Below are 69,479 nucleotides of genomic sequence, written 5' to 3' on the forward strand. Positions count from 1 at the left end.
GTTTGTCTGTTGTATTTTTCATATGTTTCGCCATGTTGGCCAGACTGGTCTCGAACTCCCAGCCTGAAGTGATCAACCCGCCTCGGCCCGCCAGAGTGCCGGGACCACAGGCGTGAGCCACCACGTCCAGCCCCCACATTGCTTCTGGCCTCTGTGTTAGACCTCCCAGACAGGGCGGTCGGGCAGAGGCACTCCCCACATCCCAGACGGGGCGGCCGGGCAGAGGCGCTCCTCACTTCCCAGACGGGGCGGCCAGGCAGAGACGCTCCCCACTTCTTCCCAGACGGGGCGGCCGGGCAGAGGTGCTCCTCACTTCTTCCCAGACGGGGCGGCCGGGCAGAGGTGCTCCTCATTTCTTCCCAGACGGGGCGGACGGGCAGAGGCGCTCCTCACTTCCCAGACGGAGCGACCGGATAGACTCGTTGCTCATTTCTTCCCAGACGGGGCGGCCGGGCAGAGGCGCTCCTCACTTCTTCCCAGACGGGGCGGCCGGGCAGAGGCGCTCCTCACTTCTTCCCGGACGGGGCGGCCGGGCAGAGGCACTCCTCACTTCCCAGACGAGGCGGCCGGGCAGAGGCGCTCCTCACTTCCCAGACGATGGGTGGCCGGGCAGAGGCGCTCCTCACTTCCCAGACGGGGTGGCCGGGCAGAGGCGCTCCTCACTTCCCAGACGATGGGTGGCTGGGCAGAGGCACTCCTCACTTCCCAGACGATGGGTGGCTGGGCAGAGGCGCTCCTCACTTCCCAGACGGGGTGGCCGGGCAGAGGCGCTCCTCACTTCCCAGACGAGGCGGCTGGGCAGAGGCACTCCTCACTTCTTCCCAGACGGGGGGGCCGGGCAAAGGGTCTCCTCACTTCTTCCCAGACGGGGGGGCCGGGCAGAGGCGCTCCTCACTTCCCAGACCGGGCGGCCGGGCAGAGGCGCTCCTCACTTCTTCCCGGACGGGGCAGCCGGGCAGAGGCGCTCCTCACTTCTTCCCGGACGGGGCGGCCGGGCAGAGGCGCTCCTCACTTCTTCCCGGACAGGGTGGCCGGGCAGAGGCGCTCCTCACCTCCCAGACGATGGGTGGCCGGGCAGAGGCGCTCCTCACTTCCCAGATGGGGAGGCAGGGCAGAGGGGCGGCCGAGCAGAGACGCTCCCCACCTCCCAGACGGGGCGGCGGCCGGGCAGGGGCTGCAATCCCAGCACCCTGGTAGGCCAAGGCAGGCGGCTGGGAGGCGGAGGCTGCCGTGAGCCAAGACCACGCCACCGCACTCCGGCCCGGGGAACATCGGGCACCGAGTGAGCGTCCGTCTGCAGTCCCAGCACCTCGGGAGGCCGAGGCGGGCAGAGCACTCGGGGTCAGGAGCTGGAGAGCAGCCTGGCCAACGTGGCAAAACCGCGCCTGCAGCCAAAGGAGAAAAAGCAGGCAGCGGTGGTGGCGTGCGGCAGTAGTCGCAGGCAGTCCGCGGTGCGGGGCAGCAGCGAGCCGTGTAGATTGCAGCGTGGCCAGAGAGGGAAAAGAAAGAAAGAAAGAAAGAAAGAAAGAAAGAAAGAAAGAAAGAAAGAAAGAAAGAAGGAAGGAAGGAAGGAAGGAAGGAAGGAAGGAAGGAAGGAAGGAAGGAAGGAAGGAAGGAAGGAAGGAAGGGAGGGAGGGAAGGAAGGGAAGGAAGGAAGGAATTTTCTTTGTATTTTTGAGACAGGGCCTCACTCTGTCACCCAGGCTGGAGTGCAGTGGCACGATCTTGGCTCACTGCAACCCCCGCCTCCCAGGCTCAAGTGACCCTCCCATGTGAGCCTCCCTATAGCTGGGACCACAGGCACATGCCAACAGTCCTGGCTAATTTTTTGTATTTTGCTGGAGACGGGGTTTTCCCATGTTGCCCAGGCTGGTCTCAAACTCCTGAGCTCAGATGATCCATCACCTCGGCCTCCCAAAATGCTGGGATTACAGGCCTGAGCCACCATGCCCGGCCCACAAGTGCCATTTTAAATGAATCATCTTTTATTATATTTACTTACTTATGCACACATGCCCAGCCCTATTCTCTAACAGTATTTGTGATAGCTTACATGAACACACGTAATCATTAGGATAGAAACCTAAATGGATTAAGACCCTAAGGGGCAGAACAAGAAAAAAAGGATGGCAAAATTCGGACAGAGGTAACTATTAATATGATGCAAAAATGCATACCATAGAGTCTTGGACAATTTCTAGGCATGAGTCACAAATTTAGCTTTAGATTCCTTTCAACCAGAGCCAATAGGGAAATGCAATCAATTAAAAAATTCATAGTGTTAATAAGCGAATATGTCTTAAAAGAAGCATAACTTTTCCTTACATCAAGACCTCAAAAACAATCATCATTATACAGGCACTGTGTGACTGTAAACAACATTCTGAACAACATCCCTACAATAATTATTACTCACTGTTTCATGAAAGGAAGAAAGCTGAGGAGACATATTACAGTGAGATCCTTTTACAACTCCTTAAGAAAGGAGATAAGCCCAATATAAGAAGGAGGCTGTTAGGCCAGGCACTGCTGGCTCACACCTGTAATCCTAGCACTTTGGGAAACCGAGGTGGGTGGATCATGAGGTCAGGAGTTCAAAACCAGCCTGACCAACACAGTGAAATCCCGTCTCTACTAAAAATACAAAAATTAGCTGGGTGTAGTGGCAGGTGCCTGTAATCCCAACTACTCAGAAGGCTGAGGCAGGAGAATCGCTTGAACCTAGCAGACAGATGTTGTGGTGAGCCAAGATTGTGCCATTGCACTCCAGCCTGGACAACAAGAGCAAAACTCCATCTCAAAAAAAAAAAAAAGGAGGCTGGTAAAGAAGACAAAGTGACAAAGTATGACTCTGGTAATAAACCCTCCCATAATCACTTCATATGAAAACTTTCTAGTAGGTTTAGGGCCATTTACTTTCTTACCAAGTAAGGAAAGGAGTTTTGCAAGAAGGGTTCTTCTGCAGGTATGATTTCCTGCATACTATCCTCTCCTGCCCTGCTGGTACAGCTTGTATTGGTCATTCAGAGATCAGTTTTTGTATGACATAAATAAGCACTGCTATTCCAACAGTACCATCTACATGGGGAAACTTGTAATATGTGGGCAAGATTTCAACAGGTTTTTCCTAAGTAGCCTAGGATAAGGTTTTTAAGGGAATTAGCCTTAAGAGGTGGGAGATACAGTAAGCTGAGTGATAGTTCATGAGGGTCCAATTCATTCTCTTTCCACTTTTGAAAACATTTGAAATTTTCCAAAATAAAAAAATGAGAGCTGGGCATGATGGCATGTACCTATAATCCCAGCTATTTGGGAGGCTGAAGCAGGAGGATTATTTGAGCCCAGGAGTTTGTTTTTTTTTTTTTTCCTGAGACAAGGTCTCACTCTGTCACCCCAGCTGCAGTACAGTGGAATGATCACGGCTTACTGCAGCCTCCACCTTTCAGAGCCCAGGAGTTTGAGACCAGCCTAAGCAACTTAGAACCCGTTTCAAAAACAAACAAAAAAAACTCCCAAAAGGCAAAAAAAGAAAGTATAATCATGTTAAAGATCCTCAGAGATAAATGAAGTAACATTTGTCACAAATAAACGATTATAAAAAGCAGACAAAAATAAAACAAGAGTAGATGGATATAAAGCGTGCCCATTAGAAATTTCAGAAATTAAAAAGTAGCAGTAAAAATTTAATGGAAACTCAAAAGCAACCCAATTAAAAACAGGCAAAATATTTAAACAGGCATTTTACCAAAAAAGATATATGAATGGCTGGAATTGGTACATTAGGGAAATGCAAATTAAAGCCACATTAAGATACCGTTCACATCTACTAGGACGGCTATAATAAAAAAGAAAGTAACAAGTGTTGGAAAGGATGTGAAGAAATAGAATCCTCAAATTTTGCTGAGGAGTATGCAAAATGATACAGCTACTATGGAAAACTGGCAGTGTCCTTAAAAATAAACATAGGCCAGGTGCAGTGGCTCATGCCTGCAATCCCAGCACTTTGGGAGGCCCAGATGGTTGAATCACTTGATGTCAAGAGTTCAAGACCAGCCTGGCCAGCATGGTGAAACCCCGTCTCTACTAAAAATACAAATATTAGCTGGGTATGGTGGCGCATACCTGTAGTCCCAGCTACTAAGGAGGCTGAGGTGGGAGAATTGCTTGAATCCAGGAGGCGGAGGTTGCAGTGAGCCGAGATCGTGCCACTGCACTCCAACCTGGGCGACAGAGTGAGACTCTGTCTCAGAAAATAAACAAATAAATAAATAAGCAAACTTAAATTTACAGTCACCAAACAAACTTACATTTACAGTCATACCAAGAAATTCCACTCCTAGGTATCTTTCCAAGAAAATAAAAACATATGTTCCCTGGTTACGCCTCCTCTGGCTCAGTCACACAGCCACCTGGTAGGTGACTGGAGGTGTTCACTGATGTGGCCCCAACCCTACCTCCCTCCCCACCCCATGATGTTAGAAGAAATTCAACAGAACAAATTGGCAGCAGCCAAGAAAAAGGTAAAAAGCCAAGAAAAAGGTCATGGCCCCTCAACCTAGCCAGAGATTCCCTCCGATGACAAGACCACTCTCAGAGTCCATAGCACTCCTGAGACACAGCGGGCTGGGCCCCCTCACCCCGGCGCCTCTGGGCTCCCCCCACCAAAGTCTTGTCAGTCAGCCTCGCCCCTCCAGCAAGCAGCCCAGCCTCTGCGCTCGCCAATCACTCTGCGGTGACTTTCGGCAGGTGACTGCTGGGGCTCCCTGCTCCATATTCAGCCCTCACGTCCTGCGACCCCAAGCCCAACCTCCCTGGGTTCTTTGGGCTCACCTCTCCAAGGACCTGGGACCCCCAGCCCCAGCCCCGCCAGAATTGCCAGTCATCCCTGGGTGACTTTGGGCTGGTGACTCCTGGGGTTCCCTGAGCAGACTCTGCTATCCCTTCCTGCTGACCCAAGCCCGACCTCCCTGGGCTCTCTGGACTGGCATCTCCAAGGACCTGGGTCCCAGCCCTACGCCCCTCTCCCCTGTCATGGATCGGCAACTCAGCCATTGCACCAATGTGGTTCCCCCCACCCCCAGGAGAAGTGGAATGTAGTGATGTCACAGTCCCCCTAGGAACTGTCATTACTGCTGCAAGACCGGCCTTTGATCTTACAACCCAGCCCCCTAAGCATTCTCACCCCATTTCTGGTTCCTCTGGTCACAGCACAAATTTCTGGCTAGAAGGGAAATGGGGACTATGGGACCTAGGAGCAAGAGGTTTCAAGCTGCCTTACTCCCTTCACATAGACATTGACAGTGTGAAAAGCCTACACTTCCCCTGTGAGCCCAAAACCTTGACAGTATCTCTGGGTGGTGATGGGAGAATGGGCTTGGTTTGGTTTTCTCCCAGGCTTCTACTCTCCAGAGAGACTTTAACATTTTTTTCTGAGTTTTCCACCTCATATTCTAATTCTCCACGGTTCTGGGACCAGACTGCCCTTCAGTCAGTGGTCTCTGAAGTGAGATTTGCTCATCTTCTCTGGAACAGATCTTGGGAAACTGAACTTGACAGCTTGAATCTTCCTCATATCATCTCAACTTGGGGTACATTGAGTGCCACAGGATAAATGTGGGAGATCTTTCTGAAGCATCAGTTTCCCTTGATTCTCTTGAGAGAGAAAAAACATTAATGTACTTAGGGATGACCCTCACATAGGTTTCTAAGAGTATACCAGACTTCTCTCTGAAATGAGACTTGGGTTATCCTCTTTCTGATAAATTCCCAGATTTAACAAAAAAGCTGCCTTCTGCCATGAGGACACATTGATATAAAAGTTTGAGAGATACTGGTGCACTTCTTCACACTAACAGACATGTGAGGATATATGACTCTAAACCACACAGCGTGTAGTTCCTGCCTATGTAACGTTTACTTTTCTACCTCTGCCTCTGGTTTTGGTCCCTGGCAGCTGCTGATTCATGGCAAAACCCCAGAGCTTGGAGTCAGAAGACTGAGTTTAAGTTCCATTATTGCCCCTCCCCCAACTTTTTTTTTTAGCCATAATATCCATCCCTCTCAATCATTAAGTGATTGTGACAACACCTTGTACCGTTGTTGGTGGCATTAAATCAGATGGTGTATAAGAGTATTTTGCAAAAACTGTAAGGAAGGCGTGGCTGTAGGGGCTGGTAGTTCTCATGAGTATTACTGCTCTTCTTTTTTTTTTTTTTTTTTTGAGATGGAGTCTTGCTCTGTCGCCCAGGCTGGAGTGCAGTGGTGCAATCTCGGCTCACTGCAAGCCCCACCTCCCGGGTTCACGCCATTCTCCTGCCTCAGCCTCTCCGAGTAGCTGGGACTACAGGCGCCCACCACCACGCCTGGCTAATTTTTTTGTATTTTTAGTAGAGACGGGGTTTCACCGTGGTCTCGATCTCCTGACCTCGTGATCCGCCCGCCTCAGCCTCCCAAAGTGCTGGGATTACAAGCGTGAGCCACCGCGCCCGGCCTACTGCTCTTCTTTCCCACAGCTAAAAGAATATCAGCAAAGGAAGAGCCCTGGTGTTCCAGCAGGAGCGAAGACAAAAAAGAAAAAAACTGGCAGTAGCCCTGAGACAACTACTTCTGGTGGTTGCCACTCACCTGGGGATGTGAGTCTTGGCTGGCCAGGCTCCTGGGGACAGGGGGCCCAAGGGGCAGTAGAGGGTAATTGTTGAGATTGCTGGGTACTGGTTAAGAATTCTGGGTTTGAATCCTGCTTCTCCATCTCCTAGGGATCTGATTTATGGCAAGTTTCTTTGGGCCTCTCTTTTCACATCTGTAAAATAGGCGTAGTATTGTTTGACTTCCATTTGTGAAGTTTAAATGAGATTCCTTATTATTGTTGTTTTCATGTTAACCCCTAGTATGTGGCCTGCTGTAAACACCCAGGATACCCAGGAAACGGTCATTGCTGTTTGATTTTCCTGATCCCCACTCTCAAGGGGAAGCTGGGCTAATGAGTACAGCCATTTGCCATAAGGCTGTCCTTTTAGGAGTCACTGAAGGGGAACCAGGGTGTGTTGAGGAGAGCCCCAGGCACTAGGAGCAAGAGAAGGTCTAACTTGCCACCAGCTTGCTGGGTGACCACAGAAAAATCACTTCTGCTGGGCCTCAGTTTCCTCCTCTGTAAGATGATACTGGATAAGATCAGTGTCTTTCAAACTTGTTTTTTAGCTGGAGCCCCCTTAGTTCAAGTGAACTCTTACTCAGGAGTCTGTTTTTTTAATGGAGGTGGAGGTCTGGAGCTCTACCAGATTCATCGCCCATGTCCTGGGCCTGAGGAGAGGGGTGCAGTGAGCATATTAAGAGCTGCATTGGTCAGCTGACTCCACTCTGTGACTGCATCACTCGGGGGACTTTTCCATCTATTTGTTCCTGCCCCTGGCAAGGCAGCAGGTGGCCATTTGGAAGAATGGCACAGGCCATGGTTTTAATCTCCTCTGCTCTTCTTCAGCATTTCCTTTTCCTGAATCCACATCTTCCTCCTACCCTGACTTTCTTGCTTCTCTGTAAGCCACTTCTGTCTTTCACCCCCTGCCTTCGTTTTTCCCTTGTCACCTCCTGTAGATTCAGGACATTCTGAAGGTGCTGGTGTCCAATCTTAACCACTCCAATGGGGTAGCGCTCCCCCATTGGACAAGTGGAAGGTGAGGCAGTGCCAAGACCCCTCTCTGGGTTGCTGTCTGCAGCTGTGCATGGCCCTGAGGCTTCTCTGGTTTGGGGGATACTTGGCCTCTGCCTTTTTTTATGTTGCTGCCATTAACCTTCAGCCTGTTTCTGTCTGCTTCTTCACCTGCTTGATTGATTGATTGGGTTTTTTCCTTCCCCGCATCTTTTATCATCTTGGAAATGATGAGACCTAAAAGTTTAAAAGTAATTTGGGAATAATGTACAGAGCACGCATGTGGGATTTGGGCCTTTTTTTTTTTTTTTTTTTTTTTTTGAGACAGAGTCTCACTCTGTCACCCAGACTGGAGTGAAGTGGTGTGATCTCCGCTCACTACAACCTCTGCCTCCCGGGTTCAAGCGATTCTCTTGCCTTAGCCTCCTGAGTAGCTGGGATTACAGGCACCTGCCACCACGCCTGGCTAATCTTTGTATTTTTAGTAGAGATGTGGTTTCACCGTGTCGGCCAGGCTGGTCTTGAACTCCTGACCTCAAGTGATCCACTCGCCTCAGCCTCCCGAACTGCTGGGATTACATGTGTGAGCCACTGTGCCTGGCTCCTTGCTGTTTTTATACTTTCTCTATATACATAACTATTTCCCATGTAAGATTCTTTTTTTTTTAAATTTCTCATTTTTATTAATCCTGCATCATCTGTTACACTGAAGGATCTAGAAGTAAGAGGCCCTGGGCCAAGGTGGAGTGACTCTGCGGCCAGCCCTCCAACCTCCTCTCACAGTGGGGGCTGGGTGACCCTCTGACAGCTGAGACAGCCCACACACACCCCAGTCCTAATGATTGTTCTCTCTACCTCTCCCCACAATCCTCTTCCAACTCATCCTCTCTGCATGTGCCTCAGAGCCAGTACCAAGAACTAGCAGTAGCCCTGAAGTCAAGCTCCGTGACAATCAATCAACTCAATGAAAACATAGAATCATTGGTAAGAGTCCAGTGGGGCCCCCTAATTCCACACTGCCAATCCTGGGCTTTAGTTTCCCCTTGGGGACCTGAAGAAAGGGGCTGGGGGCTCCTGGTGCCAAGGGCAAATGGGGAGCTGGAGCACCCAGGCCTCACCTAGAGGGACCCCAGAGCACAGAGCATGAAGCTTGGCTCTTCTGTTGCTGCCCTCTTTGCCGACTGTCTCTTCTCCAGACACCCCGCTCCAGTCCTTGCCACACACGCCCTGGGGTTGTCACCTCTCAGGGAAGTGCTAGCCTCACTGGTTGTCAGGGGCCCTGTATTTCTGCCCTGACTCAGTCCCCAATTTGCTTTGAGTCTGGACAAGCCACCTGTCCTCCTTGGGCTCGTGTTTCCGGAGGAGGTAAAGCATCAAAGGTCTCTGTTACCTCTGAGAGTCTGAAATTTAAAGGCCCCTAGAATGGAAACCTGAGGGCCAAGAGCTCCTGTCTGTCCTTTTCCATCCTATATCTGCTGTGAAGAACCACACCTGGCCCGCATGTGCTCAGTAAATGTTTGTTGAATGAAGGCATCTTTCTAAATCACAAGCTGGCAGAAGGGTGGGTCTTCCTGAGACTCTCTCTCTAGAGGTTTATGTTACTGTCCTTTCAAGAGAATCCAGATTCAGACTTTGAGTTCTGTGGCTGTGGGCAAAAACCAACAAAGACCCAAATCCTCTGTCCTTGGGAGCTTGAGAAGAGTTGCCCAGTTCGTGTTGCCAATAGGTCTAAGAATGTTGCCTTTAAAATCCATTGCTGGCCCCTGCCTACCGCTTCCTAGTCTGGGGAATAGAGTTGAGGAGTCCACTGTCAGTGACCTGAATTTGAATCTCCCCACAGAAACAGCAGAAGAAAGAAGTGGAACATCAGCTGGAAGAAGTAACATGATTTCTTTGCTCACAACATGACTGCTGGGTTTGGAGAGCACTCAGATGTAGAGGTGCCAGTCTCATCTTGCCCATTCCCGGCCTGGGGAAGAAGGCTTACCCCTCAGATTCCACCCCATCCCCACAGGGTCCCTGATAACCTGGTCCGATGGGTGGGCCTGTCCTGGGGCATTGGTGGCATTCTGGAGGCATGTCTCTTGCTGTGCCATCTCTGCCTCCCTGTGGTAAGAGCTCTGTCTTCCTCTTCCTATAGGCAAAGAAAGCAAACAATGAAATACACAAAGCACAAACAGAGCAGTTAGAGATGAGTGGCAGGTGGGGAGATTTCTGCTGTCCTCTGGAGAATGTTTCTTTCCTTCTCTTTCAGCACTTGCTTGGCTTTTCTCCCAAATGTTTAATTCCAGACAATCAATATCCTCACGTTGGAAAAGGCAGACTTGAAGACCACCCTTTACCATACTAAACGTGCTGCCCGACACTTCGAAGGTGGTAATCTGGGCATCCCGTCATCCTTCAACCTGGCACCTTGACAGGTCTTTAGGGGGAGTCTTTTGGGCCCCATCTCAACCTCTCTCATTACAGAAGAGTCCAAGGATCTGGCTGGCCACCTGCAATACTCCTTACAGCATATTCAAGAATTGGAGCGGGCTCTCTCTGCTGTGTCTACACAGCAGCAGGAAGAGGACAGGGTGAGTCCAACCAGCTGCCCCATCCCCTGGCAGCCTGGCTTCCCAGATTGAGGAGTGAGCCTAAAGGTCCCTTCTGCAGGATGGAGTGTCCTGCTCAGAAGGCAGCATGGCCATTTCTCACTACTTTTGTGTATGGTTGTTAGAGGCAGCCTGGGGCTGAGTCAGCTGCTGTGAGTGAGTTGGGGGGCACTGTGGGGAGTGAGCACTGGATGCAGAGCTTGGAGGCCAAGTGCCTGCCCTGCCCTTTCCTGGCTGTGGCCTTGGCCAAGTCCTAGGTGGAGTATTGGGTAGTTGTACTGTGAAGGTAGAGAAGAGTGCCTTTAGTATGTTACCGTTTCTGTAGAGAGAGGAAAGGGGTGTGTGTGTGTGTATGTGTGTGTGTGTGTGTACTATGATAATATACAAAAACATGTCTTCAAGCATTCATAAAAAACTCAGGAGAGAGTAACAGGGTGCCTGGGAGACACCTCCCTTCTTTACCTTCTGAGTTTTGGACTATATGAATGTATCATCCTTTCAAAAAGCGAACAAAAGATTAATTTCCCCCTGCCTATCTGTGCCCCCACCCCCAGCAAGAAAAATGGGCTTACAGAATAGGATAGACCTGGGTGTTCAAATCCCAGCTCTGTCTAAGTGATCTTAGGCAAGCACTTAACCTCAAACTCTCGATGTTTTTCATCTACAGAATAGAGGTAATCCTGGTAACTGTCTCATATGGTGGTTGTGAGGATTAAATGGGATTGCTAGCATGGAACCTGGTGAAGCACTCCATAACGGTTCAAACAGTGGTAGTAATAACAGTAATAACAATAACAATATTATCTGATCTCTCTGGGCCTCTGTTAGCAAGCTGTAAATTCGATCTCTTTCCCTGTCCCTTCCAACTTTACTGAGTTCTTTTAATAACCAGGCCACGGGCTTGGAAATGCCTTGATCTTTACTAACCGAGTTGTATATTGAGCCTAGCCCTAGCCCTTTTAAGGGGCACTGCCTGGGCTCCCCAGATCGAAACTTCTCACTCTTCACCATCCAGTCCTCGAGCTGCAGTGAAGCGGTTCTCCAGCGGCGGTTACAGCAGACCATAAAGGAGCGGGCGCTGCTGAACGCACATGTGACACAGGTGAGGCTTTGCAGAGGGAGGGATGTGGAAGGAAGATGACCCCAGGTGGCCAGGAGCAGGTGAGGACCAGTGACAGCCCTTCCTAACTTCTGTGCCCATTTCTTGCAGGTGACAGAGTCACTTAAACAAGTCCATCTAGAGAGAGATGAATATGCTCAGCATATAAAAGGAGAGAGGGCCCGGTGGCAGGAGAGGATGCAGAAAATGTTGGTGGAGGTGAGATCTGACCCTTCAGCCCCCAACCTTCGATAGGCCACTGGATCTTTCTGGGCATCTGTAAAATGGGAATAGTACAGCCAGAGGTGGTCATGGGTCTGGGCTTTGTGGAGATGGGGGCAGAGAGGGAGATGGTGGCCTGTCCAGCCACCAGCCCCTCTCTCCAGGGCCCTTTCCCCTGTGCTTTGGGCAGGCTCGCACATTGAAGGAGGAGAAGAAGCATGACATACATCGGATACAGGAGCTGGAGAGGAGCTTGTCCGAACTCAAAAACCAGATGGGTAAGATGGGGCTGGTGTGACCTGGGCGCAGGACTGGCATCAGAGGTCTGTGGGGGTGGCTTAGAAGGCCCCAGGGAGGTGAGTGGATGGAAGGGCTTTGAGGCAGAGGGAAAGAGGTCTGTGCCAGGAGACAGCAAGTTTTGTCATCTCCATAAGCCTCAGGGTCCCCATGAGCAAAGAGGGAGGAGTGCCCGTTGTCAGCCACCCACAGTGCTCTCTATCTGAAAGTGGCTTGGAAATTGGCTACCATCGGGTGCGAGGAATCATTAGCAGTGAGGCCAAGTTTGGGAAGCCTGAGAGGAGCTGTGCATCAAGAGGAAGGTTTTTTTTTTAGGGGGGGTGGGGAATCCAGAGGCCCTTATTGTCTGCTTTGTTTCTCAGCTGAGCCCCCATCCCTGGCGCCCCCGGCAGTGACCTCTGTGGTGGAGCAGCTACAAGATGAGGCCAAACACCTAAGGCAGGAGGTGGAGGGTCTGGAGGGAAAGCTCCGATCCCAGGTGGAAAACAATCAGGCCTTGAGTCTCCTGAGCAAGGAACAAAAGCAGAGGCTCCAGGAGCAGGAGAAGAGCCTCCGAGAGCAGGAGAGACTGTGTGAACAAAAGGAGACGCTACGGGAGCCGGGTGAGAGGCTGCGAAAGGAGGAGGAGAGGCCGCGAAAGGAGGAGGAGAGGCCGCGAAAGGAGGAGGAGAGGCTGCGAAAGGAGGAGGAGAGGCCGCGAAAGGAGGAGGAGAGGCCGCGAAAGGAGGAGGAGAGGCTGCGAAAGGAGGAGGAGAGGCTGTGGGACCAGGAAGAGAGGCTGTAGGAGAAGGATGAGAGGCTACAGAAGCAGGAGGAGAGGCTGCAAAAGCAGGAGGAGACTGGCGCTCTCCCAGAACCACAAGCTCAACAAGCAGCTGGCGGAGCCACAGTGCAGCTTCAAGCATCTGGTGGGTTGCCCCACCTGGGGAGCCTGCCCTCATCCCTATCCCTCCAGGCCTTTGTTTCCCCACCTGTAAAATGGGGCAGTGTAGCCCTCACATGAAATGGTACTTCTAAAGGCATCTGTGAGCTACAGCTCATCAGGCCCTGCTCTGATGGCTGTGGGGGAGAAGGGATGATTTTTCTAACCTGCCTCCACCCTTCCCGGTGATATGGGAGGCAGACACCAAGTTCTGGTGTCTCCAGCTGCAGTGGATGGCCACTGATTGCTTCTCTCTGTGCAGAACAATGAGAACAAGAGCACACTGCAGTTGGAGCAGCAAGTAAAGGAGCTGCAGGAGAAGCTAGACAAGGTGAAGGAGATGGTAACCTCCACCCCATCCAAGAAGGGCTGGGAGGCGGGCATCAGCCTCTGGGGAGGGGAGGTCCCAGGCCAAAGGCAGCTCCAGCTGGGGGGCAGGTGACCCCAGCACCCACCAGGGCAGCCCTATGACTGTTTCTTGCTTCCTGCCCTCTGACTTTTAGAGGTGGGTAGCCCTGGGCTCCTCTCAGATCTGGACATCATCATCACAGCTAGAGGCACGGAGCCCCCAGTCATAGGGGAAGAGACAGTGGTACAAGACGCTCCTTATCCGGGCATGGTGGCTCGCACCTGTAATCCCAGCACTTTGGGAGGCTGAAGCAGGAGAATCACTTGAGGTCAGGAGTTTGAGACCAGCCTTGCCAACGTGGTGAAACCTCACCTCTACTGAAATTACAACAACAACAAAAAATTAGCCAGGCATGGTGGTGCATGCCTGTAATCCCAGCTACTCAGGAGGCTGAGGCACGAGAATCGCTTAAGCCCAGGTGGTGGAGGTTGCAGTGGGCTGAGACTGCACCACTGCACTCCAGCCTGGGCCACAGAGTGACACTGTCTCAAAACAAAACAAAAAAGCATCCTTAGATTCAAACTGGATTCCGGCCTGGGTTCCGCTGGTCACCATTCAACTACTGTTCATCTCTTAGTCTCTGTTTCTGTAACTTCAAAAGGAAGTTAGCATTTTCCTTGCAGAGGTGCTGAGGATTGAATGGGAGAATACATGGAAAGCATTAGGCAGGTAGCACACTTAGCAGATGGTGGTTGGCTCCCTCTGCTTTTCCACCAGTCTGTGGCCTACAGTTTAAATGGTGGGAAGAAGGACATGAGATTTGAGGCTGGGGAAGGAGGCATGGGGTTCTAGGCAAGGGAGGAAGCCTCTTAGGCCTGGAGCAAGGGACCAGGGTCCTGGGCAGGTGACAGAGCCCCACAGTGCCCTCGCTACCCTATTAATGGTCCCAGAACCTGGAAGCCAGCCACCACGTGCCCTCATGCCCAGGGTCTTCCTGCAGGTGGAGCTGAAGAGCCAAGAGTCTCAGAGTCTGCAGCAGCAGCGAGACTAGTACCTGGGTCACCTGCAGCAGTACACAGCCACCTATCAGCAGCTGACCTCTGAGAAGGAGGCGCTACACAGGCAGTTACTGCTGCAGACCCAGCTCATGGACCAGCTGCAGCAGCAGGAAGCTTGGGGCAAAGCGGTGGCTGAGATGGCCCACCAAAAGTTGCAGGAGACCCAGGGAAGGGAGTTGCTGAGGACAGGGCCCCAAGGGGGATGACCTGGCAACCTCCGTGCCTTCTCACTCTGTTTTCCATCCCCTTAGGAGCACCTAAAGCTGCCAGCCAGCAGAACCAACATCTGGAGACCCAGTTGAGCCTCATGGCTCTCCCTGGAGAAGGTACAGGAGACCACTCAGAGGAAGAGGAGAGAGCCACAGGAGGAATGGGGGACTGTTAGCGGCATAGGATTGAAGGGTTGGAAGAGACCTTTAGAACTGCTGGTAGTTATGCCAACCGGGTGTCTGTACTAAGTTCGGCATCAAGATGGTGACCTCCTGGGAGCAAGGGGCCACCAGGTTGCCTAAGGATGAATGAACTGGCCCAGATCAGAAAGTGAGCAGGTCAGGACTCCTGCACCAACCGGTAGTGGGACTGTGCCTGGGCAATATAGCAAGATCTTGGTTCTTAAAAGGAAAAATAAAGAACAGCAGCTCATTCCTATCTGGGGAGAGGCCGGCTCAGGGTTACACAGTGAGGGTGGGGACAGAGGTGGGCCCACGGTACCTCCCTTGTTGGGTTGTCTGAGGACCCCTCTGGCCACCTCCCTACAGGAGATGGAGGAGAACATCTGGACAGTGAGGAGGAGGAGGCGCCTCGGCCCACGCCAAACATCCCAGAGGACCTGGAGAGCCGGGAGGCCACAGTGAGCCTGACTTTCCCTGCCCCACTTTACCACCTTCCTCTGTGGTTCCTCCCAGACCCCCTTATGCTCTTGGCTTTCCCACCTTCTGATTTCTCTGGCCCCTCACCCCTTCTGGGAGCCAGTGGTCAGACACCTTGTCACCTGTGACCAACAGGTGCACTCTCTGAGGCCCCAAGGGTAGAGGCTGTGTTCCACCTCCCTGCCTCATTTGTTCTGTCTATGCCCCTACAAGAATACTCACCTCTTGCCTTCAAGTGGCATTTTTGAACTCCACTGAGCCAATTCCCAGGAGGAACAGGCACGGCCGTGCTATGTGGGCAGTGGAAGGTGCGAAGGCTGTGCTGCCTGCACCTGGCTCATATAGTGGCCTTGGCCTGGAAGGAGCCAGAGGCAGAGGCCCCAGCCCCAGGGAGGACTGGGATGAGTTTGTGTGTGGGGAGAGCTACCGGGCCCTGAAGAAGGTGAAAGTGGGTGAGTCCTGGCATGGGCCTAGAAAAGTGGGGGCGGGGCAGAACAGGTCACTCCCAAGATGTGACCCCATTATTTTGGCTCCAGAGCAGCTTTATGGACCTCCCGAAGGAGAAGGCAGACGGGAAGGAGCAGGTGGAGAAACTAGAGCTTGGATTCATCCAGCCCTCTGGAGCGACAGATGGCATGAGTGAGCGGGAGGCCAGGGCATGGGCACGGGGAGCTGCAGGGCCATTGGAGGGACCCTAGTGTCTGAGCCGTGTCCTCTCGCAGGAGAGTCCTTCACCGTATATGAAAGCCGGGGGCAGTGCCAAACACGCGGCACCAGGAGATGGAGGATGTCATCAGGCTGGCCCAGAACAAGGAGGAGATGAAGGTAGGGCGTGCAACATCTCTGCGGGGGTGGGGGTGGGCATGGGCGCTGGTGCAGGCTCCAGGGTGGGAGCTGAGCACACCTCCCTTCAGGTGAAGCTGCTGGAGCTGCAAGAGCTGGTGTTGCCCCTTATGGGCAACCATGAAGGGCATGGCAAATTCCTCACCGCTGCCCGGAACCCTGCTGATGAGCCCGCTCCAGGGACCCCAGCCCCCCAGGAACTTGGGGCTGCCGGTGAGCATGATGGTGAGTACAGCCCTCAGGTGGGGTGGGCAGGCAGGAGCAGGGGAGGCTTGCACTGCGCTCAGACCCCCGCGTCCCTCTCGCCGAAGATTTTTATGAGGTGAGCCTGGACAACAGCGTGAGGCCTGCACCAGGAGCGGCCAGGGAGGGTTCTCCCGATGACAACCCCACTGCACAGCAGATCGTGCAGCTGCTTCCTGTAATGCAGGACACCCAGGAGCACCCAGGCTTGCCCAGCAAACCCTGCGTGCCATTCTTTTACCGGGCAGCCGAGAACAGGGAGATAAACATCATCATCATCTAAGAGCTGGTCAAGAAATTTAAAACAACAACAACGAAAAGTGATGGGGTTAACCTCCCACACAATTCATTTACTCCATTTGAATGTTAGAGCCACTCACATTTATTTGTGTTTCTAATTTACCGTTTAAATTTATTTGTAAAAAGTTAAGGGAGAGTTGGTCTTTCCCTGATGTTCACTCTGACATCCTTTAGCATTTTTGTTTTTAATTTGATAATTGTAGGTCATTAGCACACATATCGAGTTTGCCCTTAGGTGGTGGGAATTCAAACACACAAAGACCCACTATTTGCACAAAACTATTCTTACTGGTTTGGAACAGGCTGCCATGCTTTTTTAATGTTATTGCAGCATGTATATTCATTACAGAATTCAGATAAAATTTGCTTATGTTCTGCTATTACGTTTGATCGAATCCTAACCACAGTGAGCTCTTCATTAGCTCAATATGTGGTTTGCCCTCAAGTGCGCACTGTTTATTGCTTTGTAATATGCCACTGTGAGTACTGACATTTACAGTTGTTTAAAGGCCGAGAACTGGAAACAGCCTTTCCCCTATTTTCTGTGTATTGGGGATGGGAGTAATAACATTCTGGGGAGCTTTTTAAATCTCACAGAAGAGGAAAGTGGCCTGCTCTGGCAGGTGTGTGCGGGATAGAGTGTGTTTCATTTGTTCTGGTGCCAAGAATGAGCACTGTACTATGGTAGTTCCCTTAGGATTTGTATGTGCTCTGGGCTCATGAAGATATTGCATCATGAGCTGTAGCAGTTGTACCCTTTCTTGATGACCTAAAAAGGGATTATTTCTGAGGAATGAAAGGCTCCCATCATTGACTGTGGGTGGATGTGGAAAACCTTTTCTAGCTTAGAGCATTTATATCTACAATACATTTGAAAGTCAGAGTTCATGTTACCTGTTTTAATCACATGAGTATATGTCCCAGTACACAAAAGGGCACTGGTTGGCATTCTTCTTAATGTATTTAGTAAAGATTATAAGAAATCCTTTAAGAGTTTAAATGTCCCTGGAAGAGGCATACAGGCTCTAGTCAAGAATGAATTCGAGTGAAGGAAAGCTGTGTGACACTTGGCCTTCCTCTATGTTCATGGAGCTTCTTTGAGGCCAGAAGATTGATTTTTACCATCTAGACCTCTCTGGCTAATACCTATTCTTCAGCCACATTGGTTACTCTGACATAGGAATTTACTTCTTTTCTTTGAATGGAAAACACTTTAAAAATAATAACAACCACTATTATAAACCAATATATGTGAGAGTACTTAGTTGAAACAAAAAGTTTTAGTAGACAGTATTATACTACATATGAAAATCAAGGCGAAATTTATGCAACTTAAAATGTTTACAAGCCGCAGTGCAATCTACTGTTTGTGAATGTCAAAGTATTATGAGGAAAAGTGTCTATAAAATCACAGAGTTATGTTTCCTCAAAAAGTTCTTCACAAAGAGTGAAATATGTTTTTATACCTCTCGGTTTCAGTTGGAGGCATATTTTGTGCCATATTTATGTTAATGTGCCTATACGTGGTGAATAAATTATTTCAGTTGTACATTGCCTAAATCATAACTTTAAGATGTGTGGGAAAGAATCAACAGCTAAAACTTCATGAAGTTCTAATGTCTGTGTTCCAAAATACATCACATTATTAGGATGCAGGGAGAGATGTATGTGTGCTCCCTGGGGTGGGCATTTCTAGTTACTAGACCATCTCCATTTTTAGCATTTGGCATCCTCATACTTTTATAAATATGACATTAATAGGGAGCAATAATACAATTTTACAGATGTAATAACAGATGTGCCTGCATTCACTGAAAAGGTGCAAATATTAAGTCCTTGTGACTTCAACTGACTCTTCCAAATTGTATGAATTTATCAATGTATTAGATAAACTCAGCTTCAGAATTATAAAGAGAAAATGTTAGACCAACTAATGTGGCTAATTAACAGTAGTACGATTTCTAGCCTGAGAGTTTAAAATGGACTTAAAGTCCTATTCTTGCCTTTTATTTTCTGAACTTGCCGCTTTTGCATTCTTTGAGTTCAGTTTAAAGACAGTTTAAGTCCAATTTAGACCCTCAGGCTAGAAATCATACCACTGTTAATTAGCCACCTTCTTTGGTCTAACAGTTTCTGAAACTGGGTTTACCTAATACATTGATAAATTATTTCAAAGGTATTTTTATAGTTCAAATCACTTCACTTTTACCCTGATAAATATCAGTGACTAGGAATGATCTTCAGATAGCGTTTAGCATCTGTAACCAAACTGACAATAATGTGTTCATCAGGTGCCTATGGATTAAATCACACACTGGCATATTTAAGCTGAATGTCAGTCTGGAAAATAAATGTACTATATTAACTGAAATACCACTCTTTGTGTAGGTATTTTGTCATATATTTAAGAAAAATTAAATAGAATGTAAATCGTATGACAATAACTGAAGTCTATTAGATCTTCCATTTCAATTTACTTGCATTCTTTGAAGCAAATTTATAAGATTCAGATTATTCACAAAATGCTCCCAAGTGAAGAAAATACTTTAACCACATGAAGTATCATGCTACACAATATGGTGTGGTGGTGAACGGTGCAAGCTCTAAAACCAGAAAACACAGTTTCAAGTCCTGGTCCTACTACCTTGGGAAAGTTACATGGTCTCTCTGTGCCTCCATTTCCCCATCTAAAATGTGGGGATGACAATAATAGTGTCTATTTCACAGAGTTGTTTTGATGAAAATAATATATATAAAGCACTGTGAACACCAGTTAGTGTTACATAAGTGTTTGCTATAGTTATTTTAACATTTCAGATTATAAATATCTACCCTGTTATTCAGATGACAAGCCTCCCTAAGCTGATAACATGATGAAGAGCTTTTGGGTTTCTTAATTTCCATCAGTTTTCTGAGGGAAAAAATACCACATGAAGAAGAGCAACTGAAGCAGGCGTGAGAAGGAAACTTGGCTTAAGATTGGGGGGCTTGGGTTTATTAGGCTTTTGTCTTCTAAAAATGTCCTAAGCTCCATTGATAAGAAGATGCTTAATATCAATCTAGCTAAAAAGGACCAATAGACCCCACAAGACACTGAGTTAGAGACAAAAATATAAGGGTAATAAATGAAATATGGAAAATTACACAACCAGAAAAATAAACAGCTACCAGTACCCAAAACATGGTTAAATCTCACAGGATTATGTTAAATGAAAGAAGCCAGCCACAAACGCACACACACTGAATGATTCCATTTATATGAAGCTCAAGAACAGGTGAAACTAATCCATGGTGACAGAGGTCAGGATCCTGGTTAACTTTGAGGGGACAGCAACTGAGAAGGGGCAAGAGGCAGCCCTCTGTGTTGATGGGAACATTCTGTATCTTGAGCTGAGTGGTGGTTACATGAAAGTGCACATATGTAAATACTATGGAGTTGGCCAGGCACAGTGGCTCACGCCTGTAATCCCAGCAGTTTGAGAGGCTGAAGCAGGCAGATTACTTGAGGTCAGGAGTTCAAGAATAGCCTGGCCAACATGGTGAAACCCCATCTCTACTACAATACAAAAATTAGCCAGGCGTGGTGGTAGGCGCCTGTAATGCCAGCTACTCGGGAGGCTGAGGCAGGAGAATTGCTTGAATGCAGGAGGCGGAGTTTTCACTGATCCAAGATCGAGTCACTGCACTCCAGTCTGGGCAACAGAGAGAGACTCCATCTCAAAAACAAAAAAAATACGGAGTTGTAACTTAAGTTATATGCACCTCACTGTATGTAAGATACTGTCTTAGTCCATTTGTGCTGCTATAACAAAATATATGAGACTGGGTAATAGGTAAAGAATAAAAATCTTTCCTTGGGTACTTTCTTCTCACATATGTCCGTATCAGCCCTTTGCCAAAGGCTTGAAGGCATCTTCCACAGCTCTCCAGAGTTCATGCACTCTCTTCTCCCACCTCTTCCCTGGTACTCTACCTCACAAATTCTACCGGCCTTGAAGACCTTCCCAAGCTCCGATCTCTGTCTCCTCAATCCACCAAGACCACTGGACTTTGGATTCCCCTCCCTGTGTTGGAGCCTTAAATGCTTCTGGCAGTAAACCGAGGACACTGTAGGGTTCATCTTCTTTTAGGGATGATAGTTCTGCTCGACCTGTTCTCCGATGTCCGAAAACTATTGTTTTATATATGTTGCATTTTCCTAGTTGTTCAAGGTGGGAGGCAAATCTGGTCCCTATTATCAATTGTGGCCACATGTAGAGGTTGCAGGATGTTGTTTATATCTGTATCTTTTTTTGAGACAGGCTCTCACTCTGTCACCCCAAGTGGTGCCATCTCGCCTCACTGCCACCTTCACTTTGTGGCCTCAAGTGATCCTCCCACCTCAGCCTCCCAAAGTGCTGGGATTACAGGTGTGAGCCACTGCACCCAGCCTAAAATTGTATCTTTCTTATTATCAGTGAAGTTAAACATTTTTCCTTGTGTCAGTGGCATTTGGGTTTCTTTTTCTTTTAACTTTCATATATTTTTTTTCCATTTTTCTTAGAATTGTTGGTCTTTGTCTTCTCTACTTTTAGAATAGAATGAATATGATATTAATCATACTTTGAATTGTGGCCATGATGGAGTACCTGTATTGATGACAGTCTTCCAGCATAAACAACTACAAAGCTGGACAAAGTACATGAAGAAATTGTCTTCAGCCATTGGGCAATAGGCTGTTCCAGGTACAGTCTGAGAAAAGGGAATCACATGAAGTGACTGCTGTGTTTTTCTGGTGGGGAAAGTTTCTAAACCTTCAATTACAGCAGGAGGAAGCAGAGTCCAAGCCAAGAAGATCAGTCTTGTTTGGTGGAGGAAACAGAGACTGCCACTCAGGGCTGCTAAAATGTGTGTGGCAGAGTATCAGAAAAGATGGAGTTGCAGAGAAGAAGCCCCAGAAATCTTACAGAGGTTGCTGCAGGTCCTTGGCCAAATCCCAAACGATGAATGTGCGGATTGAGACTCTGCAAGGCCCAGCACAGAACAGCCGATGGGGAGCTGAAAGCTAAACAGCGATTTCAGTGATCACAGACTGCTGGAGATACACCTGAATTCTGGCTCAGCCAGAGTCTCCACTCTTGAAATCTCAGGTCTTGATGAATATTCCAGACATTCACAGAGGGCCTAGAAGGCCATGCCTTGGGATTAAGGAAGATGCCCTGGGAATAAGGGCAAAACTGTAAGACACCTCACCCTAACAAAGCCTAAAATGTAGCCATGACACTCATGATCAAGTTAACCCATCAGCAATTTAATTCCGTGCCAAAATAAAACTCAACACTAGAGTAGGATAACTAACCCACATCTCTACAATGAAGGTTCACAGTGTCCAACAGCTCAAGAAATACTTAACTAGATGTGTGAAAAAGTGAGAAAATATATCCTAAAATTAAGAGAAAACCAGTCAATATGAACAGACCCACCGTGCATGGTGGCTCACGCCTGTAATCCCAGCACTTTGGGAGGCCAAGGCAAGTAGATCACTTGAGCTCAAGACTTCGAGACCAGCCTGGGCAACATGGCGTAACCCCATCTCTACTAAAAATTCAAAAACAAGTCAGGTGTGGTGGTGTGCAGGGATCCATAACCCCCAGGCTGTGGACTGTACCCATTGGTAACCTGTTAGGAACCAGGCTGAGCAGCAGGAGGTGAGTGGTGGGCAGCCAGCATTACTGCCTGAGCTGTGCCCTCTGTCAGATCAGCAGGCATTAGATTCTCATAGAAGCGTGAATCCTAATGTGAACTGCACATGCAAGGGATCTAGGTTTCACACTCTTTATGAGAATCTAATGCCTGATGATCTGAAGTGGAACAGTTTCATACCATAACCACTGCCCCCAATCCCGTCTGTGGAAAAATTGTCTTCCATGAAACCAGTCAGGACTGCTGGTAGCACGTGCCTGTGGTCCCAGCTACTTGGAAGGCTGAGATGAAAGGATGGCTTGAGCCTGGGAGGTGCAGGTTGCAGTGAGTTGAGATCATACCAGTGCACTTCAGCCTGGACAACAGAGTGAGAACTTATCTCAAAGAAACAACAACAAAAAAAGGGCCGGGCACGGTGGCTCACACTTGTACTCCCAGCACTTTGGGAGGCTGAGGCAGGCAGATCACCAGAAATTCAAGACCAGCCAGGTGAGGTGGAGGTTGGAGTGAGCCGAGGTTGGAGTGAGCCGAGATGGCGCCATTGCACTCCAGCCTGGGCTACAAGAGCAAAACTCTATCACAGAAAAAAAAAAAAAAAAAAAAAAAAGAGCAGACCCATAAATGGCTCACACATTGGAATTAGCAGGCAAGAGCTTTAAAGTAACTACATACATACATTAAAGAATTTAGAGAAATATCAACACCTGTGAAGATGGTGAAAAAAGAATTTAGAGAAAAAAGTTTTAGTATAAGTATGTCCTAAATATGCATGGTACATACTCACTAAAAAATAGTTTATTTTTTATCAGAAATCTAAATTTAAGTGGGTGTCCCATATTTTATCTGGCATATCTACCCCAAAGCCAAGCGGGAGAGAATCCACAGTCTTATCTTCCAGCAGGTGACCTAGCCTAGGACAGGGTCTGGCCAGGGGCAATTGTGAAGTGGATGGATTAGAGATGCCAGTCACTCAATGTGTCAAAGGTTTGCCAGACCTGCATACAATCAACATTATTATTATTATTATTTTAATGTTAAGATTTTATGTACAAAGATTTTTGTTGTACAGAAAGTAAAAATGCTGTTACAATCTCGGTGTAACTGGTAGCCACAGATGGTTGACTCACAAATCATAGCTATCTATGCTACAGCAAGAGTCTCACACAAAAACCTAACAACGCTTACAATTTTGTTGGGGTGAAGTCCCTAAGCTCGATGGTAGACTGATAGATTACCAAGAGGGAATACACGGAGGAAGACGGAATGTCACAGGAACTATTCTTTGGCTCTTTGGGTGGGTGGGAGTCCTGGAGTTTGTATCACAGCTACCTTTTTTTTTTTAAACAGCTACCAAATCCATGAGCAGTCCAACCAACACTGAACAGTTCTGTTTCTGCAGGTCATCTGGGGTCTTAATCATCTTCTCCTTCATCATCTGTTTCTCTCTTCCTCTTTTTACCTTTCCCGCCTTCTTCCTCCTCTTCATCCTCATCCTCATCTTCATGTTCTTCATCAAGTCCAAATTCTTCTTCCTCCTCACTGACTTCGTCTTCGTCATCTCCTTCTACGTTTTCATCTTCATCATCTTCTTCATCAAACTTCTCTTCTTCACCATCCTCATCCTCCTCGTCTTCCTCATCTTCTTCTTCACCCTCCTACTCTTCATCCACACCAACCACCTCAGCATCTGATTCAGGTGCTTCCTGGTCCTCTTGGTCATAGCCATCCATGTAGGTAAGCTGGGGCAGGAGCTTGAAGACACTCTCTCGGTAGTCATTCAGGTTAGTAACCTCACAGTTAAAGAGGTCCAGGCTTTTCAGACATTCTAACTTTTTCGAAGGTTCCAAGGTGCTTATATCTTTCAGTTTATTTGCCCTTAAGTTTAGATGTGTGAGATTTGGAAGTTTTTCAGCTAACATGTCCAGATCTCCAAATATTCTATTTTCACTGAGTTTAAGCTTTTTCAATTTAGGCAGCTTGGGAAGATTTGAAACTGAGATCAAGCCTACATTTTAAACTGAGGAACTCTAAGTTCACAAATTCAGCTGTTAAGCCCTCAATTTTTCCGTCATTTGATTTGCAGTTGTCCAAGACAAGTTCCCGAACAGCTGCCAGGGTCCAGTTCCTCAGCTCCAGGTGGATCCTCCTCTTCATGTTCATGTTCTCCTCTTCCCCCCTCTTCAAACTTAACTTTCCGCGGCGGGGGTGGAGGGGGGAGAGGCGTCCTGGCCTGCGCAGCAAGGGCCATTGGAAGGGTTTGCTCGTGGCGGAGGTCGGTGGCGCGGTCCTGGGTGGCGAGCGGAGCCCCTGGAGCCAAGTTACTCACGGGAGTGGAGAGGACATTATTTTTATTTAATATTTTTGTCTAAAGCAACTTTACAAATTTTAACCTTTTATTTGGAAACATAGATTCAGAGGAAATTTCAAAGATGGTACAGAGAGGTTTCATGTACTCTTCACTCAGTTTCCTCCAAAGGTTCTATTTTGTATAAATGTAGGACAATATCTAACAGTGTCACGTGTCTAGGTCCATACCATTTTATCACATATGTAGACTCATTTAACCACCACTACAATCAGGATACCCACTGAAGGGGCGGCCTGCCCCTCCACACCTGTGGGTATATCTCGTCAGATGGGATGAGAGACTGATAAAAGAAATAAGACACAGAGACAAAGTATAGAGAAAGAAGAGTGGGCCCAGGAGACCGGCGCTCAGCATACTGAGGACCTGCACTGGCACTGGTCTCTGAGTTCCCTCAGTATTTATTGATTACTATTTTCACTATCTCAGCAAGAGGAATGCAGTAGGAGAGCAGGTGACAGTGGGGAGAAGGTCAGCAAGAAGACATGTGAGCAAAGGAATCTGTGTCACAAGTAAGTTCAAGGGAAGACACTGTGCCTGGATGTGCACGTTGGCCAGATTTATGCTTCTCTCCGCCCAAACATCTCAGTGGAGAAAAGAATCACAAAGAAGCATTGCTACCAACATGTCTCGCCTCCCGTCACAGAGTGGTTTTTCTCTTACCTCAGAATTGAACAAATGTACAATCAGGTTTTATATCAAAACATTCCATTCCCAGGGGCAGGTAGGAGACAGAGGCCTTCCTCTTTTACTAATCCTCCTCAGCACCGATCCTTCATGGGTGTCGGGCTGGGGGACAGTCAGCTCTTCCCCATCACACGAGGCCATATTTCAGACTATCACATGGGGAGAAACCTTGGACAATACCCGGCTTTCCAGGGCAGAGGTCCCTGAGGCTTTCTGCAGTGCATTGTGCCCCTGGTTTATCAAGACTAGAGAATGGCGATGACTTTTACCAAGCATACTGCTTATAAACATTTCGTTAACAAGGCACATCCTGCACAGCCCTAGATCCTTTAAACCTTGATTCCATACAACACACGTTTTTGTGAGCTCAAGGTTGGGGCAAAGTTACAGATTAACAGTATCTCAGGGCAAAGCAACTGTTCAGGGTACAGGTCAAAATGGAGTTTCTTATATCTTCCTTTTCTACACAGACACAACAGTCTGATCTCTCTTTTCCCTACATTCCACCACCACAAAAATCCCCCTCCTGCTATTCCTCTGCACTCATTCCTGGCTCTTCCCCTCCACTTTTCCTACTCCTGGCAACCACTAACCTGCTTTCTGTCTTTATAATCTCGTCACTTCAAGAATATTATAAAATGCAAAAATTAGCTAGGCATGGTGGCACCAGCTTGTAGTTCCAGCTACGTGGGAGGCTGAGGCAGGAGAATCGCTTGAACCTGGGAGGTAGAGGCTACAGTGATCCTGCCACTGCAGTCCAGCTTGAGAAACAGGGCAAGACTCTCTCAATGAATGAATGAATGAAGGCCTGGCATGGTGGCTCACACCTATGATCCCGGTGCTTTGGGAGGCCGAGGCAGGTGGAACCATTGGGGCCTGGAGTTTGAGGCCAGTCTGGCCAACATGGAAAAACACTGTCTCTACTAAAAATACAAAAATTAGCCAGGCATGATGGTGAGTGCCTGTACTCCCAGCTACTTGGGAGGCTGAGGCACGAGAATCACTTGAACCCGGGAGGTGGAGGCTGCAGTGAGCCCAGATCGTGCCACTGTACTCCAGGCTGGGCCACAGAGTGAGACTTCATCTCAAAAACAAAATAAAACAAAACCAAACAAAGAAAAAAAGAACATTATATAAATGGAATCACATAATATGTGGCCTTTTGAGACTGGCTTTTTTTTTTTCTACTCAGCAAATACCCTTTGAGATCCATCCAAGTTGTGCATGTTCCTTTTTCTTTTTTTCCGTTTGAGATGGAGTCTCACTCTGTCACCCAGGTTGGAATGTAGTGGCGTAATCTCAGCTCACTGCAACCTCCACCTCATGGGTTCAAGCAATTCTCCTGCCTCAGCCTCCTGAGTAGCTGGGATTATAGGCACCCACCACCATGCCTGGCTTTTTTTTTTTTTTTTTTTTTTTTTGAGATGAAGTTTTACTCTTGTTACCCAGTACAATGGTGCGATCTCGGCTCACTGCAACCTCTGCCTCCCGAGTTCTAGCAATTCTCCTGCCCCAGCCTCTTGAGCAGCTGGGATTACAGGTGCCTGCCACCACATCCAGCTAATTTTTTTTTGTATTTTTAGTAGAGACGGGGTTACACCATATTGGCCAGGTTGGTCTTGAATTCCTGACCTCAGGCGATCCACCTGCCTCGGCCTCCCAAAGGGCTGAGTTTACAGGCATGAGCCATCATGCCTGGCCCCCTTTTATTGTTGAAGAGCATTTCATAGAATAGATGTAGTAGTTTGCTTAACCTTTCACCTATTGGGGAGTATTTGGTTGTTTCCAGTTTGCGGCTATTACAAATAAATCTGCCATGAACAATCATGTATGAGTTTTTGTGCAGACATCAGTTTATTTTCTGGTACAAATGCCCAGAAGCAATTGCTAGGTCATACATTGAGGTATATGTTTAATTAAAGAAGCTGCCAAACTATTTTCTAGAGTGTCTGTACCATTTTATATTCTCACCAGCGATGTATGAGAGAGTTAGTTTTGTCTGCATCCTCACCGATATTTGATATTGTCACTATGTTTGATTTGAGCTGTTCTAATGGATCTGTAGTGATATCCTACTGTGGTTTTAATTTGCATTTCCCCAGTGGTTACTGTTGAAGATCTATTCACGTGCTTTAAGTCAATTCATTTTTAAAACCTAAATAAATGTATTTAAAAAGGAAACTTTTGCTTTGGGAGGCCCAGGCAGGAGAATTGCTTGAGCCCAGGAGTTCGAGACAAGCCTGAGCAACATGGTGAAACTCCATCTTTGCAAAAAATAAAAAGTATCCAGCGTGGTGGCGTGTGCCTATGGTTTCAGCTACTCAAGAAGTGAGGCCGGAGGATTGCTTGAGCATAGGAGGTTGAGGCTGCAGTGAGCCATGATTGCACCATTATACTCCAGCCTGGGTGACAGAGCAAAATTCTGCCTTAAATAAATTAATTAATTAAAGGAAATTTGTGATTAGTGATTCTCAAAGCGTGGTCCCTGAGCCAGCAGCATCAGCATCACCATCACCTGAGAACGTTAGAAATGCACATTCTCAGACACCACCCCAGACCTCCTAAATCAGAACCTCTGAGGAGTGGTTTCAGCGATCTGTGGTTTAACGAGCCCTTACTACAAATAGAAGGTGATGGTAAAAATAAATTCATCTGCATATCGCCTAAAATCCTCTTGTGGGCCCCAGGTTGGCACAGCACACTTTTGGGCAGGAGCCCCACTCACAGAGGCTATGACAAGAATGCTCCTGCCCCTGGGGTTGTGCAGTGACAGCTCACACAGCTCCACGTGGCAGTTCTGAGTTTGGGAAGCGCTGATGTAGTCCTACTGCAGCCCTTCCTGCCCTTCACTGGATCGAGAAAATCCAGGCTCTGAGGAGGGCGAGACTTGTCCAAGGTCACTCAGCAACATGGTCAGTCTCCTTTCTCAGGGCCCTCACAATGCCTGGCCTGTTTAAAGCCTGCCTGTATTCACTGCTGAGTGAAAAATCCAGCTCCAAAACAGAATATGGGGAAGGATACTATCTTGTGCAGCTTATGTTTATAGTTGCAGATACATGAGAAAAAAAGTCCAAAAATACTGTTGAAGCAGTTATTTGGGGAGAGAAGGAGTTTGCTGGCTTTTTGTGTTTTTAGATTTTCTACATTTCATAATTTTTATCACAATAATCATGTTTAGTTACATAATCAAAATGTATTAAACATAATATTAAAAATCGACATGAAGCCTGATCCAGCCACAGCCTATCATCGGCAGAGTCAGGAAGCCTTCCAGATAGAGCAGCCCCGCACCTGCCCCAGGTCACACCCTGGGCCTGGATACATGCTAGGTCCTCTGTCTGGATACCCTCTTCCCATGGTGGCCTCCACATCTGTACCCACCAGCACCTCCTGTGGGCAAGGCCCTTGCCTGCATCCAGCCCTGGGCACCCCCTAGCCCAGAGGGTACCTCATGGTCTGAGAGTCTGCCTGCCTGTCTCTAAAGAGAGGAAAGCTCCTTGGGACATGTGTTCCACTTGACTATCACTCCTGGCCTAGTACAGAAAGGTGGACAGTGGGTATTTGGTGAATAAGTGAATGATTGGAATGAATCCCCAGAATGGTGACTTCCTGAGGCCCTTCTCCAGCTGGCCCAGGTGGAACCAGTTCCACTTTTCACAGGAAAGCCAGGTGTGATGAGTGGGGCAGGTGTGTGTGAGGGGCCAGGTTCTCGAAGGCTGCATGGACACAGAGCTGGTGGCAGGTCTGGGGGCAGCAGTGCTGCTGTGGGAGCCTGTAGGAGGGCTCGTCCCTGGAATCCCCCAGGGTATCCTGGTGCCCCCAGCTGCTGTGTGGCGTGAGAATTCCTGGCTGGTGGGGATGCACAGGGACTTGTTTGGATTGGCCACCTGGTCCAGCCCAAGGAGCTGCACCTCCAGCCCCTCGGGGAAAAACTCACTTTTGATATGTGACAACAGCTACCGGCAAGGGGAGGGAGAGGCGTGCTGGGCCTCGGCCTTAGAAGCCAGAAGCCAGTTCATGCCCCTACCTTGGTCTAGGTGGGAAACGGATGCGGCCTCGGCTAGCTCTAGGGTCCTGGGTTATGGTAAGGGCCCTCCCTTATGGACTCAGTGACTTGGGCTGACCCAGCCCCTCCCTCAGCCTCATCAGTGAAACCTGGACTGGGCCAGGGCTCTCGACACATTCCAGCTCAGACCTCTGGCTTTGTCCCAGGAGGGCAGCAGATCAGACAGAGGTGACCCGGGCTCTCCTGTTTACCTCAACCTCCTTGTGAAGCCTCCCTCTTTCTGCCTGTGAGGTGGGTGGGGCCGGAAGGAGGGGCATTCACCTGTGGGTCGCTGACTTCTCTGCACAGGTGTGCCTGCAGAGCCTGGTCTATACCCGGTGCTCTGCTACACCCCACAGCCTGGCCATGAACTCCCTGCCTCCAGAGCAGCCCTGGCCCAGGGAAGAAGGTGGTCTCCGCATTGAATGATAGGTAGAAAATGGAAGTGGGGGCGGTAGCTCTGAAAAGGAGTCAAGGAGGAGGTGCCTTCCCAAGGACGTGGAGGGTTTTTCCAGAATAGAACTTGACTGGTGTGGGCAAACATCAGGAGGTAGGAAGGGTGGCTCCCTCTGTGGGAGCCGGGGCAACTTGCCTGGGCCAAATGGTGGTAGGCTGTGGGCAGGGCGGGCAGAGCTGGGGTTCCCAGAGCCTGGGGTCCCTGTCCTTGCAGAGGACTGGAATGCAAAACAAGTGTCCCCTGCCTTCTGGCTGGGGAACATCCTCTGCTTCCAAGCCCAGACATACACCAGCTGCTACAAGCCCCTGAGGCTCTTCAGAGGACCAATGGGCAGCCACACCCACGATGGGCCAGCCTGCTGGACCCACCTGCACCCTGGTCAGAGCCCATGACTGAGGGGACTCTCTGGGGACAATGGGGGCAGTTTCATGCTGCCCTCTTACAGGTGGATCCATCCCTGGGATCTGGTGTTGGGCTGGGGTGGACTGAGGCTGTTCTCTGCCAGGGTGCCTGGTGGACAGCAGGTGGAGCAACTTCTCTTTGGCTTTCCTGGACCCCAGGACACAGCTGAACACTGCACTTTACCCTGGTTGCCTTTGGATTCTAGGGGACTCTGGGAAGGAAGAGGGGGCTGCCCCTGCAGGGGGCCGGGGCCCTGGGCCATGCTTGCTCCCCCCAGTAGGCACCTTCTCTCCAGATCAACATCACCTGATTGCTGAAGGCCTGGGCTACTTGACCAGAGCCCCAATACCCTCACCAACGCCTGTTCTTACATCAGACCAGCTAGTATGAGTTCGGAGCCGAAGGGGGCAGAGAGAGAACGCGGGGCTCTGTAAGCGTTCTCGGCTCCCTGCTGCATTGGGCCCCGTAGAAGGCCCCCCAGAAACCTGCAGCTGCTGTAAGTCACTGGGAGGAAGCTGCAGCAGACATGTGTTTCCCAGCCTGGTAGATGCAGAGGGGTGTCCGGGCCCCCAGGTGGGAGGCCCAAACATGGCCTTGGATGTGGCAGTGCAGGAATTCTAGCCAGCTCTGGGGTCTTGGGCAAGTCATTTAACCTCTCAGAACCCCATTCCCGGTCACCATGGGGCTCTTGTGTGGATGTAAAGGACCCTCAGGCCACTTATGTCCCATCAGTGGAAACCTAGCACGGGTGGAGACCCCCGAGACTGAACTCAGTGGTGGGATCCAGCCTGCCCAGCTCTCCTACATAGAGCCCACAGCCAGCAGGGTGGGCTTCCTGGAGAAGCAGGCACTACTGCGGGCTGGAGAGCATGAGCAGGGGTCCCTTTGGAAAGGTGGAAGAGGCTGCGGTCAGTGGAGGCCATAATGAGGCAGAGCTTGGGCAGAATGGGAATGATTGGCGGATCTGAGGCCCAACAGAGACTGGACTGAGGACACTATGGCCACCTACAGGACACTGTGCCACTCAGGCAGTGGAAACTTAGCTACGGCTGGGCCCCCTGGTCCTGAGTGGGGCTTCACCAGTCTTGGAAACTGTGCCCAAGGTGGCTTCACGTAAGGGCGCATCTCAGCTCTTTTTTTTTTTTTTTTTTGAGACAGGGTCTTGCTCTGTCATCTAGGCTGGAATGCAGTGGCACGATCATAGCTTACTGCAGCATCAAACTCCTGGGCTCAAGTGATCCTCCCACCTCAGCCTCACAAAGTGCTGGAATTATAGGCCTGAGGTATGCAGCTCGGTTTTAAATCTTAATAAATATCTCCTCCTGCTCTGCTTCCCTGGCTGACTCACATGCTGGCATCTTGCGCCTAGACAGACATGTTTCTGGACTTGGTTCCATTTGTTCTGACGGGCTCCTCTCTCTCAATGACCGCACGTTACAGTACGTGGCTATTCTTACACATTTCTGTATAGAACTGAGGGTTAGTGTATTAATGTCAAAGTTCTACTGGTTTTTCGAGGCTGGGTGGAATGTTTGGGTTAATTTAGGAGTCGGCATCTTGACAATATAGGCTTTCCCTCCAGGAATGGTGATTCTGGGATGCAGGTTTTGCACATTCTCGTTTATTGCTTGGCTTGCTGCCACAGAGGGATGGCACTGCTCCACACGCCATGCCCAAGAGATGTCCCACCTTATCTTTCTAAATCAAGCTGAATAGTCTCAGCTGACAGGATATCATATCAGTGCTGTGGGGACTCACTCCTCACAACCCGAGATGAAGTGAGGCGGAGACTATGGAGCAGATCCCTGCTGAGTGCATTCGCCCTTCCTGACCTGCACTGCTGCTGGCTGGGGCTGTGTCTGAGTCGACAGAGGGCATTGACTTGGGGACGGGGTGGGGGGCAGTGCTGGAGAGATGCCCCTCACCTCCCTTAGCTCCTCCTGTCCAGCCAACGCTTGGCCACCAAGGCCCCTGACTTCCAGGTCCCAGTCACCACTAACAGGGTGCTGCATGGGAACAAAGTATAAGCCCAGAACCTGGAGTTCAGGTCACGCTTCCTGAACTCTATCCCTCCCAGGTGATTCCACCCTCATTCCTCCATGGGCCAAATATCCTAAACAAAGGCCTGGACAGGGGGTCTTTATCCAAGTGCCCAGAAAACACACGCGGAAAGGCTCTGAATGCCCCCTGTGGCTTGCCAGAGGTAACAGCCTGCCCATCAAAATGCACAATCCTGGTTCTTGCAGGGAGGTGAGGAGGGGAGGAAGAAAAGGTCCATCTCATTCTTTCAGCGGGAACCTAAACTTGGGAAAGCCAGACACAGTACATTTCTTAATCCTGATACTTTTATAACTGGTTACAGCTGGGTCACATGCACAACTGTTTTCCAACATTTTTCAACGGGCCGCATAACATCCTGCAACTTATTTTTTTATTTTTATTTTGTAAGGCCAGGGGCAGTGGCTCACGCCTGTAATCTCAACACTTTCAGAGGCTGAGGCAGGAAGTCTGCTTGAAGCCAGGAGTTCAGGACCAGCCCAGGCAACATAGCAAGACCCAGGATACAACAGAGAAAGACCCTATCTCAAAAAATATCTTTTCCAAGTGCAGTGCCATGATCACGGCTCACCGTAGCCTCCAACTCCTGGGCTCAAGCGATACTCCCACTTCAGCAGCTGGGACTATCAGAGCACACCACCACATCTGGCTGTTTTAATTTTTGGTAGAGATGCGGTCTCACTATATTGCCCAGGCTGGTCTTGAACTCCTGGCCTCAAGAGATCCTCCCAATGCGACCTCACAATGTACTGGGGTTACAGGCATGAGCCACCATGCAGCCCGTGCAAAATCTAACTGTTCTTCAGGTGCTTCTTTTGGACCTCCTAGCTAGACTGTCATTGGCAAATACTAGTTTATTATTTTCGCACATTTATGTTAATGGATTTCCCATGTTTTATTTGTCTAGACTAGGGCTTCTCAACAGCAGCACTACTGACATTTTGGGCTGGATAATTCTTTGTTATGGAGCTGTTTGTGCCTCGCAGGATGTTTAGCAGCATCCCCAGCCTCTGCCTGCTACATGACAGTAGCACTCCTGAGTGTGACAGCCAAAATGATTTCAGATATTGTCAAATATCCCCAGGGAGGCAAAATCACCTCCAGTTGAGAATTGCTGATCTAAAAACCTCTGGAACGATGTTAGATCATGGTAATGATAGCACATACTGCTCCTGACCTTAATGGGAATACCTCTAGCATCAAAGTATAGTAGTACCTGTATACTACTGTCTGGGCTGTTATTAGTACACTGTATTAGTCCATTCTCACTCTGCTATGAAGAAATACCCAAGACTGGGTAATTTATAAAGAAAAGAGGTTTAAGTTGACTCACAGTTCTGCATGGCTGGGGAGGCCTCAGGAAACTTCCAATTATGGCAGAAGACACCTCTTCACAGGGCAGCAGGAGAGAGAAGGAGAGCTGAGCAAAGGGGAAAGCCCATAATAAAACCATCAGATCTCGTGAGAACTCACGATCACGAGAACAGCATGGGAGAAACCACCCCCATGTTTCAATTGTTTCCACCTGGTCCCACCCTTGACACGTGTGGATTATTGCAATTCAAGGTGCGATCTGGATGGGGACACAGAGCCAAACCATATTATATCCTTTATATTAGCATACTGTATCGAAGTATAATTTTCTTTTTTTTTTTCTTTGAGACAGAGTCTCGGTCTGGCTCTGGCTGGAGTGCAGTGGCACGATCTCAGCTAACTGCAACCTCCATCTCCTGGGTTCAAGCAATTCTTGTGCCTCAGCTTCCTAAGTAGCTGGAACTACAGGTATGTGCCACCCCCTAACTAATTTTGATTTTTTTTTTTTTTTTTTTTTAGTAGAGATGGAGTTTCACCATGTTGGCCAGGCTGGTGTCAAACTTCTGGCCTCACGTGATCCTGCCATTTTGGCCTTCAGAAGTGCTGAGATTACAGGCATGAGCCACCGCACCCAGCGTGAAGTATAATTTTCACAATGTTGAAAGCATGACTTTCATACAAATAATGAAGGAATATGTATAAGATATTTTCTTTAAATCACAAGGGAGTTAGCAACATGGTGAAGAGAGTTCAAGGAGCTTTTTGAGAGACAGAGTCTGTAATGCTCCAGGAAGGGCGTTCTGAAATGTATTGAGATAGAGACAAAACTTGTTAATATCCTATAGGGAGGTTAGGCATGGTGGCTCACACCTGTAATCCCAGCACTTTGGGAGGTCAAGGCAGGCAGATCACCTGAGGTCAGGAGTTCAAGACCAGCCTGGCCAACATGTTGAAACCCTGTATCTACTAAAAATACAAAATTAGCAAGGTGCAGTGGTGGGCGCCTGTAGTCCCAGCTACTCAGGAGGCTGAGGCAAGAGAATCGCTCGAACTCTGGAGGCGGAGGTTGCAGTGAGCTGAGATCGTGCCACTGCACTCCAGCCTGGGCAACAGAACGAGATTCCGTCTCAACAAAAAGGGGGGCCGAGCGCGGTGGCTCATGCCTGTAATCCCAGCACTTTGGGAGGCCAAGGCGGGCAGATCATGAGGTCAGGAGATCAAGACCATCCTGGCCAACATGGTGAAACTCCGTCTCTACTAAAAATACAAAAAAATTAGCCCAGCGTGGTGGTGGGTGCCTGTAGTCCCAGCTGCTCGGTAGGCTGAGGCAGGAGAATGGTGTGAACCCAGGAGGCAGAGGTTGCAGTGAGCCGAGATCACGCCACTGCACTCCAGCCTGGGCGATGGGGCGAGACTCCCGTTTCAAAAAAAAAAAAAAAATCATACTGGGCAATGAAACTGCAATCTTTGGTAGTTATCTTTTCTACTGGACAGAAACCTGTAAGTTAACATATATACATATTCTCTAGTATATTTCCCTACACTAGTGGTTTTCAAAGCATGGTCTCAAATGTCACCTGGGAACATAGATATGCAATGCTCGGCCCCACCTTAGTCCTATTGAGTTATAAACTCTGGTGTGGGGCCCAGCAGCCAGTTTCACAAGCCCTGCAGGTGATGATGGTGCACTCTAATGTGTGAGAACCACTGGTCTAAATAGTCAAATCATCTTTTTTTTTGAGACGGAGTCTCACCCTGTTGCCCAAGCTGACTGAAATGCAGTGGTGCAATCTCAGCTCACTGCAACCTCCACCCCCTGGGTTGAAGCAATTCTTGTGCCTCAGCCTCCCGACTGGCTGGGATTACAGGCACCCACCACCACACCTTGCTAATTTTTTTTTTTTCAGTAGAGACGGGGTTTTGCCATGTTAGCCAGGCCACTGCTCTCGAACTCCTGACCTCAGGTGATCTCCCTGTCTCGGCCTCCCAAAGTGCTAGGATTACAGGCATGAGCCACCGCGCCCAGCCTTTTTTAAATTTATTTTTATTTTTTATTTTTTTTTGAGATGGTCTCCTTCTGTTGCTCAGGATGGATGGAGTACAGTGGTGCCATCATGGTTCACTGCAGCCTCCACCTCCCAGGCTCAAGAGATCCTCTGACCTCAGCCTCTTAGGTAGCTGGGACAACACATGTGCACCAGGACAAGCGGGTAATTTTTTGCAGAGACTGGGGTCTCCCTGTGTTGCACAAGCTGGTCTAGAACTCCTGGGCTCAAGCGATCCACCGGCCTTGGCCTACCAAAATGCTATGATTACAGGTCTTATGTTCTTAAAAAATTTTTTTGGCATGGTATAGGATAGTCTAGTAACTTAAAGTACTGTTGTTTTCAACAGGCTAGTGGTTATGATTTGTAAAAGAACTCTTCAGAAATGAGCTCAATTTTACCATGAATTGGGACACTTTACATTTCTTTCTATTTTATAGTGCAGTTTAATTGTCATGGGCTCTGTCTTTTGAAAGCCTGAAAGCCTGCAACAATAAAACTAGCTGCACCTGTTGCATGGGATGGGCATGGAATTGAGGAGAGAGCTCAAACTACAGTCAGCCCTCTGGATCCTGGGTTTCTGGATCCTTGGATTTAACCAACTGTGCATCGAAAATATTTGGAAAAAGTAAAACAATAAAAAAACACAGGCCGGGTGCAGTGGCGGGCGCCTGTAGTCCCAGCTACTGAGGAGGCTGAGGCAGGAGAATGGCGTGAACCCAGAAGGCGGAGCTGGCAGCGAGCGGAGATGGCACCACTGCACTCCAGCCTGGGCGACAGAGCAAGACTCCGTCTCAAAAAAAAAAAAAAATTAAAAAACTTTACAACAGCTATTTACAAAGCATTTACATTGCATTAGATATTATAGTAATCTACAGATGATTTAAAATATACGGAAGGATGTGCACAGGTTATTTGCAAATACTATGCCATATTATATCAGGGACTTGAGTATCTGTGAATTTTGGTATCTCTGGGGTCCTGGAACCAACATCCTGAGGTTACCAAGGGACGACTGTGTTCAATTTCTTCTCTGGTTATTAGTCTATTCTCTAATGTATTTTTGCTGTTGTTTTGTCTTTTTGTTTTTGCCTCTTCAAGTCAATGTCGGAAACTTAGTTGTTCTAGACTACCCATTAGCTCAAGGCTACCAGTAATCAGACTACCACTGCAATCTAAGCAACCGATTTTTCTTCCCCATCAGATTGGCAAAAATTAAGATAAGCATCCATTGATGTTGAAGCTGTAGGGAGTTTTCCTGAGAAAGTTAATTATGACAGCCCTTTTTGCTAGGCACCTAGACGATTCATCAAAATGAAGTAAAATACCCACGCACTTGAAGAAGTTATCTGGTTTATTTCCTTACCTGGGTGCTGGTTATGTGAGGTGTACAGTTGATGAAAACTTATTAAGCTTTATAATAGGTAGTTTTCTGTATATGTAGTATATTTCAATAGTTTTAAAAATATATCTTTTGCCACAGCCCGCAGCTGTGTATAATGCTATTTGCTTAACAGTGGAAAACATGGCAATGACCTGAAACACCCTAGCTCCCGGGATCCTACCCCCTTAAGTTAAACAAATGAAATAACTTCCACTGTCTTTTCTAATGCTTTAATTCGGTCCTCAGTTAAACTTGCGGTTGGCGCCAGTTTTTCCAGGGAAAGATTCTGGGAGACGGAGGAGGAGACGCCAGCATTCGGTCCCCGGCACCTCCAGTGGGCTGCGGTCCGCTCCCAGCCTCACTCGAGCAGGGCCCGCCCTCCCAGAGGCCTTTAGTACAAGTCACGTGATCGCCGACTCAGCTGACCCGGTCGGACCAGAAAAAGAAATTCCCGGGCCCAGGCTTCTTGGCGCGATGGTGAGGCACCAGGGGCGAAGCGAGGCTTGGGCTGCTGGAGCGGGAATGAGGGGGCGCCAAGTGGCTCCGGAAACTGGGGGAGGTTGTACTGGCCTCTCCGCAAACACAGTGTGTGCGGGCGTGAGGGCTGTGGGTCTGGTAGGGAAAAATCCACCGCTACCCCGCTCCCGAGACGGGGGCGGGGGTAGGGGGCGGGTAAGACAGAGCAGGCCGGCCGGCTTAGAGTCCCGGTACTTCCCTGGTGAAAGGAAGGGCCCCTGCCTCCCGGGGCAGGAACTAGGGCTTGTCTGGAGCTGGGAGTCCTTTCAGGTCTTCCCCATCCCCAAGAGGACCTCCCAAGGACACCCCCTTACCCAGCCCTGCTGTGGGGCTTGTACGAGAAGGTGCTTAGAATCAGGATCACTCTTGCACACTGTTTAACAGGAAGCCCCTCCGCTCTTTCCAGAGCCAGAAAGTAGTAGTTTTGGGGTTGAGACTTATCCATACATCCATCCAATCCATCCATCCGTACGCTCTAAGAGCCTACTCTATACCATGAAGTGTGCTAGGCACTGGGAGGACTTGAGCTGCCTAGGGAAGGGGAAATCGGAGGCCTGAATTGGCAGTCACAGTTAAGGCTCCAGGGGCAGAGACCTAACAGCGCCTTGTGTGTAGTGCTAAGGGGGCTCCCTGAGGATGCCATCAACCTTAAAGGTGGATAGCAGGAGCTGGCTGGCTGAAGTACAATTTGTGTACCTGGGGTTGGGAGGCAAGCGTGGGAGACGTGTGTCTTCAGACAGGGAACAGCATGTGCAGAGACTTCAGGTGAGAGAGAGCATGGCTCCTCAGGAATGAATGCATTTCCCATAGCTGGGAGAGTATCATCAGGAGGTTAGGGAAAGATGAGGCTGGACAAGTAAAGAACAAATCTTCCTGGCTCTTGGATCACCACAATGAAGATAATGAACATATCCACCGGCCTCCATAATTTCCTTGGGTGAAGGGCTATTTTAAGAAGTATTATCAAGAAGGGCTGTTCTGGCCGGGTGCAGTGGCTCACGCCTGTAATCCTAGCACTTTGGGAGAGTGAAGAGGGTGGATCACCTGAGGTCAGGAGTTCGAGACTAGCATGGCCATGGCACTCCAGCCTGGGCAACAGAGGGAGACTCTGTCTTATTTTTTTATTTTTTAAAAAAAGAAAGGCTGGTCTGATGTGTCACTTAAGGGATAGCAGGCCACTGGCCGGGCGCCGTGGCTCACACCTGTAATCCCAGCACTTTGGGAGGCTGAGGGAGGCGGATCGCCTGAGGTCGGGAGTTCGAGACCAGCCTGGCTAACATGGTGAAACCCTGTCTCTACTAAAAATACAAAATTAGCCGGGTGTGGTGGCACATGCCTGTAATCCCAGCTACTTGGGAGGCTGAGGCAGGAGAATCACTTGAACCTGGGAAGCAGAGGTTGCGGTGAGCCGAGGTTGCGCCATTGCACTCCAGCCTGGGGAACAAGAGTGAAACTATCTCAAAAAAAAAAAAAAAAAAAAAAAAGGATAGCAAGCCACACAGAGAGTGCAGCAGGCATGGAGGCGGGAGCAAGGCTGGTGTTCCTGAGCAGCAGCAGGGATGCTGGAGTGGCTGGAGTTGTGTGGGTACAAGGAAGAGGGGAGAGAGGTCACTCGTCTCTGTGAGGCACAGGACTTTGTTTTATCCCTTGCTGTACCCCCAGCACTTAGAGTGGGAGCTAGCATAGAGAAGGCACTCAATTGATGTTCGCTGAGCAGATGAATGCCTGGAGTAGACCTCAGAGCAGGGTTTGGTGGCAGGGTGGGTCAGGGAGAGAGTTTACTCAACAGCCTAATGATAGGGGAGAACAAGAGGCCAGAGGGTATCCATCTATGTTGGGGACCAGGGGTCCCTGGTGGGCAGCAGTGTGGGAGACACATGGATCCTGGCCACACCTCAGACCTCCCTCCAGCCTGATTACCTGCCTCCCTCCCTTGCAGAGGTTCCGGTTCTGTGGTGATCTGGACTGTCCCGACTGGGTCCTGGCAGAGATCAGCACGCTGGCCAAGATGGTTGAGTGCACAGGGTCTACTCTGGGTGGAGGAGGGGTGTTGGGCTGGGGACTGTGGGTGTAGAGGATGGCGAGGTTTCTCTGGGGTTAGGGCCTCAGTGCTCTCAGCCTGTGCTACCATGCTTTGTGACTTTGATCAGTGGCTGGCTTGCTCTGAGCCTGTCCCCAGGAAGGAGGGGTGAGGTTTGCCAGCCTGGCTGATGTAAGGACTTCCCTTCCAGTCCTCTGTGAAGTTGCGGCTGCTCTGCAGCCAGGTACTAAAGGAGCTGCTGGGACAGGGAATTGATGTGAGTACAAGATCCAGCACCCCATTGTCCCATGACCTCGTGACCCCCACTGCCCTAAAACTCTGCACTAGGCCCGGGGAGACGGGTGACCCAGTCTCTCAACCTCTCTGGGCACCTCCCTTCCTTCTTTCCAGCTTGTCTGTTCCTTATCACAGGATCCAGGCTGGGGGTGAGGGGCTGGTGAGCAGGGGCCTGGCACCCCCTGAAGGTCTCCTTTCCCCATAGTATGAGAAGATCCTGAAGCTCACGGCTGACGCCAAGTTTGGTGAGTAGCCCACTGAGTCTATAGGCCCCAGGCAACCCTGGGAACTCGGCCTGGTGCCTGGTACAGAGGGGCTCCCCACCCCTCCCAGCAGCATCCTTAACCTGCCTTCTCTGGTGGAGGAGCATGAAGGAAGGAAAGACATTGACAGTCCCACCTTCCTGTCCTCTGCCAGCTCCTGGTGGAGCAGTAGCAGTGCCTGTGGCTCCAGGAGGCCTGGGAGCTTTGAGCTAAAGTTAATAGGGCAACAGGGAGGTGGCTGGACCCACAGTGACACCCCCCTGCCCCACCCATGGGTCCCTCAGAGTCAGGCGATGTGAAGGCCACGGTGGCAGTGCTGAGTTTCATCCTCTCCAGTGCGGCCAAGCACAGTGTCGATGGCGAATCCTTGTCCAGTGAACTGCAGCAGCTGGGGCTGCCCAAAGGTATGGGTTGTGGGTTGGCAGCTGGGCAGCCTGTGGGCCAAGGGCTGGTAGAGAGGGGGACAGGCCCTGTTTGGGCCAGGAGCCCAAGCCCAGCTCCCACCTGCTACCTCCAGAGCTACTCCGTTCTACCTGCAGAGCACGCGGCCAGCCTGTGCCGCTGTTACGAGGAGAAGCAAAGCCCCTTGCAGAAGCACTTGCGGGTCTGCAGCCTACGCAGTAAGTATGAGGCCAGCCAGGGTCCGGGCTCATTCCAGAACGTGCACGCAGCACGCAAAGTGCATGGAGAGTCCAGGGAGCTGACTTAACCACGGTCACATGGTTACTAGCAGCCGTAGAGCTGGGACCTGGCCCTGGGTCTCCTGACTCCAGTCAAGGTTTCTTCTCACTGAGGTCTGCTGTGGGTGATCCGAACGGATTATCGGGCACCCGCCCTGTTCTGAGCCTGGGTCAGCAGGATGGGAGCTTCTTAGAGGCCACATAGCCTTGAAGGGTTGAGAGCTGAGCGTGGGTGTCGGCTGAGGGCCACTTGGCTTGCCTGCTTTGATCCTGAGAGCCACCCACCCCATCTCACAGTGAATAGGTTGGCAGGTGTGGGCTGGCGGGTGGACTACACCCTGAGCTCCAGCCTGCTGCAGTCCGTGGAAGAGCCCATGGTGCACCTGCGGCTGGAGGTGGCAGCTGCCCCAGGGACCCCAGCCCAGCCTGTTGCCATGTCCCTCTCCGCAGACAAGTTCCAGGTCCTCCTGGCAGGTGAGTCTCAGCTATTCCTCGACGGGTAAGAGGCTCTCCCAGGTCCGCCTGACTACCTCCCACCTGCCCACCTCTTCCCTCTGCAGAACTGAAGCAGGCTCAGACCCTGATGAGCTCCCTCGGCTGAGGAGAAAGGTGTTTCAGGCCTGTGTGGAGCTGCCCTGCCCGTATGGAGTCACGCCCTCTGAACTGCTCTTCGGGAGGCAGCCCTGGTTCTAGGATGCTGAGGCCCTGGCCTGGACTCTGGCCTCCCAGATCACCAGCTGCCTCACTTCTCTCTTGAGAACTCAGCTCAGGGCTCCTGAGGACCTTTCCCAGCATTACCTTCCCTTCCCTTGAAAGGCAATTTTTGGCTGTTTTCATGAGCAGGAAAAATAAACAGAAGTATAAAGGAATGTGTGCAGGGGGTTCTGTTTGGGTTCAGATCAAGGGTTTTTGTGAGAGAAAAAAAGTGGCATACGGGCTTCCTTGGTCCATCACTCATTTTCTCAATTGCTGATTGAGGGAGGTCACAGGTGAGGCCAACTGAGGACCAAAGTGCATCTGCTTGTCTAGTGAGAAGAAAATCAGGGTTCTAGCTCCCAGATCTGGGATACTCTTGGCTCTGCTGTCTTTGTCCCCTGGCCATGTCCTCAGGCTAGCAGCAAGTTGGTGGCCCCAAAGCCAAATGCCCCTTGTACAGAAACGAGATTGCCCTTGTTTCACTGCCATCTTCTATTTATTTATTTATTTAGAGATGGAGTTTCGCTCCTCTTGCCCAGGTTTCACTGCTGTCTTGTTATTTATTTATTTTGAGATGGTACAGTGGCGCGATCTTGGCTCACCACAACCTCTGCCTCCTGGGTTCAAGCAGTTCTGCCTCAGCCTCCCGAGTAGGTGGAATTACAGGCATGCCCCACCACTCCCGGCTAATTTTGTATTTTTTTTTTTTTTCAGTAGAGATGAGATTTCTCCATGTTGGTCAGGCTGGTCTCAACTCCTGACCTCAGGTGATCCACCCGCCTTGCCCTCCCAAAGTGCTGGGATTACAGGCATAAGCCACTGTGCCCAGCCACTGCCATCTTCTTTAGGAAGAGAGAAGTGACCATGCCTGAACCAGTCATTGGCAAGGGGAACGGTGTTACGGACTGAATGTTCATGTTCCTCCAGAATTCATATGCTGAAGCCTCTGTCCACACGTGCACACCAGATGAGGGCCATGTGAGCACACGAGGTGGCTGTCTACTAGGCCAGGAAGAGGGCTGTCAACAGGAACTGCATCTGCTGGCACCTTGATCATGAACTTCCCAGCCTCTGGTCTGTGGCATTGTTATAGCAGCTCGAGAAGACTAAGGCAGATGGGCTCCCAGGACTGGCCCAGACCAGCTAGGGCTCCTTGTAGAAAAGGCTGATGCCAGGGTTGGCACATGGAGGGTACAAGGAGGACTCGCCTGGAGTATCCTTTGGTGTAAGGAACCTATCAAAGAATAATGGCTTGTTCCACTGGCCAAAGATGGGACAATTTGAACATCAAAAGAGATAAGTACTGACTCCACTCCTGACTTCTGCTTCTGGAAAAATGAAGTAGGTGTTTTCCCTATTCCTCCCACTAAGTACAGTTAACAACCCTGGATGTTACATATAAAACAAACAAAAAGACTGAGCAATGGAGAGAAGGCAGCCTAGCCTGGCTGGGATCCTCAGGAACTGAGGCTCCACACAGCAGAGAAAGTCCTGGAATCTGGACCCCATGGCCCAGTCAGGTTGACACAAAATTGATCATCACAGATCTGTAGAACTATACAAAAGTGCTAACATTCATAATTAGTCTCAGAAGGTAAGGAGGAAGAGAGTGGAATGGAAAAAGTATTCAAAAAAAAATCGCTAAAGGCCAGGTGCAGTGGCTCATGCCTGTAATCCCAGCACTTTGAGAGGTGGGACGATTGCTTTAGACCTTGCAACTGGCCTGAGCAACACAGGGAGACTCAGTCTCTCCAAAAAATAAAAAATTAGCCGATCATAGTGGTGCATGCTTATAGTCTCAGCTACTCAGAAGGCTGAGGCAGGAGGATCAATCGCTTGAGCCCAGGGGTTTGAGGCTGCAGTGAGCTGTGATCATACCTCTGCACTCCAGCCTGGGTAACAGAGCTGAGACCCTGTCTCAAAAAAAAAAAAAAAAAAGTATGTATACACATTGGAATATTATTCAGCCCTTAAAAAGCAGAAGGTTCTGTCATTTGTGACATGGATGAACCTAGATGACATGATGCTAAGTGAAATAAGCCAGGCACAGAGAGACAAATACTGCGTCACCTCACTTATGCCTGGAGTTGAAAAAAAGGCCTGGGGCAGTGGCTCACGCCTGTAATCCCAGCACTTTGGGAAGCCAAGGTGGGAGGATTGCTTAAGCCCAGGAGTTCGAGAACAGGGTGGGCAACATGGCAAACCTGTCTCTACAAAAAGTAAAAAAATCAGCTGGGTGCAGTGGCACATGCCTGTAGTGCCAGGATTGCTTGAGCCAGGGAGGTCAAGGCTGCAGTGAACCATGATAGTGCCCCTGCACTCCAGCCTGGGTGACAGAGTGAGACCCTGTCTCAAAAAAAAAAAAAAAAAAAAAAGTTCATAGCAGTCAACAGTAGAATGGTGGTTAGCAGAGGCTGTTGGAGAGGGGGTGGGTTGTGGGGGAAAGGGGAGACACTGGTCAAAAGGTACAAAGTTCCAGTTAGGAGGAGTAAATTCTGGTGATTTATTGCACAGCGTAGTGACCAGTTAATAACGATGTATACTTCAAAATAGCTAAAAGAGGGTTTTAAATGTTCTCATCACAAAGAAATAAATATTTGAGGTAATGGATATCCTAATTAGCCTGATTTGATCTTTTTTTGTGGTTTTTGTTTTTTCTTGAGACGGAGTCTCACTCTGTTGCCTAGGCTGGAGTGCAGTGGCGTGATCTTGGCTCACTGCAACCTCCACCCCCCAAGTTTAAGTGATTCTCCTGCCTCAGCCTCTGTAGTAGCTGGGACTACAGGCATGCACCACCACCCCTGGCTAATTTTTTGTATTTTTTGTAGAGACAGAGTTTCACTATGTTGGCCAGGCTGGTTTTAAGCTTCTGACCTCAGGTGATCCGCCTGCCCTGGCCGCCCACAGTGCTGGGATTATAGGCGTGAGCCACCGTGCCCAGCTGATTTGATCATTCCACAATGTATACATGTAACAAAACATCACACTGTACCCCATAAATGTATACAATTATTATCTGTCAATTAAAAATAAAACTATAGATAAGTCAAACTGGGATTCTAAAATATGTTCAACTAGCCACATTTGGGCAAGAAGAAACAAAACTGAAAACTGGGAATAAACAAAGTGATAAAAAAAAAATCACAAGGAGACTAGCCTTGGCAACATGGCAAAACCCCATCTCTACAAAAAAATACAAAAATTAGTCAGGTGTGGTGGTATGTACCATTGTCCCAGCTACTCAGGAGGCTGAGGTTGGAGGATCACCTGAGCCCAGGAGTTCGAGGTTGCAGTGAACTATGATCATACCACTGCACTCCAGCCTTGAGTGACAGAGTGAGACCCTGTCTCAAAAAAAAATAAGAGCTTATCCTGTCTTTTTAGTCAGGATAACCAAATAGCCCTGGTCAATGAGGTAAAGCTATATTTGACAGATGGATTCTATCAAATATATTAAGAATGACAATTAGAAAATCACTTTGAGGTTGGACACGGTGGCTCACGCCTGTAATCCCAATACTCTGGGAGGCCAAGGCGGGTGGATCGCTTGAGGTCAGGAGTTTGAGACTAGTCTTGGCAACGTCGTAAAACCCTGTCTGTACTAAAAATACAAAAAATTAGGCGTGGTGGCCCCCACCTGTAATCCCAGCTACTGGGAGCTCGAGGTGGCAGTGAGCCGAGATTGCACCATCGTACTCTAGAGTGAGACCTGTCTCAAAAACAACAACAACAAAAACCTAAAACTTTATTTTATTTTCTTTTGAGACAGGATCTCAAAGCAAATTTTTGTATTTTTAGTAAAGACGGGGTTTCACCATGTTGGCCAGGCTGGTCTTGAACTCCTGGCCTCAAGTGATTCACCCCCACCTCGGCCTCCCATAGTGTTGGGATTACAGGCGTCAGCCACTGCGCCTGGCTAAAAACCCAAAACTTTATATTCATTGAATAGCAACTACCCATTTCCTCCTTCCCGGCAGCTCCTGGCAACCACCATTCTACTTGCTGCTTCTATGTGTTTAACTATTTAGATACCTGATATAAGTGGAACCATGAAGTATTTGTCTTTCTGGGGTTTTTTTGCTTATTTGTTTTATGAGACGGAATCTCGCTCTGTCTCCAGGCTGGAGTGCAGTGGCACGATCTCGGCTCACTGCAACCTCTGCCTCCTGGGTTCAAGCAGTTCTCCTGCCTCAGCCTCCCAAGTAGCTGGGACTAGAGGCACCCGCCACCACACCTGGATAATTTTTGTATTGTTATTAGAGACAGGGTTTCACCATGTTGGCCAGGATGATCTCGATCTCCTGACCTTGTGATCCACCTGCCTCGGCCTCCCAAAGTGTTGGGATTACAAGCATGAGCCACTGTGTCCAGCCTAAGTACTTGTCCTTCTAGTGCAATATCTTCGAGGTTACCCGTGTTGTTGCATGTGGCAGTATTTCCTTTTTTTAAAGGCTGAATAATATTCCATTGTATACCACATTTTTTTTTTAGTGGGTGCAGGGATGGGGATAAGGTCTCACTCTGTCATCCAGGCTAGAGTGCAGTGGCATGATCACAGTTCACTGTAGCCTCTGACTCCCAGGCTCAAGCAGTCCTCCAGCCACAGCCTCTGGAGTAGCTGGGACTACAGATGCATACTGCTATGCTAATTCTTTTTTTATATAGAGATGGAATCTCCCTATGTTGACCAGGCTGGTCTTGAACTCGTGGGCTCAAGCGATCCTCCTGTCTTGGCCTCCCAAAGTGCTGAGATTACATGCATGAGCCACCATGCCCAGCCTATTATATATCACATTTTAAAAAATCCATGTATCGGTTGCTTCCACAACTTGGGAATAATGCTTCAATGTGTGTTATCTCTTGATTGGGGTGGCAGTTATATGACTATGTATTTGTCAAATATTGCAGTCTGAAAGGGGTACATTTTACTATATGTAAATTATACCTTTATTTAAACAAGAGAACAACAAACAAATTACTCCATAGATTATTTGGTGGTCACAAGGTATGAAGCATATGTTTTCTAATGCAGAGGTCTGGCTGCCACAGCCCCCATCTTGATCAATTTCAGCTCCCACTAAAGTGGGACAATGAGATATTAGGTGCCTCCTGATATGATGCAATTCAAAGTACAGAGCAGTGGCCAGGCTCAGTGGCTCATCCCTGTAATCCCGGCACTTTGGGAGGCTGAGGCAGGTGGATCACCTGAGGTCAGAGGTTTGAGACCAGCCTGGCCAACATGGTGAAACCCCTTCTCTGCTAAAAATACAAAAATTAGCTGGGAGTGGTGACACATGCCTGTAGTCTCAGCTACTCAGGAGGCTGAGGCAAGAGAATCAGTTGAAGCCGGGAGGCAGAGGTTGCAGTGAGCCAAGATCGTGCCACTGCACTCCAGTCTGGGTGACAGAGCAAGACTCCATCTCAAATAAAACAAAACAAAAAACAACGAAGTACGGAGCAGCACCTAGGAAGTATCCCTGAATATTTATATAATCAAGCCTTTAGATCTAATTCCCAGCATGCAGGATGAACCACAGATAGAGGAACAATCTCTGTGACAATATCAGTGACACCCTGAGGATACATTCAGACAAATTGAGAATGTGATGCATCATCTATCTCAAAGGACAACTGGCTGAGACTCTTCAGAAAGGTATCATGAAGACCAAAGAAGGGGATGAAGTGGGTGGGAGAGGGAAGGTGGTTTCATCTAGATTTAAAATTATTAAAAAGATATAATCCGGCCAGGCACGGTGGCTCACGCCTGTAATCCCAGCACTTTGGGAGGCCAAGGTGGGCAGATCACAAGGTCAGGAGATCGAGACCATCCCGGCCAACAGAATGAAACCACGTCTCTACCAAAAAAATACAAAAAAATTAGCTGGGTATGGTGGCGGGTGCCTGTAGTCCCAGCTACTCGGGAGGCTGAGGCAGGAGAATGGTGTGAACCTGGGAGGCGGAGCTTGCAGTGACCGGAGATCGCGCCACTGCACTCCAGCCTGGGAGACAGAGCGAGACTCCGTCTCAAAAAAAAAAAAAAAAAAAAAGACATATTGGGATCTACTTGAAGAAACCAGCTATAAGGACATTTTGAGGGCTGAGCACCATGGCTCACACCTGTAATCCTAACACTTTGGGACCCCGAGGTGGGGGGATGGCTTGAGCCCAGGAGTTTGAGGCCAGCCTAGGCAACATAGTGAGACCACGTCTTTACAAAACATGAATTAGCCGGGCATGGTGGTGTGTGCCTGTAGTCCCAGCTACTCGGGAGGCTGAGGCTGAGGATCACTTGAGTCCGGGAGGTCAGAGGCTGCAATGAGCCATGATTGTAGCCTGGGGGACAGAGTGAGACCCTGTCTATATGTGTGTATGTGTATGTATAGGCCGAGGCGGGCAGATTACTTGAGGTCAGGGGTTCAAGACCAGCCTGGCCAACAAGGCGAAACCCCGTCTCTACTAAAAATATGAAAATTAGCCAGGCATGTGGCACACGCCTGTAATCCCAGTTACTCGGGAGGCTGAGGCAGGAGACTCACTTGAACCTGGGAAGCGGAGGCTGCAGTGAGCCAAGATTTTGCCACCGCACTCCAGCCTGGGTGACACAGTGAGACCCTGTCTCAAAAAAAGAAGTTACTGTTAACTAATATCTAATAACTTAGATATTATTAGATATTGTCAACTAATAGCAAGTTGTTAATTCTATTCATTTATTTTGGCAGAAGTATTTTAAAGTAAATTAGACAAATCATGACATTTCATACCCAATACTTTAACATGCATCTATAAAAACCAATTTCTTACAAAGCCACATAATTTTATTACACCTAATAAGGAGACGTAGCAGGGTAGTGTGAAGGAGGGGAAATCGTGGCGATGGGTTAGGTATACACTTAGAATGAAGTGCAGACCCCACACGGAGGCCCTCCAGAGGCCCAACCGGACCTGACCTGGGCCCTGTTTGCTTCTCTGTCTTCACCTGCCAGCACTACCCGCAGCTACACTCCAGCCACACAGGACTTCTTTGAGTTCTTTCAGTGACAAATCTGTTTCTCGCCCCAGGGCCTTTGCACTGGCGGTTCATTCCGCCGGACATGTCGGGTTTTCGCGGGCTGGCGCCTTGTGATTTCAGAGACTCTCCGCGACAGAACCATCTCAAGTGGGTCTACCTCCTCGCCTTTTTTTGTTGTCGTTGCTTGGCTGCACTTCTGACCGGGCAGGCCGTGAGGATGTTTGTTTATGAGTTAGGTCTGACTGTTCGTTGGTGCTTAGGATCCCCATCGGGTCCCTAGGGCCTGTGCGTACCGCGCACCTGTGCACGTCCTGCGCGCAGCTGCAGGCGACTCCTCTGGCTCGTCGCTGCTGTTTCCTGCTGGGGGTGCCGACCCTGTACCAGGATAGCTGGGTGACTTCCCCCAGCCGCAGAGACAGCGGCGACCCGGGGCCTCAGACCTGCCCCCGCATCCCGCCGGCGCCAGGCAGTGGGAAGTCAGGTTCCTCCGCCACCTCCCAGCCAGGTAACTGCCCCGAAGCCTGCCCCAAAGCCTGGAACCCCTCCAGCTCGGGGACCCCACCCCGAAGAGTCGCTACCGCCTCCCTGAGGGACTACACCTCCCAGCGGCTCCCAGCGCGCTCCCGGGCACCGCCCGTCCAGGCATTAACCCTTTAGTGGCTGCAGTGGCGACGAGCGGAACGGAGTGCAGGTTCCCGGGGAGGGGGCGTGCAGGATCGGGGTGCGGGGGGTGCGCTGTAGGGCTAAGGAGAGGATGGGCTTTGGGGGGCACTGAGGAGGAGGGGAGTCAGGATTAACCGAGGACAGGGTCGCAGCGGGGGCATGGGGAGGACGAGCTCTAGAGCGCCGCTCCTCCCCAGAACTAGGATTTGGAGCCTTACGTTCTCCCGCAAAACCAGCCCTGTGGGTGCCAGGCCAGGGGCGGCGCCCAGGTGTGGAGGGGGCAAGGTACGGGCGTCTGCCGTCGCTACGTGCCCTCTTCCACTTAAGGCACACCTTCGCCTCCGATTCCGAACCGCCCGGGGAGACAGGCAAGTGGCAAAGCGGGGAGGGCGAAGGTGAGGGGTCGATACCCCCACCCCAGGGACCAGGCGCTGCCGCGGGCCCTTTCCCTCCCCTAGGCCCGGGGCCGGAGCCTCCCTGGTGCCCGCCGTCCTCCTGAGGAGCCATGGGGAGCGGCTCCAGCGCATGGAGGCAGCCCCCCCGCCTCGTCCTGGCCCCTACCCTGACCCGGGTGCGGCCGCGGGGATGTCCGGCCGGTGGGGCAGGCCCGGGGCTCTCTGCGGCCGAGCGGCCGATCCAGCCGCTCCCCCGCGCCAGGCCGAGCTTCGCTCTTTCCCTCGGTGGTGAGCGGCCAGATCCAGGCGCGTCCTAAGTGGGTGGGGTGGGGGCGCAGGGAGGGGCGGCCACGCGACCCTAAGACCCTTTCAGATGGTGGGAGGGCCTGGAGAAAGAGCGTGTGCGGAGGGGATGCTCCCTCAGATGGGGGGTCAGGAAGTCTCCTTCAAGTGTCCGGGACAGAGGGACAGCAGGGACCAAGGCGGAGATGACGTCAGTGTGCGAGGGGAGCCCGGAAGAAGGCTGCAGCCGCGGCCCCGCAAGGGTTCGGACTTTCCTCTAAACGCGGCGGAAGCCCATGGAAGGAAGCGGTTAGCAGCAAGGCAGAGTCCTGCTCCCTCTGCAGCCCCAGCTCCCAGCGCCCTGGGCTTTGCAGGCACTTGTCCGGGTAGAGGATTGAGGGCCGTGGGGAGGCCCGCACTTTCCTGCCAGCCACAGCTGGCCACATGCCCATCTGACCCTCCGAGTTCTCTAAAAATGGGGCTGACAGCCCCTACCTCACGAAGTCCACACCGGGCTCAACCCGCTGCCTTCCTCCCCAACAGGACTCTGCCACCCTCCCTCAGGATGCCTGAGGGCCCTGAGCTGCACCTGGCCAGCCAGTTTGTGAACGAGGCCTGCAGGGCGCTGGTGTTCGGCGGCTGCGTGGAGAAGTCCTCTGTCAGCCGCAACCCTGAGGTGCCCTTTGAGAGCAGTGCCTACCGCATCTCAGCTTCAGCCGGCAGCAAGGAGCTGCGCCTGATACTGAGCCCTCTGCCTGGGGCCCAGCCCCCCCAGGAGCCGCTGGTCCTGTTTTTCTGCTTCGGCATGTCCGGCTCTTTTCAGCTGGTGCCCCGCGAGCAGCTGCCACGCCATGCCCACCTGCGCTTTTACACGGCCCCGCCTGGCCCCCGGCTCGCCCTATGTTTCGTGGACATCCGCCGGTTCGGCCACTGGGACCTTGGGGGAAAGTGGCAGCCGGGCCGCGGGCCCTGTGTCTTGCAGGAGTACCAGCAGTTCAGGTAGGGCCAGCACCAGGTGTGATGAACATAGTCGTGGGCTCCACACCTGGCTCTCTTAGTGCCTTCTTGGCCAACAAGGGGCGAGTCCCTGCCCCTTCTGGGCCTCAGTCCCCTCATCTGCAAATCAAGACAGTGTCCCTGTCCTGGGTCAACTCCCTGAGCCAATGGACATGGAAACTCAAAACTAAATGGGGGCCGGGTGTGGTGGGTCACGTCTGTAATCCCAGCACTTTGGGAAGCTGAGGCGGGCAGATCACTTAAGGTCAGGAGGTCGGGACCAGCCTGGCCAACATGGTGAAACCCTGTCTCTACTGAAAATACAAAAATTAGCCGGGCATGGTGGCACATGCCTGTAACCCCAGCTACTCGGGAGGCTGAGGCAGGAAAATCGCTTGAGCCGGTGAGGCGGGGGTTGCAGTGAGCTGAGACAGCACCACTCCACTCCAGCCTGGGCAACAGAGCACGACTCTGTCTCAAAAAATAATGATAATAATAACTGATGGGGGAGGAGAGAGGAGAGCCAAGAGGAGGATGGGTAGGCAGTGCCCTGAGGACATGTGGCCAGTTAGTGTCAGAGAAGCTGGGGGTCCCACCCACAATCCCACACCACCTCTCAGGGCTCCCAGGAGGCTGAGAAGATGGAGGGGCTTTAATATGGTGAGGCTGAGCGGAATTGTTTCAAGCAGATGGGGAGGGGACTACCTCATGACATGGCTTCCGCCTTGGGCTTTGTGGTCTCCCACATCCGGCCTGCCCACTACTCTGTGTCCTGTGGTCTCCTCTGCGCCACTTCCCTGCCTGCAGGAGGGTGTAACAGCCCCACCTGGGATGAAATGCAGGTCACCTCAGATGGCACAGTGTTGGCCACTTCCTTTCCTCTGAAGAGGAAACGTGTATGAGTCTCTGCTTCATGCCAGGCCTTGTTCTAGGGGCTTGGGGTACAGCAGTGAACAAGATGAATGTGGTCCCTGCTCCCACAGAACTGATGTTCACATAGGATAGGGAAATGAGAAATGGACCCATGCCTTAGGAAAACCCAACAAGTGAAGGAGGTAGAGGATGACTTGGCCGAGGGTGGGGGTACATTAGCAATGGCCACTCTAGGGAGGTTTGAGCTGAGTCCTAACTGATGAGAAGGAGCCAGCCAGAGGAAAGCACTGGAACTGGCAAGAGTCACAAATGCAGAGGCCTGGAGTAGGCTTGGCAAGTTCTCCCTTTCTGGGGGATGCTGTGCGTCCGTTGGCCCTTAGGAGACTTGGATGCCTGTGGGATGGGTTGGAGATGTCTCTGGTGCCTTAGAAGAAAGTTGACTCCTGGCCTTCCCATGTGTGAACCCCAAGCACATCCCCAGGGAAACATCTGTCTTTGGTCCTGGATTCCTCCCACCTCAGCCTTCCTGGGGAAGGCTGGCTCTGAAGTTTCTCTCAAACCGCGAGCATTTGGGCTGTTTTCTTAGTCCTCCAGCTGGGGCGTGTCGCAGTTAGCTTCCCTCAGGGATCAGGGCACCTCCCAGGCTATCCTTGTACCTTCACCCCAGAACTCTGTCTTCCGGCCCACTCATCACACCCATTAGTCAGTCTTGCCATGACCCTTTTCCGCAAAGAAACAAGATGCACATCCTCTTCACGGTGAGGAGGGGAGACCCATGACCCCTGGAGGTGGGGTGGGGGCTACTAGGGCCCTCACTGGTACTCCACATATCTCCTGCACAGAGCCAGACAATATCCAGGATCTTGAGAAGAATGGACCCTACCAATGGCAAACCCACATATAGTCTCTAACCCACCACAAATGCTATACAGGGAGCTCCAGACTGCAAACACACTTGAGGTCCTGTGGCCACACTGTTCTCATGTCCTGAGGAGTCTGAGGTGATACACTCACAACCTCATATACAACCTCATGTTGCCTTTTTTTCTTTTTTTTTTTTGAGACAGGGTCTCGCTCTGTTGCCCAGGCTGGAGTACAGTGGCGCCATCACAGCTCATTGCAGCCTCAACCTCCAGGGCCCAGGTGATTCTCTCATCTCAACCTCCTGAGTAGCTGGAACCACAGGAGCACATCACTAAGCCCCTGGCTACTTTTTAAATTTTTGGTAGAGATGGGGTCTTCCTTGTTGCCCAGGCTGGTCTCCTGGGCTGAAGTGATCCTCCTGCTTCAGCTTCCCAGAATGCTGGGATTACAGGTGTGAGCCACCACACCAGCCTCATGTTACTTTAGGTCAGTATTTTTCACCTTTCATAATGAATTTATTTTTAATTTTGTTTTTTTTTGTGTGTGTACACAAAGACTGGTACACATTAATAGCAGCAGTATTCATAATTGTCAAAAAGTGGAAACAATCCAAATGTCCATCAACTAGTGAAGGGATAAACGCAATGTGGTACATCTATATAATGGAATACTTTCAGCAGTATCAAGGAACAAAAAAACGGATACAGGCTACAAAATGAATGAACCTTGAAGAAACCAAGTGCATAACACATACTGTATAATTATGTTTATATGAAATGTCCGGAAAAGGCAAATATATAGAAACAAAGTATATTAGTGGTGCCTGGGGCTAGAGGTAGGGACAAAGGTGGACTGCAAATGGGCATAAGGGATCATTTTGTGGTGAAAGAAATCTTCTAAAACTGGATTGTGTTGGCCGGGCGCGGTGGCTCAAGCCTGTAATCCCAGCACTTTGGGAGGCCGAGGCGGGTGGATCACGAGGTCAGGAGATCGAGACCATCCTGGCTAACACGGTGAAACCCCGTCTCTACTAAAAATACAAAAAATTAGCCGGGCGTGTTGGCAGGCGCCTGTAGTCCCAGCTACTCGGGAGGCTGAGGCAGGAGAATGGCGTGAACCCAGGAGGTGGAGCTTGCAGTGAGCTGAGATTGCGCCACTGCACTCCAGCCTGGGGGACAGAGAACGACTCTGTCTCAAAAAAAAAAAAAAAAAAAAAAAAAACTGGATTGTGATAATGGTTGTACAACTTCATAAACAGATCAAAAACCATTGAATTGTACATTTAAAACTGTATATAAAATGGTAAAGATGGCAAATTATATATGTATGTTTTACTTCAATAAAAAAATAGAAATAAAATTAAATGGTATGTAAATTACACCTCAGTGAAACTTTTCATTTATTTTTTCTTTTCTTTTTATTCTTTTTTTTTTTTTTTTTTTTTGAGACAGAGTCTTGCTCTGTTGCCCAGGCTGGAGTGCAGTGGCACGATCTTGGCTCACTGCAACCTCCGCCTCCCAGGTTCAAGCGATTCTCCTGCCTCAGCCTCCCTAGTAGCTGGGATTACAGGTACTTGCCACTACACCCGGCTAATTTTTGTATTTTTAGTACAGATGGAGTTTTGCCATGTTGGCCAGGCTGGTCTTGAACTTCTGACCTCAAGTGATCCGCCCGCCTCAGCCTCCCAAAGTGCTGGGATTACAGGCATGAGCCACTGCACCCCGCCCATTTATTTATTTTTTCAAGACAGGATCTCACTGTCCCCCAAGCTGGGCTTCAGTGGCATGAATTCCTGGGCTCAAGCCATCCTCTCACCTCAGCCTCCCAAGTAGATAGGACTACAGGTGCCTACCACCATGCTGAGCTAATTACAAAAGAAAATTTATAGAGACTGGTCTCAAACTCCTGGCCTCAAGCAATCCTCCCGCTTCAGCCTCCTAGAGTGCTAGGATTACAGGTGTGAGCCACCATTTCCCACCTCAGTGAAGCTATTTTTTTAAAATAACAATAATAATAATAGCTCTCGGCCTTAGCGCCATTTTCTTGGAAACCTCGCACCATGAAAGCCAAGTGGAGGAAGAAGCGAATGCACAGGCTGAAGCGCAAAAGAAGAAAGATGAGGCAGAGGTCCAAGTAAACTGCTGGCTTGTTGCACCGTGGAGGCCACAGGAGCAGAAACATGGAATGCCAGACGCTGGGGATGCTGGTACAAGTTGTGGGACTGCATGCTACTGTCTAGAGCTTGTCTCAATGCATCTAGAACTTCATCGCCCTCTGATCGCCAATCACCTCTGAAACCCACCTTGCTCATAAACAAAATGCCCATGTTGGTCCTCTGCCCTGGACCTGTGACATTCTGGACTATTTCTGTGTTTATTTGTGGCCGAGTGTAACAACCATATAATAAATCACCTCTTCTGCTGTTTTAGCTGAAGAATTAAATCAAAAAATAATAATAATAATAATAATAATAATAGGGTAAATGTAAGACTGGACAAATCTGAGTAGTGAACTTGGAAGATAATATTGAAAAATGCATTCAAAACACATTACAAAAAGATAAAATATGAGACAGGACAGAAAAAATAACATACAATTAATTGGAGTTCAGAAGAAGAGACTATAAAGGAATTACAGAAAAACAGCATTAAGGCCATGTGCAGTGGCTCACGCCTGTAATCCCAACACTTTGGGAGGCTGAGGCGGGCAGATCACCTGAGGTCAGGAGTTTGAGACCAGCCTGGCCAACGTGGTGAAACCTCGTCTCTATTAAAAATACAAAAATTAGCTGGGCGTGGTGGCTGGTGCCTGTAGTCCCAGCTACTCATGAGGCTGAGACAGAAGAATCGCTTCAACCTGGCAGGGGGAGGTTGCAATGAAATCATGCCATTGCACTCCAGCCTGGGAGACAGAGCAAGATTCCGTCTTGAAAAATTGCACTGAAAGTGATAATAGCTGAGTAGACTCAAGAACTAAAGGAACATATGAATCTTCAGATTGAAAGTCCACTTCTGCAGAATAAAGAAAAATCCACACCTTTATATCCAAACAAGTAGGCTGGGCATGGAGGCTCACGCCTGTTATCCCAGCACTTTGGGAGGCTGAGGCAGGTGGATTGCTTGAGCTCAGTAGTTATAGACCAGCCTAGGCAACATGGCAAAGCCTCATTTCTACAAAAACTACAAAAATTAGCCACATATGATGGTGTGTGCCTGTAGTCCCAGCTACTCGGGAGACTGAGATGGGAGGATAGCTTGAGCCCAAGTTCGTCAAGGCTGCTGTGAGCTGAGATCGCGCCACTGCACTCCAGCCTGGACAAAAAAAAAAAAAGTAACACTGAAAAACATCAAAGATATAGATAAATTGCTAAAAGCCTCTCTAATAAATTATCTATTAAAAATCATTATACATATAGGAATATTGCTTCAAATTGCTGAAAGTAAATACAGTCTTTTCTCAGTACATACAGCAGATTGGTTCCAAGATCCCCCACCACCCACTGGGTGTATAACAAAATCCTTACATACTCAAGTCCCACAGTCTACCCTAAAAACCTGCATATAGGAAGTTAGCCCTCCATATAAGTGGGTTTCACATCCCACTAATGCTGTATTTTCATCTGTGTTTGGTTGGAAAAAATCCCTGTAGTAGTGGACCCGTGCAGTTCAAACCCATGTTGTTCAAGGGTCAACTGTAATTGTCAACCTAAAAATCTATATGCATCTTAACTATCATTCAAGTGTGAGGATGAGCCAGGCATAGTGCCTCACGCCTGTAATCCCAGCACTGTGGGAGGTCGAGGTGGGTGGATCACTTGAGGCCAGGAGTTTGAGACCAGCCTGGCCAACATGGCGAAACCCTGTCTCTACTAAAAATACAAAAATTAGGTGGGCTTGGTGGCGCACACCTGTAATCCCAGCTACTCAGGAGGCTGAGGCAGGATAATCACTTGAAGCCGAGAGGTGGAGGTTGCAGTGAACCGAGATGGCACCGCTACACTCCAGCCTTGGCGACAGAGCGAGATTCTGTTTCAAAAAAAAAAAAAAAAGTGAGGATGAAACAGCATATAAAGAATGGGAGAGAGTATTCTCTTCTGAGCCTCACTGAAAGAACTACCAAAGGGTGTGAGTTAGCAAGAGAAATGAACTTTAAAGGAGTGGGACGTAAGGCATGAGAGAACACAGAACTTGATAAAATATGTTGTTAAATTTAATTAAATGTGAACTCTAAAAATAATTTTTAGAAGAAACTAAAACTAAACTGAAACCCTGGACAAAAATAAGAAAATAGGGATAGGGAGTATTCAATGGATAATTATAGCATGCAAAGGTTCAGTAGAAGGGTAAAGATACTGAAAAGCTTTAGCCTTTGGAAGTTTTTATATTTAAGTAGTGTGGTAGCCAGCCTCCTATGATGGCTCCCAATATCCTCACCTCCTGGTATTGTCACTGAATCGTGGCTTCCCAGTGTGCCACATAAAATATAGCAGAAGTGAGAGGGCTTTGACTCCTGAGGCTACTTCGTCAAAGATGTGGCAATTTCCACCGTGGTCTCTCTGTCTCTCTCGAAGCATTGGCTCTATGGCAATGATTCTCAATTGGGGATGATTTTGTCCCCCATGCTCACCCCAGGGACCATTTGGAGATGTCTAGGGAGACATTTTTGATTGTCGCAACTGGGAGCGCTACTGCCATCTAGTGGGTAGAGGTCAAGGATGCTGTTAAACATCCTAAATAGAACAGCACCTCTGGCCCCCTACAGCAGCAAATTATGAAGTACAAAATGTCAATAGTACTGAGGTAGAGAAACCTTCCTCTAGGGAAGACCAGATGCCATATAATGAGGATTATCCAACAGCTGTATCGAGAGGTTCACATGGTAAGGAACTAAGGCCTCCTGCCTCAACAACTTGCCAGCTACATGGGTCCTTGAGAGTGTCTTCCAGGCCCAGTGAAGCCTCAAATGACTGTAGGCCAGCTGACATCTTGACAAGGCATGAGAGATCCCAAGCCAGAGCACCCCAATTAAGTCCCTCCTGAACTTATTACCCACCGAAACTGAGTGAGGTGACACGTTTATTGTTTTCTTCTTGTTTGTTTGTTTGAGACGGAGTCTCACTCTGTCTCCCAGGCTGGAGTACAGTGGCACAATCTCAGCTCACTGCAACCTCTGCTTCCCAGATTCAAGCGATTCTCCTGCCTCAGCTTCCTGAGTAGCTGGGACTACAGGTGCCTGCCACCACACCCAGCTAATTTTTGTATTTTTAGTAGAGACGGGGTTTCACCATATTAGTCAGGCTGGTATTGAACTTCTGACCTCAAGTGATCTGCCCACTTCGGCCTCCCAAAGTGCTGGGATTACAGGCATGAGCCACCATGCCGAGGCAAATGTTTATTGTTGTTTTAAGCCTCTAAATATTGGGGTAATTCATTAGACAGCAATAGATAACTGATACAAATAAGTGAAGTTAAAGAGTTAAAGATATGATTAAAAGAAGAGAAATATAGCTTATAGTTCCCAAACTAGCAAAGGAAAATCAAAGGGGAACTATAAAAAATGTTAATAATCCAACATAAAGCAGAGAAAGAGAAAAAAATTAAAAAAAAACAAAACAGTACCAGAATCACAAAATATACACATATAAAGTTAAAGGTATTAGTAATCACAATAAATGCAAATGCATTAAACTCACGTACTAAAGAGGAAAAACTCAGACAATGGATTAAAAATTTCCAACCACATACATCTTACAGAAGATAATCCTGAAACAACATAGAAAGATTGAAAATAGGCCAGGCGCAGTGGCTCACACCTGTAAACCCAGCACTTCAGGAGGATGAGGTCAGTGGATCACTTGAGTCCAGGAGTTTGAGACTAGTCTGGGCAACATGGCGAAACTCCATCTCTACAAAAAATACAAAAATTAACCAGGCATGGTGGCGCACACCTGTAGTCTTAGCTACTGGGGAGGCTGAGATGGGCAGATCACTTGAGGAGGGAGAATGGCTTGAGCTCAGGAGGCGAAGGTTGCAGTGAGCTGCGATGGCACCACTTCACTCCAGCCTGGTTGACAGAGTGAGACCCTACATCAAAAAGAGAAGAAAAATTGAAAATAAAACAGAAGCAATTACAAATTACAGAAAATACATATGAACAGAAAGCTAATAGTAAGTAGTATTAGACAAAATAGAATTTAAGGCAAAAACAGTGATACAGAGGGGGACTACATAAAGATGAAAGGAACACAACACGTAAGTCATAAGTGTATTTGTATTAGTTATAAAACAGCCTTGAAACATAAAACAAAGCAAAAACTTAATCTACAGAGAGAAATTGGCAGAAATCACAATATTGGCAGCTATTTGCAGTTGGCATTTATTGGAGAAAAGACGTAAGTATTTATTTATGTATTTATTTTATGATGTATGTATTTATTTATTTTGAGACAGGTCTTGCTCTGTCACACAGGCTGGGGTGCACTGGCATGATCATGGCTTACTGCAGCCTCGACCTCATGGGCTCCAGTGATCCTCCCACCTCTGCCTCCCAAGTAGCTGGGACCACAGGTGGGCACCACCACACCCAGCTAATTTTTTAAATTTTTTTGTAGAGATGAGATCTTGCCATGTTGCCCAGGCTGGTCTCAAACTCCTTGGTTTAAGTGATCCTCCCACCTCAGCCTCCTAAAGTACTGAGATTATAGATGTGAGCCATGGATCCTGGCCAATATGTATTTAATAGATAATGCATCTGTATGTTAAAAAATTGAAAAGGTACAATACTGTTCCCTGAAATGAAAGCCTCTGTTCTGTCCATACCCCTTAGCCTCTGAGTTCCTCTCTTCAGAGGGCAATACTATTAACACTATAACTATTTTTTGTGTATTCTTCCAGATATGAGTCTACATACTTAAATGTATAATCATACATATTACTTTCCCCTTGCAAACAATAGCAAGCTACATACAATATAATCTGGTGTCTAGCTCTGTTTAATTTTTCTAAAGTATGTTGTAGTCATTTCCATAGCAGATATGTATTGATCCATCATTCTTACTAATAAGTGCTATGTATTCCACTGCATGACCATACCATTGATAAAAGTTTAGGTGCCCATCACTTTTGCTGTTATAAACAATGCTGCAATATCAGTTCAAATAATATTTCCCATAGATATGTTATTATCTACAAGAATGAGTGGGATTTCTGGGTCAAGGTGTCTATACATTATAATTTTATTATGCATTTTCAAATTGGTCTCCATTTATGTCAATTTATAATTCAATTTACAATGCATGAGAATACGTTGACAACATATTCTTGACAACACAGCAAGTTTACAAACTTTTAGCTCCATGCCTGAGAAAAAAAGATTTACTGGCACAGGAGATGATTAGTAAGCTGTGGTCTTTATGACGTTGAGCCTTTCAATCCAGGAACATCTCTATTTATGTCAACTTGTGAGTCTTTGAAAGTGGCTTATAATTTTCCTTATGGGTGTATTAAATATTTTTTGTTTAGTTCAAACATAAGTCATTTATTTATTAATTTATGCTATGGCAAAGATCTATTATATCTTCTAACTGGCTTTTCTTTGTAATATATATGAAGCTATTGGGTTTTGTGTATCAGTTTTAACACGTTATTTTATCTATTATCTTATTGTTTGTAGCCGTTGATTCTTTTGAGTTTTCCAGATACACAGTTATATCATATCCAAATAGAAATAGCTTAACCTCTTTTTTTCACAATGCTTCTCCCCCTTTCTCTTATTAACACCTATACACTGTTAAAGACAGAGAAGCTAGTGAGCATTCTCTATTTCTGACTTTAGAAGGAACACTGTTTAAAAGTAAATGCTGTCTTTTGAGCTGAAGTATGTATGTGTGTGTATGTGTGTGTGTGTGTATACAGACACATAAATATAGTCATACTAAGGAAGCGTCTTTCAATTCTTATTTAGAGTTAACATTAAAGGATGTTGAATTTTGTCAGATAACTCTCCTACATTTATGGAGATCGTGATATACTTGTTCTCCTTAGTTCTTTTAGGTTTTCTGTTTTGTTTAGACAGTGTCTCGCTCTGTCACCCAGGCTGGAGTGCAGTGACACAATCACAGCTCACTGCAACCACAAACTCCTGGGCTCAATCGACCCTCCCACCTCAGCCTCCTGGGTAGCTAGGATTTGCACCACCGTGCCAGACTTTTTTTTTTTTTTTTAAAGAGATGGAGTCTCACTGTGTTGCCCAGGCTGGTCTCAAACTGCTGGTCTCAAAGCAATCCTCCCACCTCACCTCCCAAAATGTGGGATTACAGACGTGAGCCACTGCACCTGGCTGCTTTTTTGCCTTAGTTCTATTAATAAGATGAATTACACTAATGAATTTTGTAATAATAAAACGCTTTTGAATTTCTGGAATAAACTCTTGGTCACAATGTATTGTCTTTGCAAAGTGCTGTTGAATTTTGTTTACAAAGATTTTATTTTAAACTTATGCATCATATTCATAGAAGAGGTTGGTTTGTAGTTTTCTGCCGAGACAAGTTTTTGTCAGGTGGGACCGAAAGTACCAACTCTCTAATGATGGCTTAGTCTTTCCAGTGACTAGCCCCCATCCTGAAGTTACCTAGGGGTGGCCAGCCATCAGTCAACTTGTTAGCACACAGAAAGTCACGTATCACTTTGGAGTTGTATGCCAGAAAACACGGAGGAAGACCAAATACTGTATATATTTCACAACATCACAAGCCCAAATGTCCATTAAGAACAAAATGGATTCCTTTCCTGTCCCGGCCTGCGTGGCGTGGGCTTGCGGGTCTTTGAGACCCGAAAAGTGAGAGCGTGTTCACACCCCAGGGGCTGCTCCTGGCGGCTCTGCGGCCGTCACCATGCCACAGAACGAATATATTGAATTACACCGTAAATGCTATGGATACCGTTTGGATTACCATGAGGAAAAGAGAAAGAAGGAAAGTCGAGAGGCTCATGAACGTTCAAAGAAGGCAAAGAAAATGATTGGTCTGAAGGCTAAGCTTTACCATAAACAGCGTCATGCTGAGAAAATACAAATGAAAAAGACTATCAAGATGCATGAAAAGAGAAACACCAAACAAAAGAATGATGAAAAGACTCCACAGGGAGCAGTACCTGCCTATCTGCTGGACAGAGAGGGACAATCTCGAGCTAAAGTACTTTCCAATATGATTAAACAGAAGCGAAAAGAGAAGGCGGGAAAATGGGAAGTCCCTCTGCCTAAAGTACGTGCCCAGGGAGAAACAGAAGTATTAAAAGTTATTCGAACAGGAAAGAGAAAGAAGAAGGCATGGAAGAGGGTGGTTACTAAAGTGTGTTTTGTTGGAGATGGCTTTACAAGAAAACCACCTAAATATGAAAGATTCATCAGGCCAATGGGCTTGCGTTTCAAGAAAGCCTATGTAACATACCCTGAACTGAAAGCCACCTTTTGCCTACCAATACTTGGTGTAAAGAAGAATCCCTCATCCCCACTGTATACAACTTTGGGTGTTATTACCAAAGGTACTGTCATTGAAGTAAATGTGAGTGAACTGGGCCTTGTGACGCAAGGAGGCAAAGTTATTTGGGGAAAATATGCCCAGGTTACCAACAATCCTGAAAATGATGGATGTATAAATGCAGTCTTACTGATTTGACAGCAACTTCATATATAATTATTGAGGACTACACACCAATTGAAAAAACTGCCATTACTGTGATGTTTCTGAATACTACCAAACAGCCATACATGTCTACAATGAAGAGATTTATTAAATTGTAAACATTAAAAAAAAAAAAAAAAAAAAAGAACAAAATGGATAAACAAATTTGGTAAATTCAAACAATGTAATATTACATAGTAATTAAAAAAACAAATTACTGATATATGCAACAATATGGACAAATTTCATAGATGTTATTATAAACCAAAAAGTATCTGAAACAGGTCTCAATCAATTTAGAAGTTTATTTTGCCAAGGTTAAGGACATTCCCAGAAGACAAGATCACAGAATCATAAAAAGTCTGTGGTCTGTGCCTTTCTCCAAAGAAGAATTTGAGGGCTTCACTATTTAATGCGGAAAAGTGGACTGGTTGGAAAAGAGGGAAGGTATGGTAATCCACATGTTGCAAGAGAGAAGAAGCAGGTAGGGGAAGGGTCAATTATGTACTGGTCTCATGCTCAGTAAATTGGCACTTCACATAAGATAAGGTGAACACAGAGTAGAGATATTGAACCTTTGGAGATATTGAACCTTTCATCTGTAGCTCTCTGCTTATGAACAACAGGAAAGGCAGCTTCCTGCATGACTCAGCTTTCAGCTTAATTTTTTCTCCCTTTGGCATAGTGAATTGGGGTTCTGAGTTTTTATTTTCATTTCACATTATGTTGTATGTTACTGTATTTTTCACAGTAATCAACACTATCTGCCACAAATGACAAACCTCCAAATTGTAGTGACTTAATATCATAAAAGTTTATTTCTCAGTCCTGTGACACTTCTTGTGGTTTGGGAAGACTTCCACCATGCTGTAGCTATACCATCCAAATCATGAAGCCTCTAAGGTAACAGTAGTAAAGATAAGACAGGAAGGTTGCCCAAGAAGTTTTTTTGGTTTCATTTTTGTTTTGATTTTGAGACAGGGTCTCACTCTGTCACCCAGACTGGAGTGCAATGGCACAATCACAGCTCACTGCAGTCTCCACCTCCCAGGCTCAAGCAATCCTCCTGCCTTGGCCTCGAGTAGCCGGGAATATAGTGCCTCTATACCAAGCTAATTTTTTATTTTTGTAGAGACAGGGTCTCGTTGTTACCCAGATTGGTCTCAAAGTCCTGGGGTCAAGCAATCCTCTCGTCTCAGCTTCCCAAAATGCTGTGATTACAGGTGTGAGCCACTGCACCTAGACAGCCCAAGAAGTTTTTAAGGGCCAGGGCCTGAAAATGGCTAATATCAGTTCCACCCACATCTCACCAGCCAAACTTCTAGAAAGGTTGCAACCTAACTCCCTAGGCACCCAGGAAGAGAAAAGTGAACATATAGCATTATCTCTGCCATGAGTGTCCACGTAAAGTTATTCATGGAGAATCCATAACAACTGAGGAACTTCTCCTTAAGGATGTGGCAGCTCTACAAAGTAATTACAAAAATATGAACAGATGGAGGGATCCTCCCAAACTCTAACACAGAACAAATTCGTATTGTTTACATGCCTACATAGAGTAGAAATGTTCTTGACCTGTGTCCTTTTACCTAATGCACTGTAGTAAGCTACATTCTCACTATTCCCTTTGTAAAATAGGCTAAAGCCATGACACACTGAACACTTTCAACCAGTAGGCTATTTTCCAGCGTAGTCATGTACTTCTGCTGACAGAAGTTGGGATGCATCCTGCTTGCTATTAGTCATATGGATTTGCTCCAAAACCCGTTTTTCCAGTCGTACATGTTATACGTTACTCTAATTATGTAATTGAATTAAATAGTCCTGAAGCCCCAGAAATATGAATTCCAAAATTCAAAGAAAAGGCTTTTCTGCTTTGAAAACCCATGGCTGGGTGTGATGCTCTGAAACTTCATATAGGCTTGTTGAAGCCATATGAACTGTAATCCAGAGTATTAAATTATGGCACCGTAGGGATTTTCTCATATAATAATAGGGTAGACTCGTAAGCAGGGCTGTGGTTGCCTCACTTGCCTCACTCCAGCTTTAAATGATATAAAAGGCAGTTGACCTACTGCTCTAGCGCTCCTGACCTAGCAGATTTTTCATTTCCAAGGGCATCTCAGACTGTTGGTCTTTGGGTATACCACCATGAAGAATAAAGGTAGGCTTTGGGGAACCACATTTATTCATATCTTTGGTTGTGTAAATATTTTGTTCACTGCTTTTGTACAGGTTCAGTCGTGAATAAGGAATCACTTACGTGATCATTCTCACCAATCTTTGAACCTAGCCTAGACAAGCCCTTTCGTCCAGACTTGTCAAGCATACATCAAAAGATTGGTGAACATTTTTAAGTTTTAAATTAAAATATTTAAAAATAATATACCATTACTAAAATGGCAATAGAGTTGTAGCAGAATTAGACCAAAAAAAAGAAGATAGCTGATTAAAAATCTCAGCTAAAATGTGTTGACTTAAGAGTTGCCTATCCAATAGCAATAATAAGAAAGGACAGTCTTCCCTTCTGGGAATCAGACAGAATCATCCTGGGAGCATGTAGTCTTCAGGTTCCACATCCCAGTTTGAACCTGTGGCAGTAAGTAACTATTCTATCATATATTCTTCAACCTAGAAATCTCTGCTCCCTTGAGATGACAAATCTCCACATCCATTGTTGTGTGACTTTTATAACCATCAAAAGGCTTAGAGTAAGTTTGGAGATAATTAATTAAAAATCTTAAAATTTAAGATTTAGATCTTAAATATTTAATGCTTTGTCTAGAAAATGGCCTTGTATGTTTATTATTTAAAATGTTATGCTTAAGAAAACGTATCAGCAGGGCACAGTGGCTCATTCCTATAATCCCAGCACTTTGGGAAGCCGAGGCAGGCAGATGGCTTGAGCTCAGAAGGTCAAGACCAGCCTGGGCAACATGGTGAAATCCCGTCTCTACAAAAAATACAAAAATTAAACGAGTGTAGTGGCATGTGTCTGTAGTCCCAGCTATTGGTAGGGGGTGGGGTGCTGAGGCAGGAGAATTGCTTGAGCTGGGGAGGCGGAAGTTGCAGTGAGCTTTGATCCTGCCACTGCACTCCAGCTGGGCAACACAGAAAAACCCTGTCTCAAAAAAAAAAAAAAAAAAAGTAGGCACCTCGTTTGGAAAGCTTAACTGTAAAAAGAAAGACATGAATAGGAAAAGAAGTTCAGAATTTCCCTCCCTGCCAGTTCTTTTCTTCTTTTGTCGTTTGTTTTTTTGAGACAAGGTCTTGCTATGTTGCCTAGGCTAGTCTCAAATACCCGAGCTCAAATGATCTTCCTGCCTCAGCTTCCTGTGTAGCTGGGATTAAAGGGGCTCACCACAGCATCCAGCTCTCTCCTTAGGATAATCCTGAACTTTAAGGTTCCTAATTTTAAACTCAACTCAATTCTTTCCTCACCGTGAATCTCTTTCTCGATTTTGTATCTCTGGGAATGTCATGATTCCATACCCATTTGATAACTAAGACCTGTCGATTCTACTTCTGTAATTCATCCCTTCCCACTCCACCTCTCTTAACACACCAATAGCTTCCTAACGGGTCTCTCTGCCTCCTTTCTTACTTCAGTGCACATGGGAAACTACAGGCTACTTCTCCAGTCTCATTCCTCCCCGCTCCTCTCCCCTTGCAGCATACCTGCAAAGTCTTCACTGCCACATCCTTGCGCATGTCTCTTTGTTGTCCCACATTCTTCTGCTGTCTCCTCCATTACCACTTCTTCCATTTGTCTTATCTCTCAAAACTCAGCTTAGATGTCACCTTCATTAGGAAGTGTCCCAAATTTATTTTAGGGCTGATAGATCTTTTCTATTTTGGTCATTGTACGGTAGTTTAGTATTTAGATTGTATTATAAATGTTAGTTTGCTTATTTCTCCACCAGACTGTCCTTTGGGGACTCTTTTGTATTCATTTCTGTATCCTTATTGTTGGTCCATACCTGGCAAGGAGTGGGCATTCCAATGATACACACTGAGAGAAAATGCTGTGTTCTTAATAAAGCCTTGTTGGAGAATCCCATATAGACTCTTCTCCTCAATACACAGCCTTTTCTTAGCCCAGTACCGCTCTGAGCAATCTCCTTTACCTTCTTTGCTTCAGTATTTCAGCCTACTTTTTGCTCCCTTGTTTATCTTTTGGAAATCCTCTCCCCCAAAGTCAACTTTCAGACTAAGTCACAGATTCCTCAGTTTCCTACTTTCTTGCTTCTTTGTACTGGTTATCTGTTGCTGCATAACAAATTACTTAGGAGAGTAACACAAAAATAAACATTTACTATTATATACAATTTTTCTGAGTCAGGAAGTTAAAAGTAGCTTAAGTGCATGTTTCTGGGCCAGGCATGGTGGCTTACACCTGTAATCCCAGCAATTTGGGAGGCCAAGGCAGGTGTATCACTTGAGTCCAGGAGTTCGAGACCAACATGAGCAACATGGAGAAACCCCAACTCTACACAAAATACAAAAAATTATCTGGGTGTGGTGGCATGCACCTGTAGTCCCAGCTACTCGGGAGGCTGGTGGGAGGGTGGCTTGAGCCTGGGAAGTGTAGGTTGCAGTGACTAAGATTGTACCACTGCACTCAAGCCTGGGCAACACAGCAAAACCCTGTCTCAAAAAAGAAAAAGAAAAAAGTGGGTGGTCTGGCTCAGGATCTCTTATAAGGCTATAGTCAAGATATTAGCTGGGGCTACAGTCATTTAAGGCTTGTTGGGACTGGAGGATCCCATTTCAAGATAGCTGACTCAAAGGAATGGTGAATTGGTACAGGTTGTTGTCAAAAGGCCTCAGTTCCTTGCTGTGTGGACTTTGCCTTAGGGCTACTTAAGTATCCTCACAACATGGCAGATGGATTCTTCAAGAGCAAATGATCCAAGAGAGGTAAAGATAGAGGCCACAATCTCTTTTATGGCCTAACCTTGAAGTTCAACTCTATCATTTTCTCAACATCCTATTGGTTGCACAGGTCAGTCCTATTCAACATAGGACAGTGCTACTTGAAGATGTCAATGTTGGGAGAAAGAATGATTGGGGGCCATCTTGAAGGCCATCACACCCTCTTTGAAGATTAGCATACCAGTACTTATTCTTTGATAGGTTTAATGGATACCAGAAGGAATTGAGGGTTAACAAAGGTTGAGCATTCATTACATGTTAGACACTTCACATACATTATATAAGTTTTAAAAATAAAAGTATAGCACCATCTGTTAACCTCAGAAGTAGAATTTAAATTCATGATTATATGGCCCCAAAGCCTATGCTTTCCATTTTAACCTTTTGTTATGAATATAATATATAGAGAGAAATTTTAGAAAACACAAATAGGCTGAACGCAGTGGCTCAAGCCTGTAATCCCAGCACTTTGGGAGGCTGAAGCGGGTGGATCGCCTGAGGTCAGTTCAAGACCAGCCTGGCCAACATGGTGAAACCTTGTCTCTACTAAAAATACAAAACTTAGCTGAGCATGGTGTGAGGGGCCTGTAGTCCCAGCTACTCGGGAGGCTGAGGCAGGAGAATTGCTTGAACCCGGGAGGTGGAGGTTGCAGTGAACTGAGATCATGCCACTGCACTCCAGCCTGGGTAACAGAGTAAGACCTTGTCTCAAAAAGAAAAAAAAAGAAATAAATAAATAAAAAAGAAAAGAAAAGAAAACATAAATATACAGGATGAGAAATTATTGTAAGGTGAACATCCCTATAACCACCATCTGAATCAAAAAATAAAAAATATTTTCAGGCTGGACACGGTGGCTCATGCCTGTAATCCCAGTACTTTGGGAGGCTGAGGCAGGTGGATCACCTGAGGTCAGGAGTTTGAGACCAGCCTGGCCAACATGGTGAAACCCCATCTCTACTAAAAATACAAAAATTAGCCAGCTGTGGTGGCGTGTGCCTGTAGTCCCAGCTACTTGGGAGTCTGAGGCAGGAGAATCGCCTGAACCCAGGAGACAGAGGTTGCAGTGAGCCGAGATCACGCCACCACACTCTAGCCTGGGTGACAAAGCAAGATGCCATCGCAAAATAAATAAATAAATAAAATATTTTCAGCATTCCAGAAGCCTTGCACATGACTCTTCCCAGTCCCTACCCTATAACTCCCAACTATATTAAGCACTATCCTGACTTGTATGGCAACCACATCCTTGTTTTCCATTACAGACTTACTACTTCAGTATATATCCCTAAATATTACAATTTGTTTTTTCTTGTATTTCAGTCACATAAATGATACGATACATTATGTGTTATTTGACATAATGTAAAAGAATTTACATCATGTACTTACACAAGGTAATTTATTTCAACACCATTATAATTGCTTCATATTAATTATTGTACAGTATTGCATTGTATGAACATACCACAATTAACTTATCCATTCTGCTGTTAATTGATATTTGGGTGGTTTCTAGGTTGTGACTATTACAAATAATGCTGCTATGTGTCTTTGTTTTTCCATAGAGCATATACTTAGAAGTGAATTTGGGGCCGGGTGTGGTGGCTCACGCCTATAATCCCAGCACTTTGGGAGGTCTAAGTGGGAGGATGCCTTGAGTTCAGGAAGTCGAGGCTACAATGAGCCATTAGAGCACCATTGCACTGCACTCCAGCCTGGGTGACAGAGTGCGATCCAGTCAAAAAAAAAAACCCCACAAGAAAAAGGAAATGAATTTTTGACTCAAAGAATATAAAGAATATATGGTTCTACAACTTTATTAGATAAGTCTAAACTATTTGTTAAAGTGTTGTATCCAATTTTTTTCTCCTAGTATTAAAGAGTTCCAATTATTCCATATCCTTGCCAAAACATAGTATTGTTCTTCTCTCTGATTTAGGCATTATGCTGGAGTATAAAGACATATCATTGCAGTTTTAATATGCAGTATCTTGATTACTAATGTTTGATCAGTTTTTCATATATTTAAATTATGTCTGTATATATATGTAATGTTATATGCACACACACACACACACACACACACATACACCATTTGAACTGAATTTTCTCTTTGGTGAAGTGCCTTTTCAAGTCTTGATCTTTTTTTTTCTTTATATATATATAATATATATAATTTATAAATTATATATATTATATATATTATATATAATATATATAAAATATATATTATATATTATATATATAAATATATTATATATTATATATATATAATATATATATTTTTTAAGACAGGGTCTTGCCCTGTCACTAAGGTTGGAGTGCAGTGGCTCGATCTCAGCTCACTGCAGCCTCTGCTTCCTGGGTTCAAGCAGTTCTCCTGCCTCAGCCTCCCAATTAGCTGGGACTAGAGGCACATGCCACCATG

General features: G+C 47.7%; 4 protein-coding genes, 1 long non-coding RNA gene and 1 pseudogene across 19 annotated transcripts; 4 read left to right on the plus strand and 2 right to left on the minus strand.

Annotated features, from left to right (window-relative positions):
- The first annotated feature begins 4,436 nt into the window (after positions 1-4,436).
- LOC129481763 (golgin subfamily A member 6C-like) lies at positions 4,437-18,841 on the plus strand. The gene is given in 21 exon segments (XM_063639018.1): positions 4,437-4,520; positions 6,513-6,632; positions 8,549-8,629; positions 9,486-9,524; positions 9,786-9,834; positions 9,935-10,018; positions 10,115-10,221; positions 11,255-11,341; positions 11,450-11,557; positions 11,751-11,838; positions 12,220-12,674; positions 12,676-12,765; positions 13,042-13,110; positions 14,438-14,444; positions 14,447-14,512; positions 14,945-15,036; positions 15,592-15,694; positions 15,778-15,801; positions 15,804-15,880; positions 15,970-16,123; positions 16,210-18,841. Coding segments are annotated over 21 exon segments (2,199 nt in total). The 3' UTR covers positions 16,425-18,841.
- LOC134736626 (uncharacterized) lies at positions 6,573-37,240 on the minus strand. The gene is made up of 4 exons (XR_010120734.1): positions 36,863-37,240; positions 33,471-33,557; positions 9,673-9,779; positions 6,573-6,799 (listed from the first exon to the last, which is right to left on the minus strand). It is a non-coding gene; the product is annotated as an uncharacterized lncRNA (long non-coding RNA).
- Positions 23,360-24,561, minus strand: LOC129481765 (acidic leucine-rich nuclear phosphoprotein 32 family member B-like; annotated as a pseudogene).
- A 19-nt stretch (positions 37,241-37,259) lies between the features above and the next one.
- LOC129482469 (COMM domain-containing protein 4) lies at positions 37,260-41,525 on the plus strand. Of its 12 annotated transcripts, none has more exons than XM_055278350.2 (8): positions 37,267-37,357; positions 39,336-39,407; positions 39,628-39,693; positions 39,919-39,958; positions 40,261-40,380; positions 40,516-40,596; positions 40,954-41,130; positions 41,217-41,525. In XM_055278350.2, the coding sequence occupies exons 1-8, from the start codon at positions 37,355-37,357 to the stop codon at positions 41,255-41,257; spliced, it is 600 nt and encodes a 199-aa protein (XP_055134325.1). In that variant the 5' UTR covers positions 37,267-37,354; the 3' UTR covers positions 41,258-41,525. The 12 variants fall into 12 exon arrangements, with proteins under 12 accessions (XP_055134334.1, XP_055134325.1, XP_055134333.1 ...); XM_055278355.2 differs by lacking the exon at positions 37,267-37,357 and adding an exon at positions 37,421-37,439; XM_063639031.1 differs by lacking the exon at positions 37,267-37,357 and adding an exon at positions 37,464-38,161.
- Positions 41,526-49,171: 7,646 nt separating this feature from the next.
- LOC129482467 (uncharacterized) lies at positions 49,172-54,735 on the plus strand. Of its 3 annotated transcripts, XM_063639028.1 has the most exons (3): positions 49,172-49,392; positions 50,245-50,700; positions 54,468-54,735. In XM_063639028.1, the coding sequence occupies exons 1-3, from the start codon at positions 49,184-49,186 to the stop codon at positions 54,727-54,729; spliced, it is 927 nt and encodes a 308-aa protein (XP_063495098.1). In that variant the 5' UTR covers positions 49,172-49,183; the 3' UTR covers positions 54,730-54,735. The 3 variants fall into 3 exon arrangements, with proteins under 3 accessions (XP_063495098.1, XP_063495097.1, XP_055134320.2); XM_063639027.1 differs by lacking the exon at positions 49,172-49,392 and having other exon boundaries at positions 49,807-50,700; XM_055278345.2 differs by lacking the exons at positions 49,172-49,392; positions 54,468-54,735 and adding an exon at positions 52,638-53,814 and having other exon boundaries at positions 49,807-50,700.
- A 4,310-nt stretch (positions 54,736-59,045) lies between these two features.
- LOC129482468 (ribosome biogenesis protein NSA2 homolog) lies at positions 59,046-62,257 on the plus strand. Of its 2 annotated transcripts, XM_055278348.2 has the most exons (2): positions 59,046-61,845; positions 62,039-62,257. In XM_055278348.2, exons 1-2 carry the CDS (start codon positions 61,325-61,327, stop codon positions 62,085-62,087), a joined length of 570 nt encoding a protein of 189 aa, XP_055134323.1. In that variant the 5' UTR covers positions 59,046-61,324; the 3' UTR covers positions 62,088-62,257. The 2 variants fall into 2 exon arrangements, with proteins under 2 accessions (XP_055134323.1, XP_055134322.1); XM_055278347.2 differs by having other exon boundaries at positions 59,046-62,255.
- Positions 62,258-69,479: the final 7,222 nt, after the last annotated feature.

The sequence above is a fragment of the Symphalangus syndactylus genome, chromosome 5 (assembly GCF_028878055.3).
Source record: "Symphalangus syndactylus isolate Jambi chromosome 5, NHGRI_mSymSyn1-v2.1_pri, whole genome shotgun sequence".
Classification (NCBI taxonomy): Eukaryota; Metazoa; Chordata; class Mammalia; order Primates; family Hylobatidae; genus Symphalangus; species Symphalangus syndactylus.

Coding starts and splice junctions, on each gene's coding strand:
- LOC129482469 (XM_063639031.1), top strand. CDS start 38,033: ATGCCATCAACCTTAAAGGTGGATAGCAGGAGCTGGCTGGCTGAAGTA. Junction 39,408..39,627: donor TCAGCACGCTGGCCAAGATG/GTTGAGTGCACA, acceptor CTTCCCTTCCAG/TCCTCTGTGAAGTTGCGGCT. Junction 40,381..40,515: donor GCAGCTGGGGCTGCCCAAAG/GTATGGGTTGTG, acceptor TTCTACCTGCAG/AGCACGCGGCCAGCCTGTGC.
- LOC129482467 (XM_063639027.1), top strand. CDS start 49,832: ATGCTCCCTCAGATGGGGGGTCAGGAAGTCTCCTTCAAGTGTCCGGGA. Junction 50,701..54,467: donor CAGGAGTACCAGCAGTTCAG/GTAGGGCCAGCA, acceptor TCTCGGCCTTAG/CGCCATTTTCTTGGAAACCT.
- LOC129482468 (XM_055278347.2), top strand. CDS start 61,325: ATGCCACAGAACGAATATATTGAATTACACCGTAAATGCTATGGATAC.